Source organism: Pleurodeles waltl, chromosome 3_1 (genome assembly GCF_031143425.1).
Source record: "Pleurodeles waltl isolate 20211129_DDA chromosome 3_1, aPleWal1.hap1.20221129, whole genome shotgun sequence".
Classification (NCBI taxonomy): domain Eukaryota; kingdom Metazoa; phylum Chordata; class Amphibia; order Caudata; family Salamandridae; genus Pleurodeles; species Pleurodeles waltl.
In genome coordinates, this window is record NC_090440.1 from 2002971298 (window position 1) to 2003043386 (window position 72089).

At 43.9% G+C, this 72089-nt stretch overlaps 1 long non-coding RNA gene across 1 annotated transcript; it reads right to left on the minus strand.

The window, feature by feature from the left end:
* Positions 1 to 8815: 8815 nt before the first annotated feature.
* On the minus strand, positions 8816 to 40951 carry LOC138283499 (uncharacterized). Its single transcript, XR_011201276.1, has 3 exons — positions 40796 to 40951; positions 34605 to 34699; positions 8816 to 11591 (listed from the first exon to the last, which is right to left on the minus strand). It is a non-coding gene; the product is annotated as an uncharacterized lncRNA (long non-coding RNA).
* Positions 40952 to 72089: the final 31138 nt, after the last annotated feature.

The window sequence follows — 72089 nt, forward strand, 5'->3', positions numbered from 1 at the left end:
TTGGCTAGCCAACTTCCCCCATGTATTATGGTGTGTGGATGGGACACATATGCCCATGTGTCCTGCACAACTAGAATTTGTTTTCTGCAATAGGAAAAGTATGCATTCCTTGAACATCTAGGTAGTTTCGATGTCCACAATGTAATTACGGATATTGTGGCAAAATAACCAGGAAGCACACATGATGCATATGTATCTAGGCACATTAGAATACACCTACGCCTGGAACGTGGAGAGTTTGAGGATGGATATTTAGTAGGTGATGTATGCAAATCTTCAAAATTGCAGACATCTGTCACTGCATAACCAGTTAATGCCATGCTCACAAACACATCTTTGTTACACAGGTGAAAGTGCATATGCGTGGAGGCCATGGATCCTGACTCCATACCTATCCCCTGCAAATATGAATGAGAGGTGCTACAACATAACACATCGGCGCACCAGAGCCATTATCAAAAGGACCTTTGACATGCTAAATCATGTTTATGATGCTTGCACAAAAGTGGAGGTGCACTCCAGTATGCCTATAAGATTGCATGCAAAATTGTGGCTACCTGTGCCATCCTGCGTAAAATAGCAACCAGTCGTGGGCTACATGTCAACATAGATGACACCGAGTTAGAGGATGAGGAGGAAGAGCCACCACTACGACAGCCTGGGGATGGTAGCACAGCAATGGAGGGTAGAAGTCAACGGGATCACATTGCAACCCATTACTTTTCTAGGCAATTGAAAACTGACACTGCCCTCACAAATAACACACACACACAGAGCTAAGCAGTCCAAATCAAACATCCTTTCAATTTAGGTTATCTTTTTGTAAAGTGTTAAGTGCAAATATAATGTTCAGTATATGGGGTTTGGGGTTACATCGCCCAAAACATGTTAGTCATGTGTATCAGAAAAAAAAATTAGTCCATCACACCCTCCTACCGCTAACATGGCCTTTGCCAGGTTGGTCCACAGATGTGCTGCGGGCACTGCTACGTTGAGATTGCGGGCATCTGAGGCTGAAATGCTGCTTACACTTGACAGCTCCTCACTGTTGTGAGGAGTGTCACCATTGTCTCTTGCTGCCTTGGAGGTCTGTAGGAGATCCACTGCTGCAGTAATGCGGCCTAGTCCCCTGGCCACATCCCCAGCATCATGTCCCAAATCCACCTGGAGTGTGACTGAGTCACGACAACCATGTCGTAGATGTGGCCAAATGGCCTACTGACTGACTGACTCAAGTAGTCCATTCATGCAGCAGCGCTGCGCTCATGGCGCCTTACATGGGCACAGTTTGCCACCATTTCCCTACATAGGTAATTTATGGCAGTGGTGAGGCTGACGCTATTGCCCTTCATGGTAGCCATATGTGTCCCCAGACTCCCAAATCCCTGTGTGAGGGTCTACTGCATGAGATGTAGTTTTCAATATGCGCAACTGTTTGTTTTGCAGGTGTTGATTCCTGAGAAGAGATGACTCGAGACCCAGGAACAGTTGTGTGTTGCCTTCCTCCTCACCAGCATCATGCACCTGATGACACCTTCTGTGCCCATACCCTGGAATTTGCTGTGGTTGAGTCACACTTGGCTGTGTTTGTGGACTAGAAGGCAGGGTTACATTCTTGTGGTCCATTTCTGTGTGCTCTGTGGGTTCAGGGTCCGTGCAAACATGGGGTGGTGGGTTGCACTCCTCTGTTTCCATGTGGACTGGCTCCTTTGTTGCCATGTGGGCATCATCATCTCCCTCCGCACTGGGGTTATATATGGGTACCTGAGGGAGATCTATGGGACATAGGGGATATATTGTAAACACCCATTTCATGTGTAGCCCAATTAAATCACATTTCACCCCTAAGCTGATTACTGGACTGCATTACCCATAATGCACTAGACGTGCACTGGACATATTGGCTTGGAATTTTCTGAATGATGCAAGCATTTTGGATTTGTTGTTGTGTGCATGGAGCCCTGTGATGTGTGAAAAGGTCATAGGTGCCACTTACCTTTGGATGTTCCTGGTGCTGAACTGTCAAGGTCCCCAATTCACATGACAGCCTCTGGCTCCAAGGTGGTCTCGACCATGATTTCTATTGCTGTGGGTGGTGGTACTATGGATGGTCCGCCGCCTGTTCCATGTGATTCCTTCAGTCGCTCCACTATCTTTTCTTTTGTTCCTGACCTAAGGTCATACCACCTTTTGCGTACTTCTTCTACTGAGCAGTGGCTGACTCCAATGGCATTTATTTTTGTCTGTATTTTCGGGGAGGGTAGTCAGGTACGGTCATTGCAGCCCTCCCAACAACACATCATGGTGCAGCCAGCACTCCTCAGTGAGCACTTCCAACTCCTTTTCAGAAAACTTTAGTTTCCTCTTACTCCCGGTGTCCTTTGTTTGGCTAGCCATGGCTGCAGGTGCTCCTCTCTGCTTTGTGAGCCTCTGCTGTGTGTGCTGGATCATCTCCTCCCACACTCATGGGAAGCACTTCCTGGTTCAGGGGTCATTCCCCAGCACCAGGAAGTGTAGTTTTCATGTTTTTTTTTTTTATCTGTTTGCGACTCGCAGTCGCATTTTGCGATTAGATAACCAACCCATTCGCAATTTAGGTAATCGATTTTGCGATTACGCAAATTGCGGAATGAATGTGTACCGAAACACAAATCCTTTGGATTCGCAATTACAGACTCACAATTTTTTTTCTTTCATATATGTGGCCCTTGGAGCAATGAATGTAACCAGTACGTAATCCCAGCATTAGGTCTTTACAAACACCACTACTGTATCATGATTCTGCTGGTTGTTTTTCCTCACTGTTGATTTCTATGCCGGAGTAAGTCTCCACAACCTGCTTAACCAGTACAGTGCCTCATACGAGCTGGTCTCGTAATCGCATGAGACCAGCTCATCCTCCACCAGGCTCACCGACCCCACCCGAAAGCATGTCTCTTCCGACCTGGAGGTGGGACGGGAGAGGCATGAAAGGAAAGGAAAGACCTTTCCTTTCATGTCTCTCTCAGCATTTCTGCCACCCGATCTCAATGCGATCGGGCAGCAGAAATGCCCACTAGACACCAGGGATTTTTTTTTTTTTTTTAAATATATTTTAATAATGGGAGCGTCCCCCTGGGCAAGGGTCGCTCCCTAGGGGAGTAATTACTTTTAAGGCCTTTTCTGCCCGCCCTGGGGCCAGATCGGCCTATTGTTATTAGGCTGATCTGCTCCCGGGGAGGGGGGGCAGAAACCTCTAGACACCAGGGATTATGTATTAATATTTTTTTTTTTTGCAGGAGGGGAGCGACCCCTTAGGCAAAGGTCGCTCCCCTGGGGGCAAACTATTTTTAGGCCATTTCTGCCCTCCTTGGGGGCAGATCCACCTAATTTTATTAGGCCAATCTGCCACCAAGGGGGGCAGAAACCACTAGACACCGGGGGGTGGGGGGGAGGGGTGGTGGTGGGGGATTAAAAAAAATATATATATTTATGTATAAGGGGAGCGGTCCCTTAGACAAGGGCTGCTCCTCAGGAGAGCAAAATATTTTTAGGCCCTTTCTGTCCCCCTGGCGGCAGATCTGCCTATTATAATTAGGCCGAGCTGCCCCTGGGGGAGGGAGGGGCAGAAACCCCTGGACACCAGGGATTTTTATTTTTTGTTTAATTTATTTATTTTTATATATGGGGAGTGACCCCTTAGGCAAGGGTCGCTCCCCTTGGGGGGGGGCATATTGTACTTAGGCCATTTCTGCTCCCCAGAGGGCAGATTGGCCTGTTTCTATTAGGCCAATCTGCCCTCAAGGGGGGCAGAACCACTAGACACCAGGGATATTTGTTTGTCAGTTTCATGTAAGGGGCGAGTGACCCCTTAGACAAGGGTCGCTCCCCTGGAGGGGCAAATTTGTTGTAGGCCATTTCTGCCCCCCTTGAGGGCAGATCTGCCTATTGTAATTAGGCCGATCTGCCCCCCAGGGGTGGGGGCAGAAAACCCTAGACACCAGAGATTTTTTTTTGTTTGTTCTTTTTTATTTATTTATATGTGGGGAGCAACCCATTAGGCAAGGGTCGCTCCCCTGGGGGGCAAATTTGTTGCAGGCCATTTCTGCACTCCTTGGGGGAAGAAACCCCTTGGCCATGCAGAAAAATCCACAAGACTTAAACACATCGGAAAACCATACATCTGGGTGATTCCAGGGTGGTGTGTTTCATGTGCTCCCCGCATCATTTTTTTTACCCACAATGCCATGCAAACTGCCAACTTTTCTGGAAATCACACATATCTCCCACATTTTTGTGATGGAATCTTCCGGAATCTGCAGGAATCTACAAAATTCCTACCACCAAGCATTATCTCTTCTATACTGATAAAAATTCTGCCCGTCTTGTCAGCTTAAAAATATGTTTTTCCAAACTGCCATTTTGGACCCGCTTTGGTTCCCCCTCCGTTTCAATTTTTTTTTTGGCTCTGCCCTGTCACAGGCACTTGACCCACCTACACAAGTGAGGTATTTTTATCGTGAGAGTAAGGGGAACGTTGGGTGGTAGGACATTTGTCCCAGTGCGGTGATCCCACACAGAAATGTGCGAATGTGTGATTTTTTTAAATCTAAATTTGAGGTTTGCTGAGGATTCTGGGTAAGAAAACATTGGGGGAATCCACGCAAGTCACACCTCCCTGGATTCCTTCAGGTGTCTGCTTTTCAGAAATGTTTTAATTTGGTAGGTTTCCCCTATATGGCTGCTGAGCCATGAACAAAAACGCAGGTTTTCACCCCACCTCCCCGCAATAACAAGTAGTTTAGTATTTAATAATTTTGATGTGTCAACATAGTGTTTTGGGCCATTTCCTTTCGCAGGCACTAGGCCTGCCCACACAAGTGAGGTGCCATTTTTTGTCGGGAGACTTGGGGGAACGCTGAGTGGAAGGAAATTTGTGGCTCCTCTCAGATTCCAGAACTTTCGGTCACTGAAATGTGAGGAAAAAAAGTGTTTTTTTGGCCAAATTTTTATGTTTTCAAAGGATTCTGGGTAACAGAACCTGGTGAGAGCCTCACAAGTCACCCCATCTTGGATTCCCCTATGTGTCTACTTTTAAAAAAGGCACAGGTTTGGTAGGTTTCCCTAAGTGCCGGCTGAGGCCAAAATCCACAGCTAGGCACTTTCCAAAAAACACGTCAGATTTCAATGTAAAAATGTGATGTGTCCATGTTTCGTTTCCTGTCGCAGGCATTAGGCCTACCCACGCAAGTAAGGTACCATTTTTAATCGAGAGAGTTGGGGGAACGCAGAATAGCAGAACAAGTGTCATTGCCCCTTGTCTTTCTCTACATTTTTTCCTTCCAAATGTAAGACAGCGTGTAAAAAAGACGTCTATTTGAGAAATGCCCTGTAATTCACATGCTAGTATGGGCACCCTGGAATTCAGAGATGTGCAAATAACCACTGCTTCTCAATACCTTATCTTGTGCCCATTTTGGAAATACAAAGGTTTTCTTGATACCTATTTTTCACTCTTTATATTTCACCAAATGAATTGCTGTATACGCGGTATAGAATGAAAACCCATTGCAAAGTGCAGCTCAAATATTGGCTTTGGGTACCTAGGGTTCTTGAGGAACTTTCAAGCCCTGTATATCCCCGCAACCAGAAGAGTCCAGCAGATGTAACTGTATATTGCTTTCAAAAATCTGCCATCGCAGGAAAAAGTTATAGAGTAAAACATTGAGAAAAATGTATTTTTGTTCACCTCAATTTCAATATTTATTTATTTATGTTGTTATTTTCTGTAGGAAAACCTTGTAGGATCTACACAAATGACTCCTTGCTGAATTCAGAATTTTGTCTACTTTTCAGAAATGTTTAGCCTTCTGGTATCCAGCATTGGTTTCACACCCATTTCTGTCACTAAGTGGAAGGAGGCTGAAAGCAACAAAAAACAGTAAAAATGGAGTAAGTCCCAGTAAAATGCCAAAATTGTGTTGAAAAATTGGGTTTTCTGATTCAAGTCTGCTTGTTCTGGACAGCTGGGAAGCTGGTGATTTTAGCACTGCAAACCCTTTGTTGATGCCATTTTCAGGGGAAAAACCACAAGCCTTCTTCTGCAGCCATTTCTTCCCATTGTTTTTTTTTTTTTTTTAAACGAAATGTTTGCTGTATTTTGGCTAATTTCTCGGTCTCCTTCAGGGGAACCCACAAACTCTAGGTACCTCTAGAATTTCTAGGATGCTGGGGGAAAAAAGGACACAAATTTGGCGTGGGGAGCTTGCATGGACAAAAACATATGAAGGCCTAAGGACAAACTACTCCAAATAGCCAAAAAAAGGCCTGGCACCTGAGGGGGGAAAAGGCCTGGCAGCGAAGGGGTTAACCTATCAAGATTCTCCCCTACCTGCTCTTTATGGCATCAAGCAGGTTGTCACGTGGCAAACAAACCCGGGCATATTTCTCACCATAACATCATTCCACGACTTCACCCACCCTCATCTAACTGAACTCTTTAACCATGACATCTCTATTCCACTTCCGAACCCAAACTTCTATGTGCCACCTGCACCCAAGCGAGGGCATTCGCCCCCCTTGAACTCACTTCACTGGCCCTCTCCCCTCCTGAATTGGAGGGCAGCTATCCTCATACACAATGTCAAAGCAGCATTCCCTCCTTGTTCATCTTCCTCGTCCGCTCCTCAATGGGTGAGAGAGCATCTCTGGCCACAGAAATTATTTTGCTATCCAAGCAAAAACTAAAAAAACTAACTATAAGTATGGCCGACTTCCTCTTCCTGCTGCTTTTTATTAAGAGGAGGTTTATACATTTCTAAAATAAACAACTGGCTTTCCTGATATGTTAGCATAATGATTTTAATAGTGTTTATATTATTGGTTTCGCTCTCGTGAGCTGTTTTATTTTTGACGGCTAACCCTTTCCGCTGTGTGAGCAGTTGATTGGTGTTCGGCAGTAGTGGCCTGTGCAAACACATGCTCTGCCTGTTTCAATGTCCCTGTTTTGAGACTCTGTGCAGTTGCCAGGGCTGGACGATGGAGTGCCGCAGAAGCATTCTGCTTCAGCGGATGTGTTGCATGCGGGCCAAGTCAAAACCTGCTCTAGTGGTCCATTTTGGTCAAGTGTTCTTTTCAACCTATTTGGTAGGAGTTCAGAAACCACAACAGAAGGTTGCAAGACAATGCATCATGTTGGAAGCAGCTGGCTACCAGACATAATTTAATAGCGATGAGGTTGGATCTCAGCTTTGGGGTTCCCAAGAGGTGCAATTGTGTTTGATGTTTACCCAGTGATTTTATCTGGCCAATATGGAAGAAAATATTAATAATAAGCTTGATCCAGAAGGACAGCAACTGAGCCTGCTTCAGGAGACAGAATAAAAATAGATTCAATTCAACAAATGATTCATGATACTGTGGAGGCAGCTTTTGCTGCAAGAGAGGACCCTCCCCCTGCTAAGGATCCAAGACGGTCTACTCCTCCCCGATATTAGTAGGGGTGGCATTGATAAAGACAAGTTCCAGGGACGTTATCAGCAATGTCCTGAGCTATCTGAAGTGCTGCAGCACTGAAGGGACACTTTGGTTGTGCCTCTAACTGCAGATCCGCCGGAGTGGTTTTTCCAGTCACTATCAGAGTAAGGAGCCTTCCTTCTTCATTCCTCAGTCAGAAAGGTTATGCTGCATGGATGAACTAATGTTGACAAGCAGTCATTTCCAAGGTACCTTGCTAAGCACTATCCACCTCAGCAGCTTGCAGAAAAGTTTCCACCTATGGTTAATGTTGATTCTCCGATTGCGGTGCTGTCTGCTCATGTTGTGATCCCCTAGAGGCTGCAACACCATCGACTGCTTGTATAAAAAGGTCTTATGCAGCAATAAAAAGGTATTTTGCAACATCGGATTTGGCAATCAGAACCAGCGATTATTGTAATTATACAACTGAATTCCTGCTGAAAGACTTTCAGACCCTAGCTGATCAGAATCAAGGGGAAGATTTTGCTGATATAGTGTCTATTATGGAGCAGCAGGTGAGATTCTCGGCAGATGATACCTTTGATGCACTGGGCACAGCAGCTTCAGCTTCATGGGAAGCCATCACTTCTAGGGGGCATCTCTGGATGATCTCATGGAAGGCAGACTCAGCCCAGATTGGGATGCAGATGCATTCCCCATTTGCTGGCGATAAGCTTTTTGTTTAGCAGCTGGGGGAGGTCAACTGAGGATCTGAAGCTCCTAACCCTTACAAGGCCTGTAACTCAAGGGAGGGGATTCAATTTCAGAAGAGCTTTCACTCCAGCACTCTATGTGCTTTATTTTGGTTAAAACGTTCACTTATGAGGTAGAAACTGCACACAAGTGCCGTAGGCAACGACAGTGGTAGACGACTCAATTGAGAGTGAATGAGGGTTCAATCTCGGCCAGTGCCTTTGTAAAGCATGTAGGTTTGACGTGAAGTCCTACGTGTGATGCATCATGCCCCATCTACACTGGCATTTCAGATCCACAGGCCCGTCGGAAACTTCGTCTTCCCCCACTTCTCTATAAATCTAACTGCCTCCAGCCAGGTACTATCAAATAATAAGTGAAAACATATTCCCTGAATGGAAGGTTGTGAAATATGGCAGGAACTAGCCAACATGCATTGGAAAGACTAGAAAAAAAATTCTTGTAAGGAAACCAGAAGAGATTCGACAGATTTTACTGAATACTTGGCACAATACAAAAACACTTCAGCACTTCAAAAACACAGCTGTTGCCTAAATACACAGTAAATGTTTTATTTGGGTGAAATGGAAACCAAGCCTACTGTTAAAGGTACAGTGGTGTTTTTCATTCAGAGATTACATTTCAGTGGAGCACCAGTGACGCCCAACAGTGGCGTTTTAAGATTTGCCAGATTGACTGCTGCATGAATAGGGCCGTCCATAGCTGCAGCTCAGCTTTTTCTAAACAAAATATGGATTTTATAGTTACTACCAGATTGTGAACATTTGTGAATGTGCAACGTATTTTTAGGGCTGGTGTTAGCCAATATGTTTTGATGTTACTATATTTTATATATATATATATATATATATATATACACACACACACACACACACACACACACCCACACACACATACACACACACACACACACAGGCTTTAATTCAGCCTTCTTCACCCACCCATTGGTTTATTGTGCCATTCACATTTTTATTTCGCCCACTACCGCATACAGCCTAGGGCAGTGATTCAGCCTACTTTAGCCATTGACTAACTTCACTGTGAATGATGCCAATCTGCTCTTTCATAAGGCACATATACACACAAAAAGTAACTCCCTTCACTAGGAGGGTCTGCTATAGTAAAGTGTGCTTTCTGAGGCCAAAACAAATACTTCTGCTTTTAGCCAATGTTTACTTTTTATATTGGCAAGAATCCAGCAGCTCCTCAAAAATAAAGTTTTACAAAAAAACATTGCAAAACAAGCACTGACAATCCTAAAAAGCTACCACTCAACAAATGCCAGATGTTAGCTTTGCTAATGCTTGTTTAAATTTTGGAAACTATCTGCATATGTTTTTTAGCTCTGGCTGAATTTCCAGGTGCAGCAGAAATGTGCAGATCCATCAAAGTGGAAGGAGGAGGGACGAAGGCTAAGAAGCTGGGGCTACAGTGAGTGATATCAGCACAGGCTAACAACACTACGGGCACTGACCGGGTTACTCATTAAATATAAAAGCAGCTCCACTGAGATCCAGCCTGACCTTAGGAGTAGATACCTGCATAATGAGACTTTGCTACAAAGCTGTCCTCAGTCACTTTATCCTTTACCCTTTCTCCAATTGAGTGTGCACTTCTAGGTGGATATGAAGGTTTAATGAAAAGTATGTAAGGCTGCAGATACCATGGCATCATGATGAGGACCTACTTTTTCTTTGTCAATTACACTTCATTCTCCATTCACCTTTCTTCCATTACCTCATCCAGATCCTCCATTACTGTCTTGTAGCATTAGGTTGTACACAGAATGCAGCACACATAGAAAGAGCAAAAAACGAGGCAATATAAAAGCATTTCTCCTCGTTGTGCCATGCTAACGCTGGGTGGCATTAGATTTTGGTGCTTCCCCAGGTTTACGAAAACTGGTAAATCTGGGGCAGCGTTGAAATGCAATAAGTATTGCTGTGGCACGCCTAAAGCAACCCCCATTGCACGCCCCTTCCACGCAAAGTGCTGTGTGTAAAGGGGCCGTATTAACAAGGTGGCGGTAAGGCACAAAAAGTGGCTTAACGCCACCTTGTAAATATGGAACAGTGCATGGCGCCACTGGAGCGTCACCAGAAGTGTTACTCCGGTGGTGATAGGGCCTTGTAAGTCTGGCCCATAGTTTTGATTTTCATACTTTGTACAGATTTCATATTTTACCTCTGCATATTTTACTTCCCTTTTTCACCGGTTTTGTTACAATTGTTTTAAAGATTTGAAAACAATGTTCACACTCACAAGAGTTCAGCTTGTGGATGGTTGTTCTGTGCAAAATTCTCACTCATTCGAAAATGTAAAGGTGCACTATGAGTTCTTGTCAACAGGAACTGCATATGCTAGACCTGGGCTTGCTTTAGTAGAACGATTCAAACAAGGAAATAGCTTGTGAAAGAAAATCTCAGTGCTGAACAGTGGATTCATAGTGATATTGAGTCAATTGTAGGAAAGGTCACTGAGTAGGTACCGCACAGATAGCAATGTGTATTCGATCTGCTCTAGGGTGCAGACCATAAGTCAACCTATGCAGAGATGAACGCAGCCATCATGAGAGTAGCCATGTGGGCGATATAGGGGGTCCAAGCTTTTGCAGATTGCCTGTATTCCCTCAAGCAAGATAGACCGAAATGCTGGGAATGTGGTGGAGCCTGGAGAATGACTAAGTTAAACGTTTACTTGTGATCCAAACCATATATGAGGTGCCGGACTGTGAAAGGCATTGTCCATCACGTGCTGAAGACATTTTCGTGCACTCTACCACGTTGCTGGTTTAAAGAGAGCATCTGCCTGAAGAAAGCAGCTGGCAATGGACCTGCACTTCCACAGTAGATCAGGTGCAAAGTAGGTTCTTTGAAGCTGGACTCTTCCCGTTGAATGATGCTGTGTTGCCCAGGTCTGCGAGCGTCATTTAGTCTCCATGAATTTGTGATGTACAGTATGTCACGTTTCACACATGCCCCACAATCTAATGGTTTATACAGAATCTGTGGATTTCAACACAATAATATCAAACTCAAATTGCCATCATGTGTGCATGCGTTTCAGTTCTTCCCTCTGCTAAAAGAAACACATGGCTACATGGCAGCACACCACTTTCCACTTTTTCAACAGACATGATGAGGTGCAAAAACAAGGCAACCAAGTGACCCTGAGAACTAACATTAACCTTATTGCTGATGCTGGAGTAAGGATCAACTTTGGTCAAAACGGTTCACAACTGGTGAATAACAACAACAATTTACAAAGCCTGTTGGCCTGCAACTTGGCTGCAAGCCCTTTGGCTTTGTCCACGCTTCCTCTATTTTTTCATGGGTTTTGCAAAACGTTATTGTTAGGAAAGCTGCTGGGCCGTCGTCAATCTGAAAAAAAAAACAGTGACGAAAAGCAAAATTATAATTTTTTGCCTCACACAGCGTACATTGTCTTAATAGTCCCTAAAACTGAAGGGAACTACTTGGTGCGTTTTGTGCTCCTCATTCAAGATCAGAACACCATCACACAGTGAAGTTAATCAGTAGCTGAACTGGGATGGTCTATTCCCAATGCTGTATGCTGTAGTGAGTGGATGAAACATGTTAATGACACAGTAACAGCTAAATAGATGAAGAGGGCTCACTGAATGCATCCTCTAAGTAAGTGTGTTATATTTAATGTTAGGGCAAACAGAAGGTATTGGCTAACGCAAGGCCTAAAAATGTGATTGATAACTGTGGCTCCTGGAGCTGCACTTGAGAGGGGTAAGTGGCAGGGTATACAAAATAACACTTGTAAGTGTGGATAGTGCAGCCAAATCAGCTGTCCACAATATTGAAATGCTTAAGTTCTTGCATCACAACATAAAATAAAACAATTTTGTATTCTCTAGGCAAATAAAGCACTTCAAATGATGATTATGTAAAGTGCATCTTGTATGTGTGTAGTGTATCATGTTTATGTGACGGGTATCTGGTCTGAATTGACAACTGTCTAACAGTCTGTGACATGTATATGAAACAATAGCTACGCCCTAGTAATATTTATTGCATAATCTTTATAAACCTTTACAACTGAAATATTGATCAGTTCGAAAAAACACTTAACAATACACCATTCATACTTTAACCATATGTTATTTGTGTGTCATTTCTGGGCACATTCAGTTTAAAAAAAATATATATATATATATATTTTGATTTAAAAAGTTGTTTACGAATCTAAATATCCGAAAATATAACCACCAAAGCATTACCTTCTTCTGAAATGAGTTAGAAATTGAAACATTTTAAAAATAAAGTAGAATGAATTCATGTAATTAAATATGTTACTTTCTCCTCACCATTAAAATATAATCTGTTGGTGAGGCATGGTTTGAAAAACCTCTTTTATTCCCTATTTAGCAATTGACAAAACAATATAATAAGCATAAAACGGCCATTACTTTCTGAAACCAACAGAAAAATCTTAGAACTCTTAGAACTCTTCATGTATCAACACTTCTAATCAAAGTTACAAACTCATGCAATCCTTTGCAAACCGTAAGTAATATCTCACATGGGCGTCCAGAAGATTCTAAAAGTTTCCGATATTGACAACTGCCACACATTTACAAATAATATAAGACTGAAGGAATTAATTTAAAAAAATAAAAAAAATCAAAAAAAAAAAAAAATCACAGGCTTGATTGCCAAAAGTCATTTGCACCAGTTTTCCCTCCCAAGATCCGTGGATATAAAAAGGACCGATCTCCTTCCCATAACACCCATAGTCAAACCTCTGTTAGACCAGTAAACTTTAACATATTCTCCTATTGGGTATAAGTGATCTCATGGACTGTTCAGAATTATTAGAACCAAGAAAACATCTTGTGTGCTTAAGGACAAAATATGTCCATTTTAAAACCTGCCTCAATGTGAGGCAACATCAATCAATCAATCAGGAAACTTGTAGAGTGCGATAATCACTCCTGGTGGTATCTAGGCACTGGTGTGAAGAGGGTCTATTTGAACAGACAGGTCTTGAGTCCGCTCCTGACACTGCTGTCCCATGAGCCAAAAAGAGAGGTAAGACATTTCAAAGAAATTTAAAAAGGGCAGTCCTCACAAATGTCAAGTTGGTGTGATTTATGCCATCCGGTCCCGAGGCAAGCCTATTCCTCACGTTACCACTGACTATTCAAATACCACACTTAGGCCCAGATTTACAAGAATCAGTACCGAGGCATCAGACTTCTTGCATCTTCCCACCTACCACGCCACCCAGCAACACCATGGGTGTGCCGTGTTTACTATATGGCACACCATGGCATACGTTAGGCCAATAGCGTGAACATTTTTGACACTATTGTGGCGCTTTGCTCCACTAGCGTCTAAAATTGGGGCTAGTGGAGCAAAGTGCAGGGAGGCCCATTGATTGCAATGGGTGTGTCCTTTCAATGCCTGCTTGGAACAGGCGTTAAAAATGACGCAAAAAAGACACAATGCCCTAACGCCAATCAATCACAAATCAATCAATCACAAAATTTGTAGAGCGCACTACGTACCCGTTAGGGTTTCAAGGCGCTGAGGGTGGGGGGGGTGGGGGTGGGGGGTGCTGCTACCGGTCGAAGAGCCAGGTCTTAAGAAGTCTCCTGAAGGCGAGTAGGTCCTGGGTCTGTCGTAGGTAGGTCGGGAGGGTGTTCCAGGTCTTGGCGGCGAGGAAGGAGAAGGATCTGCCCCCGGAGGTCTTACGCTGGATGCGGGGAACGATGGCGAGGGCGAGGTTGGCGGAGCGGAGTTGGCGGGAGGGGGTGTAGAAGTTAAGTCTGTTGTTCAGGTAGGCTGGTCCGGCGTTGTGGAGTGCCTTCTGAGCGTGGGTGAGGAGCTTGAAGGTGATCCTCTTGTCCACGGGGAGCCAGTGGAGGTTTCTCAGGTGATGGGAGATGTGGCAGCGGCGGGGTACGTCGAGGACCAGTCAGGCGGATGCGTTTTGGATGCGTTGGAGGCGTCGTATGTTTTTTGCTGGGATGCCTGTGTAGAGTGCGTTGCCGTAGTCTAGCCTGCTGCTGATGAGGGCCTGGGTCACCGTTCTTGTTTCTGTCGGGATCCATTTGTAGATTCTACGGAGCATGCAGAGGGTGTTGTGGCAGGAGGAAGAAACTGCGTTGACCTGTTTGGACATGGAGAGGGAAGAGTCGAGGATGAAGCCCAGGTACGCCAGAACGCCCCCCTTGCATACATTATGCCTGGCCAAGGCCTAAGGGGGCACAAGGGGTCGCAAAGTGACACAATGCATGCATCGTACCTGTTTGTATATATGGCAGGCGATTTTTGCCTCATTGAACCACATTAGCATTTTAAAACATTACGCTAATGTGGCGCAAGGAGGCACAAAGACTTTGTAAATCTGGCCCTTAGTGATCTCATCCCAAGAATGAACATCCTACAATTAGTTTATCAGGTGATATTGTTATTAGAATGAAGTGCATCTATTTACCCTAGTCAACTAACCATGGCGATAGTCCGTGATCTGTGTATTTCCACCGTCACTACCCATGCACTGATACCATTTATACATAAACATACGCATAAAGACATCATGTTTTGTGTTGCAAGGACATTTCATGTCTTATTTTCTCTACTCCACACAAATATATTTTGCAACTTTGATAATTACTTTGTATCCTTACTTTTTCTCGATCAAGCATTCTTTTTTTACCACATGGCATATGGACCACAGACATATAGACGTTTCTCACTGGCATGCTAACATATTCACTGTTCCATCCCAATACATTTGTCAGTCATTCTAATATTTTCAACAAGCTGTCAGCCCCCTCTGCACAGCGTGTGTATCATATGCTTTAAGGTGAACTTTTAGGTGCCCTTTTGATTTTCATTCTTGGCAAAACTGGTGTACACCTCTCTATACTCTGATAACGCATCCCTTCTAAGAAGAAGCTGCTGTGGGAGATGATCACTTTTCCCCCTTGACATTCTAGAACATCTTACCCAATGTCATTATTGAAAGTTTAAAAAAGTATAATCAATAAAAGATCCCAGCTGAAGTGCAATGAAGCTGGATCACACTGGTTGATCCTCGCTCATAATGCAATTTAGAAGTACAACATGCATCTTGGAATGAAAACCTATCAACGCTATTTGCATTATTCTTCATTTCTGATCCATTTAATTTCACTACTTCCAGTAGTTCTCACATGACCACATAATGCATTACAGACATATGTTGTTATGGATTTAAAACACCCCAGAGAAACGTCAGATCAAAGGGACTGACTAAATTAATAGATCTCACCAGACTGTTCAATATCCTTCTTAATTATATAACGTTCACATTAGATGTGCCCATTTGTGGTTGAGCCATAAGGCAGCAGTCTACATTGGCTTCGATGTATGGTACTTCCCGATGCTAAAGCAAGCAAAGAAAAAATGAGATGGGAGAAATAACATTCATGATAGGGCCCAGCAGAAAAGGAACCTTATACATTAGCTTCTAGATTCACTTTCATCTCTTTATTTTTTTATTTTATTTTTTAAATGTGAGAAAAGTGAAAACCCTCACCTTTAAAGTTGGTAAACCTCACTCTTTGTCAAGAATGGCAACATTTCTGGACTTAACCTAATGCACGATTTCACTGCACCTGACCCATTTCCTGCAGCCATAAATGTCTTCCCACTCTCGCTCAATACCTTCCGAGCCCTAACCCCCCCTGGTGCTAGAAGTCACACCCCAGGGCTTCTGGCAGCGAGGTTTTGGATGTACACGGTGCCACTTACTGCGGGTCGTAGACATGGACGTCAATTCACCGAAATGCCGGGGGAGCGAAAGTGACATAACGAGCCCAATCACCTCCACTTTCGCACACACACACACATACTTACGCATACACACAAATTCACACTTGCATGCACTTTCTCTCACACAAAAACACGCTCACTCACAAGCACACACACACAACATACATTTAAAAGCATTTTTACTTACCTCAGCTGTCATAGTAGGGCATTTTTGTGCTACATTTTTATTACACTAACAGTGAAAAATACATTATCATTCACTATTAGTGCAATAAAAATGATAGAAAGCAAAGAAAGTGGAGCTTCAAATGACGTCAATAAGGACGAGCTGCCATTGTGCTCCTGGCACTGAATTCGCCACCTCATAGAACAGGGGTTGCAAAAGCAGTGCCAGGGGTCGCAAAGGGCAGGCCAGAGGTTTCAGCTAGACCCGTGGCAACCCCTAAGTGACGCCCATGATCGTAGAGGAATGTCAAGCTGTGCTTCCGCATCCCTGACTGTCATCAGGAATATTCACACTGACACACACAAGCCCCTTACCACTCCATTTTTCCTCGACTTTGCACTTCACTGATCTTTGGAGAAACTTGTCACAAAGCTGGTGTTTTTGAATTAGTCACACTGTGACTTGCTTGACAAACTTGCAGTATAATGTCCTATTACTAACCGGTAATTCTCATTACTCATGGCCCTGTTGTCCTCGTCTCATTCATCACAAGATGGAGATAATCCTATCCCCCTCAACAGAAAAAGAACACAAGGAATGCTGGGCCCCCTATCCCCTCCCCCTCCCTCTGGGAGTACATAACGAGTACTTACCTAGCATTCCTCCTGTACTACCAAGCCCAAGAATGGAAGGCTGGCAGACAGGGAGGGAAGACGGGGGATGATGAATGGGATGCGGACAACAGGACCAGCAGTAATGAAGATTACTGCTAAGTAATAGGACATTACCCCAGTAACCTCCAGTCCTCACCCCACTCATCACAATATGAAGAATACCCAAGCTTCTAGAACCAGCCTTCCGAAAGACAAGGGGAAACTCAAAAGGAATCACAAAAAGGACACCACACCCAAAATGCAGTTACGCAAAATACAGTGATTAACGTGAAGAAAAAACAGAGGCAATTCAGGAGCAGACAGCCTTCAAAACTCCCAGACCAAAATGAGTGTCATCCCCCCAATACATTCAGTAAATGATAGTGCCTGACAAATGTGTTAGAGGAAGCTCAGGTATCTGCTTGGCGAATCTCAAATGGAAACCCTTGCAGCTCTGCCCAGGAGGCTGCCACCCCCTCCCCCTCTCCCTCCGGTGGATCTGCCCTGAACCCTAGATGTGGGCGGGACCCCAGCCACAGAATAAGATAAATCAATTGTCTGTTTGGTCCACCTGCTGATGGACAAGAGATAGGCCTTCTCACCCCTTGAGGAAGGTCCAAAAGAAACAAACATAGAATCAGATTTCCAAGAAGAACAGGTGCAGTCTAAGCACAACTGCAACGCCCGTTTCACATCCAGCAAAGACCAAGCAACATCAAACTCCTCCACCTCACCCACCAACAAGGCTGGCAAAACCACCTCCTGAGAACTGTGGAATTGGGAAGGAACTTTTTGAACAAAGGACGAATCCAGAAGCAACACTACCCCATCCTCCGTAAAGGAGAGGCAGGGCTCTCGGACCATGAGAGCTCCCAGCTCACTACTGTGTCTGGCAGAGGTCACAGTTGTTAAAAACACCACCGTGAATGTGACAAATGTAATGTCAGAAACCTCTAGAGGTTCAAAAAGCACAGAAACCAAAGTCTTCAGAGCCAAAAGCCAGACAAGCCAAAGAGAAACCATGAAGCAAACAAGCCACAAAGTCATCCACATCCTACAGTTTCCCCCAAGGAGAATGGAATGCCTTAATGGACACCCACTGTGTACGCAAAGTGGACACCACCAAGCACTTTTCAAAACCCTCCCACAAAATCTGCAGGACTGTTGGCAGGGAACAATCAGAGGAGACACCCCCACAGGCTCACACCACCCTTGAAAATTACACCAATGGCAATTATAAGACTTAAGAGTGGTCGGCTTTCTAGAACGCTGAACTGCCACCGCTAAATGCAGGAGCAGACCCTTGCATTGCAGCCCCCTCCACTCAACATCCACACCGACAGGCGCAGCCATCAGAGATCTAGAGATGGAAGTGTTCGGAGAGGACGGGGGAGCAAGGAATCGACCAAGCACCTTGGATCGCCATCAATTTAAGAGTGGAAAACCACAAACTCCAGGGCCAAAAAGGGACCACCAGTATTACCACCCGGGACCTGGCACCCCTAGCAATCAAGTTAGAAACTGGGCAATCAAAGTCACCAGAGGAAAGGCATGCAACAGGTGATCCAGACAGGGAATGGTCAGAGCATCCACCCCCCAAACCCGCACCAGACTGGACCGGACACAGAACCTGGAACCTGAGCTTTTTACCGGGAAGGAAATAGATCCTGGTAGGGAACATCAAACTTCCTGAACACCTGATGAAGCACGGCCTTTGAGAAAGAGAGAAAGAGCTCCTGAGAGGGAGGAAACAAGCAAATGAGGGCATCTGCGATCCCATTGTCTACCACCCCAGACGTGCACTGTCCATAGGTACAGAAGATGCAACTTTCCCTCACCCACATTAAAATAAAGTTAGCGTCACCGCATTGAGGGACCTTGAATGAATACTCGCCTGGTTGTTGAGGAATGCCACCGTCACCTAGTTGTCTGACCTCACCACCAGATTGTGACCGTCCAGAAGATGCTGGAATCCCATGACAGCCCGGAAAACAGCCAATTGGAGGACCGCCACCCTTCCTGAAGAGACCAGCGAACTTGAAGTGAATGCTCCCCCAGAGTTGCCCCCAACCCAAGGAACTGGCATCCAGTGGAGAGAACCAATGGAGGGTCTGGCTGCAAAGTTACCCCCTCAACAGATTGTCCTGCAGTGCCCACTGCAGTAAGTCCCCCAATATTGCAGGGGACACTCAAACCAACCATTCGAAGTCCCTAGAGCAGCTGTCCCAAAAGGACCGTGAATGTAGCCAGAAAGGACGGCGGTGAAATCGGGCCCAAGCCACTGTGAACACCACTAGGCCATGAAGACCAGAAGATGATCAAGGAGCAGACAGAATCTGCAGATTTGGACATCAAGTGTTGGGCTAGGGACCCTAATGCTACTGCTCAGGGAGGAGGCAGGAACACCCTGTGGAGATCTGTGCTGATTCTCGCCCTGATAAAAGTCAGATCCTGAGATGGCATCAACTGACATTTGTCCCAATTGACCAGGAACCCATGTCCCTGAAGAGCAGCACACACCGTCTGGAGGTCCCAAAGAATGCAGTCCAGTGATGGCGCATGAAGGAGACAGCCGTCCAGATAAGTGTAGAGGTTGCACCCTGAAGATAAAGGGAGGCAACTAGAAGCACCACCAATTTGGTGAATGCTCATGGAGCAGACTGCAGACTAAACAGCAGAACCATCAACTGATAATGGGCTCCCCGGTGGCAGAACCTCAGGAACTGCTGTGAGGACGGCTAAATTCGCACATGATAATAAGCATCCTGAAGATCCAGAGTGCCCATGAAATGCCCCTACACCACAAGAGGTATTATTTGCCTCAAAGTCTCCATTTTGAAAGGCAGATGGCAGACAAACTAGGTCAGCGCCTTCAAGTCCAACATCAAACAAAAGTCCCCTGTTGACTTCGGCACCAGGAAAGTAAGGGTGTAAACCCCTGACTTCTCTCCGCAGGGGGAACCTCCCAAATGGCCTGCTTCTGCACAAGGGAAAGAATTTCCTGACAAAGGGTATCCTCTTTTGCCAGGTTGGAAGGCCATGGAATTGAACGCACCCCACGGGATGGAGGAATCTCCCCAAACTCGATCTTGTAACCATGCTGAACAATGTTCAACACCCAGGCATCTGAAGTAGACTGCTGCCAGGCCTGGAACAAAACTCAAAGACGACCCCCCCCCCCCCCCCCCCCCCCCCCCCACCACCGCTGAGCCTTGTTCCACCATATAGTCAGGAACGAGGCTTGGCAAGGGGAGACTTGGGCTTCTGCTCCTTACACTGACGAGCTGGAAACCGTCCAGAGATCTCACAAACTGCCTCCTTGGGGGCTGGCACAATGGGTACTTCTGTTTGGAGAAAGGCAGGTCACCAGTACCTGACTTCGGGGAAGAAGAATTCTTTTTCTCCTTAAAATGTTTGTGGAGTTTATTCTCCAGTTCAGCCCCAAACAGCACCAATCCCTAGAAGGGCAACCGCAGCACTGAAAACTTCTGGGTAGCATCCGTCTTCCAGTCCCTCAAAACCAGTTTCTGACTGGCAGCAACACAGGCACCCTCGGCAGGAGCAGTGGCCCATTCAACATCAAAGACACCAGACAAACACTCCACCTGAAGTTCAATAAGATCCAGAACCCCAGAACAGTTTGAAGACTCATCCAATGCCCTATACAGAGTCTTGAGATCCAAATAAGGGACTGTGCAATATAAGTACCATAGATACCACCATACCAGCAAAAAGAGCCAGATATACCAGAGTACACCTTTTTGAGGGATACATTCATCTTCTTGTCAACAGGATCCCAGAGTACTGCATCCTCAGCCAAATAAGTGTAACCCACCAAACTGCCCACAAAGGAATTGACCTGGATAGAGCCAGGGAAATCTCTTTGCATGTCACGCAATGGACAGAGTTTGGCCAAAAAATGGGGCATCAAAATTTTATCCAGACCCCTCCACTCCATGTGAAGGATGCACAGGCATATCCACAGAAGTAGAACTCTGGAATTGGCTCAGAAAAGAGAAATACAAAGATTCTGGAACTTTATCCTCCTGAAAGCCTATGTTAGACTTGGCATGGCAAACCAGATCAGGCACCAGGTCCCAAGCAACATGAACAGGGGAGGAAGAAGATGAAGACGCCTCCAAATGTCTTCTCTTAAGAGTGTATTTCCCCATTGTACAGGCAACAGCAAGCAGGACAGTCCAGAAACACCACACAATACAGGCCAGAGTATAGAATAGAAAAATCCGGCAAGTGGTACTCCCACCCCTTCCCCGGGGCCCTCGCATTTTAAGCAGTTGTGAAAGACATCAGGAACAGGGATACCAAGCCGGAGAGGAGCAGTGCATCTTCCGCACATGCTCAGTGGCCACTGAGTCCAAAACAGGAAGTCAGGCAATCCAAACACAACCTGCTTCCTGCGCACCTCATCAAGCAGCCCGGGTTCCCAGGGAGACACATGCGCATCCAAAAACCCCAGAAGCGGAGGGAGGGGGGGAGGAACGACAGGGCAGAAATCGGCCCAACCAAGGGGGAAGCGTGAGACCAACAGCCAACCTCCACACCCCACCGGAGGCCCAGCCCCACCGGAACGGGCAGCAACCCCAGCCAAACAGGAACAGCCCCTCCACTCCTCAGATCATTCTGCTGCATGACAGAAAAAGAACAGGAGGAAGGCGGGGTAAATACTCGTTATGTACTCCCAGAGGGAGGGGGAGGGGATAAGCGACCCAGCGTTCCTTGTCAGCGCAGTCCCAACCCTCCTGGGACCTCCGAGCTGAAGGTAAGTGTGTGTGTTTTTTAAATCAATGTTTGGTGCGTGCGTGTATGTTTGAATGTTGATGAGTGTTGTGAATGGATGTGTGTGCGTGCATGTGTGAATGAATGAGTGTGCTTCCCGCCCCCCTCCCTCCTAAAATTACCGGCCGCCACTGTTCCTTGTGTTCTTTTTCGGAGATAGGATTATCTCCACATTGTGATGAATGGGATGAGGACTGGAGGGACCTGGGGGTAATATTCTATACCTGCAACTTCCAATATATTATCACTTCCAAGAATAAGCTCTTGTGAGAAGAGAGCACTTTTATCCTCTCTGTGGTACAGCGAGTTTCTTCACTGGATGTTCGATGTTTATTCTCTAATCAATAAAAGATGCTCGTAGAAGCGGAATGAATGTAGTTTGCCCGGTGTGATCCTTCTTCGGTCTCCATTTCATTCTATAAAATTAGCAGGAGTGCAAAATTTGTGTTTATACTAAAACAAGAAATGTATAGTATTTTATTGAGAGAAATCAGACTCTACAATTTATAACACCTTGGAAAAGTAAATCTGGAAGCTCTGGCAGACATTAAATGGCCCTCATGCACACGACTAATTAGATCCCTAAGCAAAAAGGTATTTGCTGGGTTTTGCATATTGCTTTCAATGTAAGTAATTGAATAATAATTAAATATTTGTTTACTTATAAGGAATAGTGCTTGTGTTAGCGGCTAAAAAAAAAAAAATGAAATTACACGCATTTATTTTAATGATTAATTTAATGTAAGTTATAAAATAAATTAAAAAGATTAAGCTTTCATTTATAAAATAAAAATAATAAAATGTAAGAATACATAATTATTTAACATTGGTAGGGAGCAGGGTTGGGATTACAGATCAACGTTTGTTGTAAGATAGAGATCATAACCAATGATGGCCTGTGGCCAATGGTAATTTTAATGTTCATTATTGAAGGACAAGAATTACACATTGGACATCAAGTTAAAAGAAATAAAGTATGAATTCTGAGTACTCAGAAACGAAGGCACCTAGTTCAGCTAGGATAAAATTCAATAAGCTGCCTTAAGAATCTCAGTTCAAGCTATCCCTATGCCCTTGAATATGTAGTATTCTTTAGAACTCAGTAATCAACTACAAGCGTTCTTTAAACATAGTAAAGAAAACTGCTACTGACTACTGCTGAAGTCACGTAAGCTATCGGAATCCAGAAGTGATTATACCATGCAGTCGGTTTCACGCTAAACTGCGGACATATTCAGATTTCTTTACCAATCCTGAATATGAAGAAACTCTTCCTGCTCCCCCTAGAACGCTCCACAAAATCATTACTGAATTCCAATACTGAGTCTACCACAGTTAAAGATAATTCCTCACTAGACAATTATGATACGCATGTGAAACAATGCATTCCTAAGTCACTGTTTTTTCCCATATCTCTCAAGTAAACCTCTCCAACTCATCTTAAACGTTTTCATTATCCAACATTTTTCCACTATTCCATTCCTTTAGCCTCCTGACATACATGGATTTGCAGACCTTGTAAACTCCAGTGGCACATCTCAGTCCCTGCAAAGGCCTCACAGCCAGGCATCCTCCATGACATTGTCCTTTGTCTGTTGAGACCCACCTTCGTCAGGAATCCTCAAAAGCTGGACTGGTTCTCAGCTTTGTGAGGAGATGTCAAATAATGATATGCTCAACTTTTCATAAAAGCGGTCATCCTTGACCAATCTACAATCACACCCACACTGTTTACCACCTTTTTCAGTCGAGTCCAGGTCATCATCAGAATCTTTAACCTCTTCTGCTACAGCTATGCTGGGGACATCCAGAAGCAACCTGAAGCTCAGAGCTTCGAAACGGAGATCCTCAGCTAAGGAAAATAGTTTACTATTCATCTCTGCACTCCGAATCACATGCAGCTTCAAAAAGCACCCTGCCATTTCGAGCACAGTAAGCAATGTTAGCGGGATCACGGACTTTGATTTCTTCGTGAAGTATACCAGGTAAACAAATCCTCCTTCTATTTCCTGAGGATTTTGAGATGCAAATTCCCCTACCTGCTGTAGTGCCTACTTACTGGCAATTTACATCACTGTTAATGGTACTTGCCTTTATACAAGGCATAACTTCTGAGGTGAGACCTACCTCACTGAGATGAAAAATATAGGAAAGAATGCTGAAACACAAACCCATGAGTCCTACTTGAGGGCCATAAAAGGGGCTGGGATTCCAACACGCTACAGGAATAAAAAGCCTTATATCAAAGTCTGGACCACCCAAAGTTGAGAGGGTGGTTCGTAATGACTGATATGAGTACAAGTAGGACTGAGAATAATGAAGATTACCCATAGGTAATTGGGACATTACCCCTACGTCCCTTGTACTGGTCCTAGTTTTTATTTATGAGGAATACCAAAGCCAAATTACAGCCTCCAATCAAAAGATAACAACAACAACCAACCACAAAATGTAAACAGATATTTTGAATCCAATTAAAAGTGAACAGAACTAGTAGACACTACACCAAAGTTCTTTCTATCAATTTCTAAGCCATTCATTCTACAATGACATACAACGTTAACTGAAGATGAGGTTGCAGGTCGAAATACATTTGCAGTAGGCACTCCCTGAACTTCAGCCCATGACACGACTTCTAGTAGATCGTCTTTGCAGGAAGAAGACATTTTGCTAAAGAATAAGCCAAGGCTATAGTGGATTTTATCCACCTGCTGATAATAAAGGTGGACTCGTTGTTGCCCCGATTTGCTGCACCAAACATCATTAAAAGGTGATGTGTCAAACGAAAGGTCCTATCCAATATAAATTAGAATGGATTTCTTAAGTTAGTGAATGCCATCAATTCTCCTCCAGGTAGAAAGGGGAAGAAAGAAACCTGGAAGAAGAATATCCTAACCTGCAATTGTCACCGAAACTACCTTAGGAGTAAAGGTTGGGTTTGCGCTTTAAAAAAAATAATAATAAAAAAATACAGTCATCCAACGTAGAAAGCAAAGGCGCGTGGCATATAAGCACAACTACTTCTCCCATTCTGCAAGTAGAGATGCTTGCTACATAAAAGGAAACTTTCATTGTGACAAACTTCAAACTTCATATCCACAGTATCTAATTGTTTAAAATGATAAAACTGCAAAACTTCTAAAACTGATAGTTGGTCCTCTTAGTGCGAAGCAAGTGGGGAAGACATTGAGCAAGCAAGAGTGAAATGTTTTATTAACTGGTCACAAACATTTCTCCAACTACCAAATTTTTCCAGGATTCTTGAAAGGGCTCCTATAGCCATCCATTGAGCTCTCAAAGTAGGGTTAATACATTTTTATGAAACCTCTCTCACAAAAATTGCAAGGCACGAGCTCACTAACTAAAGAGGAAAGGTATTATCAGCTCACAACTCCTGAAAAGAACCCCAATGTGGGAATATGATGTAAGAGTCGACACCAAAGCCACCCAGTTCCCAGACCAAACTGAACACGTGCACCGTTGACACCCACTCCAAGACGGCAGGAGGGAGTGACATGGATGATAATGAACAGGAAAGCATTCATGTAGTGTATGCGTACGAATAGCAATATTCTTTGGCCCACACCTCCCCTAAATGCGACGTAAAAAACCAGCACCATGCAATCACTGCACTGATCGACACAGGGGCCTTTATCAATATCATGGCTGCCAGCCTTTACCAAGAACTGACTACCGCACCCAAGTCGGGCCCCACAAAATTCAAGGTCTATGCATTTGGCAACAATAAACCTTTAAGACTCTCAGGGCTTTTCCACACAAACACTGACCACCATAACAAGAGCCAAAGTACATGTATCACATGAAGGCAGTGGTTTTCTGATAAGTTGCCAAACAGCCCAAGAACTCGATTAAGTACGTTTCACATTCAGCGTCCATAACCACATGACTGACAGTCTCATCTGTTCAAAGGCATCGGATGCCTAAAAGGCCATCCTATCAGACATCACATTGACAAGTCGATCAAGCTTGTGGCCCTCCACCACTGATGTGTGGCGCTGCAGCTCTGCTCCAAGGTGGAGCAAGAACTCCAATACCTCGAAGACCCAGGCATAATTCAGTCACCGGCCATACCCCACTGGTCTCCTTGAATTTGGTCACTAGGAAGCCCAAGCAGCCAGATGCAATGCAGATCTCCATCGACATGAGGGTGCCAAATGTGGCCATCAAGTGAGAACGCCACCTAATGCCCTCTATAGATAACATAACGGAGTTGGCAGGGTCGCAGTGGTTTTCTAAGATGGACCAGAGGTCAAGATGCCATTAGATTCCTCTCCATCCAGACTCCTGATCCATAACAACTTTCTCGACCCACGTTGGCCGCCGGCTGAACACTGGGCTGAATTTTGGCATCTTGAGTGTTGCAGACATCTTTCAGACAGTCCAAACTGGCAGTGAACGCAAGTTCCATAGGATTGGGGGCTGTGCTGTCACAGCTTCAGAGCTATGAAAAAAGGGCTCTCATAGCTTATGCCAGCTGGACCCGGACACCCACAGAGCAGCGGAACTCACAAATGAGGAGGATATCCTGATCCACTGAGGGTGCAGCCATTTCTATGTGTACTTCTGTGGCCATCCTTTTGTTGTCTATACGGACCACAAGCTATTGATCTCACTCTTTAAGGCATCCTGCAGCGTAAATAATTAAACTTCACTGTTGTGTTCAGACCGGGCACCCAAAACCCAGCAGACTTCATGTCATGACACTCCAGGCCAGCCACCCCAACAGAAACCAGGGAAGTACAAGACACCAAAGAATACGTTCTTCTAGTGGTGGAGAGGTCCAAGCCATTACCCGTGTCCCTGGTGGACATAGTGTCAGCCACTGAGCAAGATGACTGCCTACAACTAGCAATCACTGCAGTGCGGGACAATAACTGGAAGGCACAGCACAACCACTCTGCCCGAAGGACCAAGGGTGCCAAATTAACGCTACAAACCATATACCAAGTAAGACAAGAACTCTCCGTAACCGCAGAGACCTGCTTGATGCAAGGTCAATGTTAATTTTACCTAGCAGCCTTTCAGCACAGTTGATCCAGTTAGCTCATGTGGCGCACCAGGGAATTGTGAAAACAAAGAGCAGAATCTGCAGCAATGTATGGATCCCTGCGCTGGATCAGAGTGTAGAAGTGACAGTGAGAGACTGCGCTGCATGCCAAACAAGCAATCCCCCTGAACGACACTCCCCACCCCCATTATCACAGAAGATAAACCCACTGCCCCGTGGCAGCAGATGAGCTCTTATTTTGGAAGCCTCCCCAATGGCACACACGTTTGTCATGATAGATTACTTCTCCCGCAATCTAGAAATGGAAATTGTGGGCTCCACCTCTGCATGTAAGGTGATGCCAAAGGTGGAAAAGATAATGGCTACTCACAGACTGAGAGGAGAACTTCACACAGACAATGAGCCCTCATTCAACAGTCATAAGTAGGCCGAATATCTTCAGAACTGCTACACAAAACAAAAGCACATTGCCCCAAAATGGCCTCAGGCCAACAGAGAGGTAGAAAGGTTTGTACAAATTGTAACAAAAGTCATCAGGATAACGACAGCAGAAGGCAGAAATATGGAGAGTGCCATCTACTAATTTCTGCTGGAGTACCGGGTGACCCCACAATCTTCCACCAGGATAGCTCCCAGCAAGCTATGCCTAGGATTAACGATTAATGACAATTCCTTATCACCCCGTGTGGGCCAAGCACCAAAACCCCCACTATCAATTTGATGCTTGGCAAGCCAGCAACAATGAATATGCCTCCAGGAGAAGATGGGCAAGGCAGCCATCTCATGCTGGTGCAGGATCAACACCCGGGTGGGAAACTCCATTTGCCTTTCGAACCATCTCTTTCGAATAGTCACAACTTTGAAGGGGACAAATGTCACTGCCAGCAGAGGGACTGAAACTGTCATTCAGAACATTTCCATTTCAGGATCGCGCAAGGACTCTGGGCTGTGTCCTGCCTGATCGGATCCTCGGGAGGGAAGCCAGGAAGAGGAGGTTGGCTAACCTTTTGACATGACCACCGTGTATCAGGGTAGAGCCAGCAGCCCGAGCCCTTCCTTTTCTGAGGTTGTTCTGCCCTCATCACCAAGCACCTAGCCCCCAGTCGTGGTCACATCCTCAAACCGCACTACATCCCCGTTTAACCCAACGAGGAGGTGCAGAGCATTACCACCACCGGGCCCATCCGGCCCCATCAAAGTAATTTAGAGGCTGTGTATTGGGCTAGTGACTACCCTCTAGTCTTGCCTCTGTGGTCTGAACCGATATTAAGTGTGTAATGTTGGTTAAGTTTTGGAAAATGTTTAAGTGAACGGTACTCCTAAATTAAGGAGGGGTGTAGTATTGTGGGCTGCGAGGGCCCATCTATTTGATTCATGCCACCAAGGGGGGTATTCATGGTTGTTTGTTTAGGTATACTTTTAGCATGCCCCACGGGCATTCAGACGTTAGTAAAGTTTGGCGTACTTCCGTGTGGGGGGCTAATAAAGAGGGTGGTGGCACCACAGGCATGGTGAGTTGATCAACAAAACTACTGGTTGATGGATAATGGTAGTCAGATACTGCCCTGAGGCTGGAATAAACACCTTCAGATTGTACTACCTACTGCACGAGTCACAATAGTGGAAGTCCTGTGCATCTATCTTTTGAAGGTGATTATTCCAGCCTTGTAGCGGCATCTGGTTACCGTTATCCATCGTTATACTAGTTGCTACCATTATTTTGTTGTGCTGATGATGACCGTGGTAAATCATTCTCTATTGGGTCGAAACGTCAAGAAATGAACTAGTGGACTGATATGATTTACTATGGTGTACACCCTGTACTTTTATTTTGAATCGTGCTGAGAATCTTTAACTTCATCAGCACCTAGTGACAAGTGTACATATATGTTGTATATATTTTTGTACAGCACCAAAGCACAACCTTTCACAGATGGCACATTCACTTTCACCTTGTCATTTTGGAGCATCTGTAATGTGATATAATATATTGAATTAAACTAACTGTATGATTCCATCCTAATGTTTCTGGATCATAATAATTGGCATAGGAAGTTTAGGCTTAAAACCTCTCCCAAAGGAAACCACTGTCTTGTTCTTACACCAAACTCCTCTCAGGCAGATGCAATTACTAAGTACTCAATATTGATCCCACTAAACAAATCAAATTAGAAATAAGAAATCTAGTGGAGGAAACACATTGTTACAAAATAAATGTGAATTCCTGGTAGTAGATAACCGGAAAGTACCATACTTTCATACATTACCAAAGATACATAAGCAATGAGACCATCCACCTTTGTGGCCAATTGTATCAGGAATACGTTTGATACTGCAACTTTAATCCATCTTTGTTGAATGGCTCCTGAGACCCCTAGTAACCCATATGCCCTCCAATACAAAAGACACTAGGCATTTACTGAACACCCTGAAGGGCATTCCTTTCAACCCCAACTCAGAGATGGTGATGTTATTGATCTGAGGGCTCCTTTCACTAGTATACCACAAGATGCATTACAGCTATCTTGAAGTGGATTTAGACAAAAGGATTAATTGGAAAGGCCACATTTCACAGGTAGATAAGGAGGTGGGGCAATCTTTCCAACAAATAAATGCTTCCATAACTAAGTTAGTACCACTAATTGCATATGGATCGTTGGCCACAGAAGAACAGACAGTTCACAATCTTGACAAACTAAACTTTAGAGCTTCGACACCCGATTGCAGATTGTGCCTTGAACTTGGTCTCCCATCTTTAATAGCAGCTATTAATAGCAGTCTTATTAACTACATTTTTGGTTGTAACCTATCATACGAAATTATATTAATAACTTTTGATCATAATCTAATTTTAAGGGATTGGGTAAATCAAAGTCCATGATTATTCAACAAACAAACAGTTTGTTAATAATCTATAAATTAACAACAATCCTAGACCTCTGCAAAAGGCATGAGCTAGGATGTAAATTGTTAATTAAAAAGACAACACTTTCTATCCAACTGTGAGAAACCATCCGGGTTTAAAAACACTGAATATCTACAATATACACACAGTATGAAAAATCAGAAGTATTTGGACTCCACTATGAACGCACAAACAAACAAAAAGGTTCAAACTTTTGCAAATTCCTCACTTCAATTTGAAGAATCATGCAGCCATAGTAAAACATTATTTCAAATAAACTAAGCTAAATTCAATATTATTGTTAAATAATGTAGCACTTAAAGAGGTATATCACAGGAATCATACCATTTCAATCTTGATAACTTTTAGAAATTGTTTTTATTGTACAAGGTTTTTAAGTCAATTAAAATTACTCAACTATAGCTGCTAAAATGGATAAGTGGGTTAATGCTCTTTCTGTACAATCTGAAGGACACTTGTTAAAATCACAGCCGGTTGGTTTGACCTCTCAGCCTTACACGGGTGATAAAGTCTACCAAGTTTGTTGGGCCCAATAAGTGCTGGTAACAACCTTGTGCACTTCACAGGGACTCTGGAGAGGCAGTGGTGTAGCAAGGACACCACAGATCCTAATGAAAATTAGGAAATTGGGCCCAACCCCCTGCTTTTGTAGTAAAAAAGCAGCCCTTAATTGGAGTGACCTGTGTCCCTTGCACTCATGGTCCCTGTGCAACTTCACTTGCTGCACCATAGATAGCCATGTCACTGCGGAGGGGCTGTTGGGTGATATAACTGTGGAAAGCAGAAGCCGCTCAGGTGGGCTGGCCTAGCCTGAAGGATGTGATTCCTTGTCTGTATATCAGTCTGGAGAGGCAGTGGCTGCGGGTAAGACCTCTGGCTCATGCAGACTAGCTATGCCAGCCTCTCTCTCTCTTCTAGCCATGTGTCCAAGAAGTGCCTGCCACCAATGGCAAAAGTGTCAATCTCTACAACATTCCTCTCCAGCTACAAGCTGACATCATTCATCACAAGCACATAATGGACTGGAAAGTGATACTCTTGCACAGTTTGTAGTTGCTATGCACCCTCCATGCCGGCCTTACTCTGGATCTACAAAGCACGGGGATCTATCCAATGCCCCTTCTCCTGTAGTACATCTGAAATGTGCCACACTCACAGAGCCTGCTTTGTTCCCTGCTATAATGTTCCTGCATGGTTGCGCTGAGGCGTTTTCTAGGGGTTCCAGTGCAACCTACACCAGTGCTGCTGTAAATGTTTCTCCAGCACCCTCTGGCCCAAAGAGCAGGTCCCCCCGCAATAGCAGTGGTAATACATACATCATTTGTTCCTTGTGACTGTGAACACCCTGTTAATCTACGTAAGCCCTATTGACTGCTCCAATTATCGCCCCCTTGACTGCAGGTGCCAGCAGTTCTTTAATTTGGGCCATTTCTCTCGAGGTCTGGGGGTGCTGTCCCTATGACCCACATATAACCACATTAGTTATGCCAGATGGAGCAGTATTCGACGGTGGGATACCACTTCTCCCGATCCGATGATGCCAGATGCTCATGCAGTGGACTGTCCACGTCTGATTTCACTGTCCAGCTGTAAAATACTGTGCAGCTCGATCTGCAAATCCATCAGGACCCCATCCGACGACTCCTGCCTGAGGACCCTGCTTTGGCACAGGGGAGTATGGAAGACTCCCCACCTGCCAAGCCACAGCCTCCCATGCCCCTGATGCCCCAACCCATCTGCACCGCAGAGCCCCCTCTCTTCCATTTACCACTTGTTTATAGCAGCTAGTAAATGGAAGAGGGTTTATCCCTTGAATAATAAAAACTCTACATGAGGATCTGGACCTATAAATCTGAGTCCACAAGTCAATCACTGCTCTGGAGCCAAAACTTCGGAATAGTCGCATTTAAGTGTGGGGATACTATCCAGAACTATTTATGCTCACACAGTATCCTTGCACCTAAATCCAGACTACAGTTAGTCAGGGCCTAGCAAGTTTCTCACAACTGGTGGAAAAAGACATCTTGAGACCTTTTAACCAGGTCTTTCAGATGTCTTTTTGTGGAGGCAGACAGTTGTGGGTTTATAAATATGGTAGTTGTGGTGTTGTGAACCTTTGTACACTAGGACCGCTGCGGTTCTACGTTTATGACGTAGTCGTAGTGCACTGTGTGATTGTATTCTGAGGAATAAAGACGTCTCTTACAGAGCCCCGTGTGTGGTTTGTTCATTTGCCTGCTCCCGGGAGGGCACGACAGTAGTGAAGCAATTATCAATGGTGTCTTGTGTTTGCTACAGCAATGCGTGGCGTCTTTATGTACTGTGGTGTGGCTCCTTATTAGGCACTGCTGTTTGTTGGTCACATTTTGATGTTTTTGGGTCCAGAGACGTATAGGCAGCAATAGCACTTCTGGATTCTTCCCTACCCCACCCCTCCATTACTCCAGTCTATCTAACTAACAAACTCACATGTCCGCGGCTCAAATTAATTAATAATAATACTAAAACTGTCCTCATATTTCCCTGTACTAATCCACCACTAATTCCTTTTGGGTTCTGGAGTAGCGTGCTACTCGCTGAAAAGCTCTTCGACGCCTTGTCAGGGGTAGTAAGCGCTATATAAATACTATTACAATACATTACAAATACAATAGGCTGACTGTATCGTTACTTGTGCTGCTCATGTTCATTTTCTGCTGCTGGTGTGTGCTAATTCTCATTGAAATTCATAGGAATCAATAGCACGTCTTCTAGGTGGCATTCATTGTGCCCAGCACGTGTTAATTGTGCATAGTTGCAAGTGTGTAATGTGTTGCCCAAGGTAGACAGACACTGCAGTGCAGTTAGATTTGGAGGGGGTGGTGCGGTGTGTGCCTTCTCAGTTGATAGTGTCTGCCATTGATGTTATGCATTTTATCATGATTCTATATTCGGCTTTCCGGGGTAAGGGTGGGGAGTCAGGGCCGATGATAAGCATGGGCAGCATGGGTAGTTGCCCAGTGCCCTGCACTCAGCCCACCGCCATGGGGCTTCATACCAGTGTTCCCCTACGGTGCAGCACTGTGAGGCCCAGGGGAGTCACGGGGGCGGGGGCACCATTCTCTCCTGGGCTTCATAGCTTCACACCATAGCTGCGAGGTCCCTACGCATTTGGCAGGTTTGGCTTTCAATTAAGGATCCTGTTCTCCTGCGAGGCACTAACTACATGACACCTGTTGTCCTGCATCTTTGTGCCCCCAGCACTTTTAACTGTTAAAAGGACAAGCAACTCTCACTCTTTCAGTCCTATCTAAGCTGTGAAAGAGATGCTCGTCAGTGTTAGGCAGGGAGGCGGTGCCGCACAGGAGGGGTCCTGCACCATGCAGGTTCAGGAGCATCTTCAACAATTGAAATGCAAACCGTCTTGAACGGTCTCATTAAACTGAATGAGTTAATGAAGCCCATTTTTATTATTTATTTTTGTTGTTGCAGTTTTCTATAGTGCAAACTCGACAAGGAGGTATTGGAGTGCCTAACATAAGCACTAGTTACATTACACAAGGACACATTCCTTTTGTAGGTATGGGGTGATTTATATATAGGCAGACAGCTTGCCGTTCTGCCATGGGGGCGTCTGCTGGGGGGGGTGGAGGGGTGGAGGAGTAAGTAACTCTGTCCACGTGACAGAGGAACCGCTCACTTAATTTATAAATGACCACCAAACAGACAGGCAGTCAGTTATAACAGCATTGGTAGGAACCACGTTCATGGTAGTTCCTGGCAATGTAATGCCTATTACTCTGTGCTGCACCAGTCCTGCACAAAAAATAAAATCCAGAGATAGGATTTTATTTATGTAAAAATGAAAATAGATATAATGTTTTCCTCAACCATGGAAGTCTTCTTCCATGGTGGTGGTGGTGGTGGTGGTGGGGGATCATTATAATGTTTTTACTGTTCCTTTCTTCTAGGTTATACCTGGCAGTAAGAAACAGTAAATAAGCATTGGCAAAGCCAATAGTTTTGGCCTATGTTTTTTCTTTCTATCTAACTGGATTCTAAGATATTAGAAAAATGTTATAATAATGTTTATTTTTTATTTAATAAATCGTTAATGGATTATCAAATGTAAAAGAAACAGTATAACATTTTTCCTATATTTGTAATCCAGTTAGACAGAAAGAATAAACAAAGGCAAAACCTATTGGCAGGAAGGCATGCGATGAAGAAGAAAGAAGACAGCGAAGACAGAAGACGGCATGCAGTAGACTGTGATGAAAGAAGACAGCATGCTGGAAAGAAGACAGAAGACGACATGCGAGAAAGAAGACAGGGAAGAAAGAAGACAGAAGGCGGCATGCGGTAAAAAAGAAAAGACTGAAGAAGGAAGACTAAAGACGGCATGCGTGCGTTGAAAAGAAAGAAGACGGCAGGGAAGAAAGAAGGCAAAGAAGATGGCATGCAGAAAAAAAAAAAGAAGACAGCAACAATGAAAGAAAAAAAGAAGATGGCAACAAAGAAAGAAGAGGTCAGCAAAGTGAGAAGAGAGCACCAGAAAGAAAACAGAACAAGGCAACAACAAAAGAAGACAGAAGATGGCAGCAAAGAAAGAAGACAGCATTCAGAAAGAAAAAAGAAAAACGACAAAGAAAAAAAAAGAAGACAAAGAAGAAAAAATATGACAACGATTAAAGAAAAGAGAAGACAACAGCAAAGTAAGAAGACAGCAGCAGAAAGAAAAAAAAGAAGAGGGCAATAAAGAAAGAAGATGGCATGCAGAAAGAAAAAAGAAGATGGTGGCGAAATAAGAAGACAGCATCGGAAAGAAAAAAAGAAGACAGCAATGAAGACGTCAGCGAAGTAAGAAGACAGCATCAGAAAGAAAAAATGAAGATGGCAACAAAGAAAGAAGACAGAACATGGTAGCAAGAAAGAAGACATCAGCAAAGTAAGAAGACAGCATCAGCAAGAAAAAAAAAGGAAGACGGCAACGAATAAAGAAGACGTCAGTGAAGGACGAAGATGGCACACACAAAGAAAAAAGAAGTACCTTCAGCGTCGTAGCCAAAGGAAGGACATTAGCCAGTGTCCAATGGGAAGTGACCAGAAGGAGTACTTGGTCCAGAGGCATCTTGATGGCAAGTTCTGCGAAGAAGATAACAGGAAGTGACTTGCGGGCAAATCAGAAGCACATAAATCAGAGCGACGGAGTAAGCCAACGATAAGTTCAGGTAAGTAATGGGCTTGGTCTAAACCCCTTTTAAGTTTTTTTTTTTATGAACAATAGATTTTGCAAGCAGTGCATGTGGAGGCGAAATCTAAAAATGACTACATGTCTACTCATCTAAATTGAACAGGCAGACATGTAGCCATTTCTTTGATGGTCCTTACTCCCAGATGTTTGGCTACGGCGAAGATAGAGTAGTCTCCGCTGTGACCAAACCAAAGGTCAGTCTACATTTAAAATCAGGCAGCGGACCTTCATGATGGCAGTATGTATACTCAATCGCCGTTGCAATAGAGTGTAGGTACCGTCAGTATATAAATCACCCCCCAAGTGATTTGGCGAGAACCACAGGATGTTTAGCCAACGCCAAGACTCAAACCTGGATCCAGAGTTTCAAAGTCAGCAGATCTGACTGCAGTGCCATATCTGTTCCCCTACTCTACCCATGCTCACTATGTGCCTAGGGAGAAATCACATGGTGTCTATTTCTTAGTTTAAGACTGTTTCAAAGTGATTTCATATTGTCAGATCAGTGGACAAGGCGCAGGGTATTATTTGCCCAGGGTCCAACAGTTGGTTAGGTTGGTAGACCCAATTATGCAGTGCACTACTATTTAGTGCAAAGGCTATATATTTACCACTGTACTGCACTTAGGTGACTAGACCACGTGACAGGGCCCCTCTCTCCTCCCAGGTAATATTCAGTCTATGTTTTTACATCACTTTGACTAGCATTTTTTACATTGAATCAAAATACTCCCAATCTTCCCAAAAAAAGGGAGCAGCAGAGCAATAAGTTCAGAAAAGAGATTGCCCAATAGCACACAATGTGGCCAAATGGGAGCCAGGGAATAAAAGCTGTATTTCCTGGTTCTATATTTCCAACTAGTCCACTAGAACACAGCTGGGGTATCAGTGTTTCTGATAGCTAGGCGAAGGAGCTGCTACCCCCAGGGAATTGTCACTTTGTTATGGGCCCTTTCCACCTTTAGAATACTGTGGACTTCATTCACAAAGGGCCCCCGCACTCATGGCATTCGTGGTGCATGCCCCGCAGACATGGCGAGGGACCTGCACTTAAGGCAGGACTTTCTTACTGCAGTTACCCACTACAGAGGTCCTGCCATGAGTGTGGGGCCAAGGCTGCGGGGCCTCCACCACCAGTGCAGAGGCCCTTTGTGAACTGGCCCCTCTGTTTATTTACATTATAAAGCTGAGATTAGATGTCAAATATCCTAGTTCTATAACTACAACATACCAAGTGGACCATCTCCTGTGGCAGTGTGTTCTTACTAGACAGTATGCATGGTAGATACTAATATTTACCACCGGTGTTTCAGAGCTTAAAATTATTTCATTCTATTTGGATACCAGCATGCATTTTCTCAACTTGCCACTCAAAATTTGCATTAGCAAACAGTCAAGGCTCACTCCAGGAGGTGGTAAAGGGATTAGAACTCAAGATATTACTAAGAGCAGTCACACTCAAATTCAATCACCAGCTGAGTTATCTTTTTAACATGGTCTGCTTTAGAAGAGGGGGGGGGGTTTAGAATGAAATTCCAAAAGGCTGCTATGTGACTCATAGTTTCCCTGCTCCCCAACAAATATCTTCTGATGCCTTTGCACATACAATGTGTCTCCACATGTGCAGTGTGTATTCAAAGGCACAATTTGTCCTGTGAAGTAATAATGGAAAATTGGACACCCTACTTGGCCCTCCCAGCGATGGCTGAGCACCATGGCAGTGCAGCAACATCACATGGGCGTAGCAGCACTAGATCATAGCTGCAAGGCCCAAAGGATGAGACCAACCTTCCCTGGGCTTTGATGATTTGGATCATTGTGGGGTGGTCCAGGGGAGGGTGGCTTGCAGCGCTACACCATTGTTGTGTGGCACATGGAAGAGAGTTCCCCTAGTCTGGGTCTCCTCTCCTGGGCTCTGTAGCACTAAACCATGGTTTTGAGGCTTAGGGGAGTGGAAGACCCTGCCCCTATACCTCGTAGCCATGGTGTAGCATTACAAGGCCTTGGAGGGCCCCTCTCCCCTGGGACTCATAACCATGTTTCGGTGCTGCGAGGCCCAAGGGTAGTGGGCTGCCTCCAATAATCCTCTCAGCACTTCACCACAACTGAGAGGCCTGGGATGGGGGGGGAATCACCTGGACCTCGTCCCCAGGCCAAATGAAATTTTCTCACAAGTGCTTGCTGTACCATGGCTCTATCCAGTTCAGGAGAACATCCATCAGCAGTCCAGCAGGTGCAGTGGCATTGGGACCCAGAATACTAAGAGCCCAATGTTCCTAAATGATGGCTTTAGTAGAAGAGTCAGGGGACTTTTTTTACTTTGCACTAGGGCTCATGGCACCATTGGTGTGCTACTTCTCTTTCTTGGGCCTCACAACCTTGTTCCAGAGCTGCGAGGCCTGAAAGAGGCCTCCTACCCCTGGGCCTTAGAGCCATGATTGGACACGCTGAGGAGATGCTTGGCAGTGCTGGACCACGGCTGTGAGGCACATAGGGAGTCTTTCTCAGGAGTGTAGCTATCAGCAGTGCAACAGGTGCAGTGGCACCAAGGTCGGTGTATTTTAGGGATCCAATGCATCCAAATTATGGCTGTGTTTTACTTTCCAGCATCATTTTCTTGCATCAGGGTCCATGGTCATATTGCAGTGCCACTGGTCCTTATCCCATACAGTGCCCAGACCTGTGAATCCCAGGAAAGGCACATCTCCCTATGGTCCAGTGTCAAGAGGCCCAAGGGAGGAAGCCTGCAGCCCTGGACCATGCAGCACAAGTCCATGGTTGCTATGTTCATGGGAAGAAGCCCCTTTTGAAGGGTATAGCTGTCAGAAGTGTGGCAAGTGCAGTGGTACTGCATCCTTGTGTGGGTTATGGCTCAAATGCAACCAAATATGTCTGTATTGTAATGCCCAGCCAGTGACAAGAAGGTAGTGGGAAGGAAAAATGTACCTTGCGTGTACTAGTGATAGGCCACAGGCTCCCATTCCTGGGTCTCTGATCCATAGGTCTCCACTGCGATGCCTGAAAGGGGTGAGTGTGGTGTGTGTGGGGGGGGGGGGGGCAGTTGCATCACAGCACCATGGCTGTGAGGCCCAGAGGATGAGGCCTCTGGCAGGGGTGTAGCTAATAATAGTACAGCAGGTGCAGTGGAGCCTTGGGTTTTAGGTGCCCTGTGTACCCAAATATTTTACCAGACCATGGCTGCGAGGCCATTAACAGTGGCTCTCTACACAATTGCAGCAACGAACACCTTCAAACGGAAGAAGTGCTAAAAAGAAGATAAACAAAAGGTCTTTCTCATCTATGCACCATGGATCTGGAGCGATAACCCCATATCCATCTGAACAACCTGAACCCAGCTCCAGCTTAGCAAACAGATGAATACTCTTTAAAATAAACTACACAATGGTGAACTAACAGTCCACAAAACATCGACTTCTATCACATGTTGATATTCTCTTTGGCTTTGACCCTGTACAGTGCTTTGCAGCCTTTCAGCCAGGTTTGCAGCTTTCAATACCATTATAGCAGTGCGCATTACTGTGGTGTATGCTCTGTTGGCCAACAGTGGTTGTTAACCTTGTGCTTTCCCGTTTGAGTGCCAATGCACATATTTGGTGCTATGTGGGAGGGTGACCTAACCAGTGAGACACAACCATGTATTTGTGGGTGTTTTTTCCACTAATTATTTCAAGGACTTTGTAGTACTGGAGAATTCTTGCCTTCCACTTCACACAGTTTGCCTCCTGGATCCGGGCTCGATTCACACTGCCAAATGTTTGAATTACGTTTTATGATGGCGAAGATTACTTTATTGACTGTGGGCCAGATGTATCAAAGGTTTTTACCCATTCTATGTCTATGGGAAAATGTGTTCATACATATGGCCCTATGTCTTTGCATGAGAAGCATATTTCACCCCTTGTTGCTGGGAGTCTTGTGAGTGCATAGTATTTCACTAGGGGACACCATTCCATCTACACAAATGTGTTCGTCCTGACTGCTGGATTAATAATGAAAGTGTAATGTGAAATCTGGATGCTACTGATTCTCTGATAGCAGTACAACACGTGTTATAAGTATTCCAAATAAGTCGGTTTGTATACCACTTGTTACGAGTATTCCGAATAAGGCAGTTTGTATTCGGCCCAATAAATATTCGACCAAAGGTAACTATGGAACAAAGTACTATTTTATAAATAAATCTTGACTCCTTCTGACAACAACAAAAATCCCATAAATATGTGGTCCCGTGTTTCTGTTAGTGCCATTCATTTGATCAACACTGTATCAACAGCATGAAGAAAAACAAATTAAAAAAGGACAATACGAAAAAGGGAACACAGCACCAACAATAACTTTTTAGAAATAATTTGCCCTCCATGTACTGATGCATGAGTACAGGCTGTACATGGGCTGGTCGAAAACATTTGTTTTTCTCATTACCAGACTGGGTGTTTTTGTAAACTTTTAACACTGTAAAGAGCTGGAAATATTAAAATGATGGAACATTTGAAAACCTCAGTGAGCCAAAAAATCCCCAATTAAACTGCTGGCTACTCTGCAGTTACACTAATATTTCCTTAAGGTGTGTCCTCGTCCTTCGGAAACATTCATGTTGGTCAGGAACAATTTTTGCGGAATTGGTTGGCAGGTTTGACTCGTTGGTAAATCATGGGCCATCGATTGGACCCCGAGACCAGAGGCCCAGGATCTCTGATCTCATGTTTTTATATGCATCTGAGACAGTCATTTGAAGTATTAGTACAGGCCTCTGATCTATTTGCTTTGCATGAAGGCGAATATCAATGCATATCACGGTTGTTTCAAAGATGTCAGTAACCACAGTGAAACAAGACCTGGGGAGGTCTTGTCAGGGGAGGGGCAAGGAAGACAATTTCCAATAATCGGGGGTCTAAGGAATATACTCTTCCACACAAACTACCAAAACCAAGTAAATATTTCGAGCCACTTTAGTATAAAAACAGGAAAAGATCCCTTTACAGAATTTCTCACTTAGCATATATAGAGAAAGAAAGAAAAAGTATGTATTTCTTTATACGTGACCCTCACTCACTCGAATAATGGCATGCCTTATCATCGGATCCACCTCGGCCCCTAAAAGTCAAGATGGCCTCAGTCAAATTTCAGGGTGCCATTTAAAGAACCTACGGGGGTATAAAGATAAAAATACCTATTGAGGGTCCAGGGTATCCCTTTATTAGCGTCCCTCGATGGTACGATTAAAAATCCAACAGAGGAGGGGTGATTGTGGGTACTAATGGTCTTAAGACCCTCGCTTATTTTATCAACATGTTTCAGCCCTAATGCTGGCCTTCACGAGGCTGGCTTTCATCAGGGTGTATGAAGTATGCCCTTGCCTTGGGTTCGTCACACAGACACGTTGATCAGGTGCAGAAAGCATGCAGTGCTAACATCTTGCATGACAGAATGTAAGAACTCGCCTGACAGAACTTGCTGGCAGGATAAAAAGACCCTCGTAAAAAAAAAAAAAAAAACATATAGACAAATAGATATCCAGCTGAATGGACTCTTCTAGAAGCTGGCAATTTCATATGCGCAAATGAGGAAGAATAGAAAGAGTGGCCCAGGCAAAGCTGGGCCGCAATCAGTCGTGAGCACATCATTTACATGCAACCTCATGACACGCAGCATGTATTTCATGCTTTTGATCGAGCTTCCATGGTGTGCGCAAACAAGTGCCCGCTCTGAGTGCAATGACGTGAAGAATTTTCCCACACACGTGCACCAATAGTACATGCTTTGCACTAGTTATGAAACCACAAAAAGTCTGTGTTTTCTTCCACATGCTAACAGGTGTGGGTGTTGTGTGTAACTAAACCAACTGAGACGAACAGCAATGAAATTTAGGGCAGGCAAGCCATATTTTACACACCACAGCACAAATAACGTGTCAGGAATATACAGAAAAGTATACTGTGCGCTAATCAGATAGCAGTCACACTTACCCAAAGTGGGTTATTAATACTGCTTCTCAGGGGGCGGAGGTGGCCCTGTGGTCACACACTGCCCGTCAGAAGTGTTAACAAGGGTAACATGATGCTGCCTCGCCTACTTGTGCCCCTCTCGCTCCCGGCCATGATTATAAGCGGGTGCCAGGTGTGGTAAGATCGCAGGAAGGCTGTGGAGGGGCGGGGCCCTGAGGGCGTCCCCGCATCACGTTATGGGCGGAAATGGAAGAAACACTAGGCCATAAAAAGGCAACACTTATTTCGACTATTCAAACATTCTCATCCAGAAATTAATCAAAACGCTGTTACCATACCAATGTTTGGCGTGCCCGTGGGGGTTCGACTTTCATGTGACTATACTAAGCATGTCCAGAGATTGTCATGTTTTTATGCGCCTTCGCCTGGATAACCGGGAACAGAACCGTTCAAAATGAGTCTTCAAAAGATTCCATATTTACCCGCAGAAGAGCGTGCAAACATCATATTGGAGGCATTTTTTTTTAATAATAGAAACTTATTTTTTTTATAAAAAGAAGGAAAACATCCCGCATTGCAGTCAGGAAATGTGTCTCTAACAGATCTACACCTTATTGTACATGGAAGGTCCAAAGCGTAGAGTTCCATGCCTATAGCATGCCCATAAGGGGTCAGCTCTCAGGTCATATAGACCTATAATGAGGGTTGTCATCTTTCGTGAGCCCACACCCTGGATTCCGGGAACCAAAAAAGGGGACTTTTATGTTCCATCAAAAATGTGCACACATCTTCAGGAAAGGACGGCCTGTCTCAAAATAAATTGCATCGAGTTGAGTAAAACAAACGTCCCTTTGAGTCAAAAGAATGCACGTTTAACTCAAAAAGATCCACTCCTCTTCAAACACAATGCCTCGGTGGGGGCGAAGAGTTATTGTTTGGTTGCATGGTAGTTACTCTGCTGTCGCCGCATGAATCGAGTGGAAAAATACGAATGTACATAAAAAGGTTGTGAATCTATCTGTATGCGTCAGTGGTTTAGGCAACCAATTCTTCAAAGCTATATGTTCTTGGGACCCATTTGTAATTTCTGGTTCATTATTAGAGGGTCGTATTGTAGAGCTCAGTTGATTCCAAGGGATCTCATCGTTCAGGCCCTTAATGTGGGTTCCAAATCTATAGAGCCACCGTTGTTCCTTTTCAAAAAGAGTACGGGGATTAGATGATGTACACTGCAACCTCTCTATGACAGTCCAGAACATATCATTTTCAATGTGTCCCTCCTCAAAGTAATGTGCTGTCATTCTTGTGGATTTTGTTTGCACCAAATAGTGGTTCTATGTTCCCCTATTCTTATTTTAATTTTTCGTGACATCATGCCTATGTATCGCAGTTTACACAGGCATTCAATCATACAGATTACGTTTTTAGAGTTACAGTTGGTATGTGAGCATTGTTCCCATTTTCTAGGTAACCCTAGGTCTCGATCTTTGGAGTGCTTTGTTACAGGTCATATAATGCATTGGCCACATGAATAATGACCAGTAATGGGAGGTAAGTCCCACAGTGTCTGCTTTCTGGATGGAGGTTGCATCATGGATCTAGTGTGAACAAGTTGATCTCTTATACTGTGATTCCTGCGGAAAGAGAACATGGGTTTGTCAAAGGATAGGTGATTCGATGTCAGGATGTGCCCGTTTTGTTGACAATTTTCTTCAGTGTATTACTGGAACTGTTAAAGGTGGTGACACAGATCAGAGTTTTGGCCTCTTTTCTTATAGTATTTTCCAGTAGGGCTTCTCATGTGGTATTCCATGTGCGTTTACGTGCTTTATGGGTTATTCTTTCTGGGTATTCTTTCTCTGATTATTTTCTTGTCAAGTAGTCGGATTCACTCTTGAAATCCTCTAGTTTAGAGCAGTTTCTTCCCAGTCGCAAAAACTGGCCTAAATCAGATTCTCTCGTAGTGCTCTAGGATGAGCACTATTAAAGTGCAAAAACTATTCTTTTCTGTAGGTTTGGTGTATAGGGAGGTAGATAACATGCCCTCTGTAGCCTCCACCGTTACATCAAAGAATGATATCATATGTGTGTTAGAGGTCATTGTAAAGGATAGGTCAAGGCTCTTATTGTTAAGTCAATCCAGAAATTGTCATAGGTCCTCATCAATTCCTTGCCATATTGTGAAGATATAATCAATATATCTTACCCACAAGCAGGTCTTAGTCTGGTACGGGTTGGTGGTCCAGATGTTATTTTCTTTGAACCAGTGGATATACAGACAAGCTATACTTAGGGCAAAAGTGCTTTCCATAGATGTTCCATGCCGTTGGACATATAAGCGATCCTCAAAGGCAAAGAAATTCCCATTGAGGGCTACTCATGCTAAATGCATGATCCAATCATTCCGGTCTCTCCAAGTCCATTCATTTTCTTCCAGGATGGTCGTGATGATGCACAGGCTCTCTTCTTGAGGAATACTCGTGTACAGTGCTTCAACATTGAGACAAACCATTCTTTCAGGGTTTGGGTCATATGAGATCTCCTTCAGGATATTGAGGAAGTGTTGCATATCTTTCACATAAGATCTTGTTTTCTCTACCTAAGAACCAATCGGTATATTGAGAAAATGGTTCCAAAGATGTACCTGTCTTTCAGGATTCAAAACCCAACCACTAAAGTTTCTAGATTTTGGAATGAAATTGCAGGATTCTCCCTTCCAAGAATAACAAGGACTGCAGCATAGCAAATATTATGGAAAATGCTGCCACAGTGCACACAATGGCCAATGTAATTTTAGCCCATCCCATTGTCTACCAACTCTGTTTTAACATGTGAGCAAAAGGTGTAGTGCATGGGGTGTGTTGAGCTCTATTTGTCCCCACTAAGCACAAATAATGAAGTCATAATTTTACCCAGTACTTACAATGGTGCAAAGATGTTTAGACTTTTAGAAATAGATTAACGCCTGCTGAAGCGCTCCCTTAAACTGAAATAGATCATGTTTTGTTGGCAGCAGCGCCATAATGGAGTTTGCTGTCACTCTGGCCTTCTTGATGTGCCCCCTGTCCAGGACAGTAAAATGCAGACACGCCTGTTCATCAGCAATGCTTTGGTAACATCTTCAGCAATCAGTTCCTGCCTTCATTTTTGGAGTGTTATGTTCTGATTTAACCATGTATAACTTGAAACTGAATTGCCTCTTTGTGCTTGACCGATAGGTTATACTATTGGCCAACTAAATATACTAATTTTAAAAGCCTCAGAAGGATGAAGAGTTTGGCTTTCCATACCTGGGTTTGAACCAATCTGCAGAATATACACAGATCTCCCAAGTAGCACACTCTCTTATCATCAAGGCTCGCTATTCATAAAAATACTGTAAGTTGAATCAATAGTTATGTAGGATAGAATTTAGTGAAACTGTTCTGCAAAACATCAGATTGTTTTTTAGGCCCAGGCGATGTGTAAAAAGACAGGTTCTTCTCTTGGACATTTGCCTCTGTATTTTTATTATTGACTAAAATAGATGTCCCTTCCATTAAGACTATTTTGGGACGTATGATTTGTTTTACCCAGAACATCATATTGAGCTTTGAAACTGGATATTGATGTCACATGTGACTTCAATTTGAAGGCCACAATGAAAAATAGTTCTTCCCTGAACTACAAACTTTTCATGAAAACTGATAAGATCAGTGAGAAGTTTAGGTAAGGCCATTCCCAGCATTCCAGCCCCCATTCAACCTCATGTGAAGCTGCATATCTCACCACAATCAAATGCATGAAGGTCCAATATCCGTCTGACCTTCACGTTTTAGGACTGATCTACCTTACAGGGTTTAATTTATCATCTTAGCCGCAAAACCACAAAAATGCAATGGTGAATAGGATTACTCAGCAATCCAGCAACAACTTAGTGACCAAAACGATAAAGCATATAATAGATAAGTAAGCCTCACCCATACTTTTGTGGCATGCTTCATCAATGGTAACTTCTTCCCACCCTGATAAGGTGATACTATCAGGGTGGACTCAATCTTAGTACAAGTGAGTTTTTGAAAAGAAATACTGGATGATGGCAGAATCCAGGTTATTACACAAAAGTTCCTTAAGGTAAATATTCCCTCTAGTCCTGTCTGCCCTGGACCCAGGAGAATGGTTGGTAGCATTGGACTTTCAGGACGCATATTTCCACATTCCTGTCCTGCCTGCCCACAGATGTTACCTGCGGTTCATGGTGGGCCATGAGCCCTTGCAGTTCCCCGTGCTCTCTTTTGGCCTTACCAGCACTCCTGGGTGTTCACAAAGGTGGTGGTGGTGGTTGCAGCTCATCTGCAAAGATCAGGCGTATCAGTCTCCCCCAGTGTCAATGACTGGTTGTTGAAGGCAAGCTCGCCCCAGGGGGTTGTCTCCCACCTCAGACTAAAGCAGACCTCCTGCACTTGCTAGGGTTCACTACCAACATGCCTAAGTCACACCCGCTCCCTCTCAGACACTCCCTTTCATCCGAGCTGTTCTGGACACAGTGCAGTTTTAGGCATATCCTCCCAAAGGGCAAGTCCAGGATATTCAGGCTATGATACCGATGTTTTAGCCTCTATCTTGGGTTTCGGTGAGACAGACTGACTCTGAGGCTGCTGGGCCTCCTGGCCTCCTGCATCCTGTTTGTGACACAAGCCAGCTGGAATATGTAGGCTCTGCAGTGGGACTTGAATTTCCAGAGGGCTCAGCATCAGGGGAATCTTTCTAACCTGGTCCAGATCTCAGAGGGAACTGCAAAAGATCTGCAGTGATGGTTAACGAACCGCGATTGGGTTAATGGCAGACCCCTCTCCCTTCCTCAACTAGATCTGACGGTGTTGACAGATGTGTCAATCCTGGGATAAGGCAGCCATCTAGGAGAGGCGGAGATCAGAGGACCCTTTGTCGAGAGCCCCTGCACTTATGGACATGACTGGCACATCAGGGCATATCTCTGATGGTTCAACACCTGGCGGGCTCTCTAAGTGCCAGGGCAGATGACCTCAGCAGAAGATACCTAGCTGATCACAAATGGTGTCTCCACCCCGAAGTGGTAAAAGGTCTCTTTCAGCAATGTGGAGAGTCTTGGTTAGATCTGTTTGCCACTGCAGAGAACGCACAATGTAAGCACCTCTGCATGCTAGAGTTTCCAAGGCTTGCTCTGAGACACGTTTTGTCTCAAGTGGAGCTCAGTTCTCCTGTATGCCTTTCTGCCTTTACCACTCCTGCCCAGTCCTCAAGAAGATCAGTAACAACCAGGCCCAAGACAACCTTGTGGCTCTGGACTGGGCTTGGAGAGCTTGGTATCCCGAGCTGCTGAGCGTGGCCATGGGTCGTCCGATCAGGCTGCCTCTTCCAGAGGATCTTCTGTCGCAGCAGCAGGGGAGAGTTCTCGACCCAAACCTGTCAATGCTCTTCCTTCGTGCGTGGAGATTGAGCAGTGACAGTGACAGCTTCCGACCTTCTGCCCAAAGTCTGCAATTTTATCTTGACAGCAAAGCTGTGTCCCTCCACCAAGACAGTGTGCACCTGCTGCTAGGGCAAGTTTGTGGCATGGTGTGCCGAAAAGTAAGTTGACCCTCTTTCTGTGCCCCTTACTCAGGTCCTTCTGCTTATTCTTTCTCTTGCCCAGCACGTCTTTGCATCAGGCACCATAAAGGGCTATCTTTCTGCCATCTCAGCCTTTCTGGGGTTGCCAGATCAGCCATCCCTGTTCGAATCTCCTGTTGTAAATGGTTTTTTGGAAGTTCTCTAACATCTGTTTCCACCTTCCCCCTTTATCATGCCTCAGTGGGACCTCAATCTCATTCGTACATTTCGGAAGGTTGCAAGCCTCTACATAACTGTTCTCTCAGGCTCCTTACCATCAAGACAGCCTTACTAGTGGCGATAACATCTGCCCCGAGAGTCAATGAGCTCCAGGCTTTGTCATCTAAGCCTCCATACCTACTCATCTTTCCAGACAAGCTGGTTCTTTGCACCAGAGCTTCCTTTCTGCCAAAAGTTGTCATTTACTTTCATATAGGCCAGTCCATCACCCTGCCTACCTTTTATGCTCCGCCGCATCCCTCTAAGAAAAGGAGCAACTCCATCAACTGGACCCAAAAACAGCGTTTTGTCATTCTGCCTTGACCACACAATAGAGTTCTGCATTGACGGCCAACTCTTTGTGGAATATTTCGGAGACAATAAGGGGAGGCTGTGCAGAAAAGAACCAATTCCTGATGGATCGTGCTCTGCATTAAAATCTGTTAAGCCCTAGCCAAGAGGCAACCCCATGAGGGTTTGTGTGCTCATTCCATCAGGGCTAAAGCTGCGACCACTGCTTAGCATGAAGTGTTCCGGTCCTGGACATCTACCAGAAACAACGTTGACTTTGCTGCACACATTCACCAAGCACTATGCCACTTGGAATGATGCGACCTACCGGAGTACAGGGGTACCACTCACAAATAATTTCTGGATCCAATCTGATATCTGAGGATAATTCCAAGGTGAGCAACCTAAAGCTAAATAGATTCTTTACCAGAAAAGGCATTGCCGAATGTAAGTAACTTGTTCTTTGGACACTTTAGTCTTTCTCCCAATGTGTAATTTGGTGCAATATGTTGATGACCTGCTTTTGGCACCTGTAACTTTAGACAACTACATGTTATCTCTCTGTATCTCCTCAATGAAGGAGAAACTGCACTATTGCCACCCCTGAGTGTGATACCTTAGTCATGAAATGTCAGCTGGCAAGCACCACCTGTCACCACAGCACATTAAAGCCATTGGTAAGTTGCCTCATCCAGGGACAGTCTCCCAGTTATGAACTTTCTTGGGTATGACTGAGTATTGTAGATACTGGATCCTGGAATATGCCACTCTGGAGAGGCCCTTTGAAAACTATGTCAGGAATGACTCACCAGAACCCTTTTAGAGTCTAAAATACATTTATATAAATAAAACAGGAATTGATTTCTCCACCTCCGCCAGTTTTGGGGCTCCCTGATTATGCTTAACCCTTTACTCTGTATTGTCATGAATGCACCAGTTTTGCTTTTGTGGTGTTTGTCCAAGTTCATAGATCCTGTCACAGCTGGGCTCCCACAGTGTCCCTGATTTGTAGTCAATGTTGCCCATCTTGTCGAAGCATGTGAAAACATTTTACTGAGCACAACTCTGATTGACACAGTGCCCCATACTGTTGATGACCTTCTTCTCACTACCAAATTCCAAAACTTTCTGCTGCCAGATTGTTGGGCTTTGAAATACTGTTACTGTCTGCTTCTCATAATACTCGTCTGCTTTCCCAGTTTGAACCCTGCATCTCTCATGTCCACCACAGAAGAGGTTGAACCTTATGCTTGTCTGAATATAACTGCACAAGTCACCAAGCCTCATATTGATATGACACTCTACTGTTGTTTAGAGGGTCAGGACTTCAGGACCCACACGCCTGCTGGGCTTTCAGCCAGCTGGGAGGGGTAAGTGGCAGAGAGGAGATGCACAAGTGCTTATAACGCTTCTTTAAATCGTGCAGCAAGGGGTGTCATACTGTTTGTTGAAGGGTCAGCATTTCAGGATGGACACAAGCCTGCTGTGTCTTCAGTCAGCTGGGAATGGCAGGACGCAGAGAGGAGCTACACAAGCACTTATACTGTGTATTTACATCCCACTGTGTGGGAAGCACCAGTCACGGCTTGCGGGTGTTAAAGGGGGTGGAGCAGTGCTGGGGGGGTACCGGGGTGGGAGGGGGCGAAAATCTTAACAAAATACAATTTAAAAAATACACATACCTGAACGCCACTCCATGCTGTGCCCTGCTCCTCTGCTGGCTGCAGGCAGGCACAGGCTCCCAGCCTGCCCTGCAGCCAATTCTGACGCTGCTCAGAGCAGCGTCAGGATTGGCTGGCGGCGCCCAGCCAGGGCTCTCCCAGGCAGGAGCATGTGCGGGCTCTCTCCAGCCCAGCACCATTGCTGGGCTGGAGAGGGCCCTGTCAGCGTGTGTGTTTGGCCGGCCAGAGACGGGCGGCCAAACACACATGTGTTCTGAGGGGGAGTGCTGAGCATTCTCCCTCACACTAGTCACCCCCATGGCCACCCCTTACAAGGAAATGATAATAAACACTGTTTATTATTGTTTACTTGTAAAGGTTTTGCAGCTGCGCTGCTGGCTGGGACAAAACTCCTCCGCCCTCATGGAGGAGCCGCCCCTGGGAAGCACCCAAATGAAAACCAGGTTAAGAGCGGGTCCATCTGCACCCATCCGTGCCTGAATGAAACTGAGCCAGGCCCACTCTTTTGTCCTTCTTTCGAAGTCTACAGGTGATATGGGCAACCATAAACCAGCAGTGATGTCCCTTTCCTTCTTGATGAATGGCCCTTGAAGTATGTCCACAATAATGTCTTTTTGTCATCAGCAATAGAGCAATCACTGAAGAAATCACAGTGAAATTGGAGATAGGTCTTTTTGCACCAGGTGCAGCAGCTGATAAAACATAAAAGAGATCACAACCAACTTTCACTAAACTTGCAACAGAAGGATTAATCCTACTATAAAACTGAGCAGCATTGAGAAGAACAGGAATTTTGTCAAAGTGAGGGCTGACGTTCATGCAGTTGACTTAGGATCCAAGTTGCCTTCCCTACGATGGAACCTCCTGCTGTCATGATTCTTCTGTCCTGCCACTAGGTGGTACTCACGAAGGCCCTCTGGACTCCTGCCTTTATCGCTAAATATGAGAATATACACTTTTACACCTTGCCTTGACAGATACACTTTGTATTCTATTCCCACCTTCCATCTCTATTGTCCTGGTGTATCATGGTCCCAGTAGTTCCCTCTGTCTTCATACCCTTTCTAGATCACGTCTTGGAGGTGGTTTCTTGTTTGCTAGAGCTGTTCCTGGATCCTACAGTTATTTTGAACCCTTCATGTCTGCATTCTGGACTTGTCTCCATGTTTGCTCTGATCCACACTCTGTTCCAGGTTTTCCTGTTCCCTGTCTTATGTCTCCTGGTTTCATTGGTCTTCCTACTACATGCCTCAGTTCAGCCTTCCCTTCATTAGTGGTTCCCTGCCTCCGTGCACCTGGTAAATCCTTGCACCTGACTCCCACCATCCACCTGTGCTCTTCCCTTGACCCTCCAGCTATTTCAGCCCTGTGAGTGCAGAGTGCTTCTGCTTTCAGCTGACTCCTATTGTGCCCCCTTGTGCTCTGTGTTCCTGCTGCTGTTACTACAGGCTTGTCCTTTGATTCTGTTTCCCTTTTTCTCTGAACCCATTGTCCTGTTTTGGGCTATTTGTAGTATCTGTTTCTGTCCATAGTTTTCCTGCATCTTTGTTCTGGTATTAGCCATACTTCATAGTCTCCTGTAAAGTCCAAATAATAAATAAAGATGCCTTTAAATTATGTATTTATCTTGTCACATTTGCTGCACTTCAATGGCAGAGGTCAAATGTCAGGTATGTCTTCTGACAAATAGCTGCTTATGTGTTTTTTAACATGGAGATTGACGTTTTAAAACTCTTCTCCCTTTGCAGTCAGAGAAAGAAATGTAAGTACTTGTAAATGAACTGTACACATTCAGCAGTTTGGAGAGCAAAAATGGAGCACATTTTTTGTAATTCTGAAGTTTGATAGAAGCAAAGATTTTAATAGAATAAAAACAAATCTAGGCACTTTTCTTGATGATGCACAATTGATACGTATTCACTGAAACCTGATTTCCACACATTATCATTTGTTTGCAATATAGTTTTATATGTTTTTATCAGTAAAACTGTGTCTGTGCAAATTTAGTGGCCATTTCAATGGAGCACGTGTTGTTTGTAAATGACCACATGAAGTGCGCTACCACATGATGCTTTAGTTACATTAAAAAATCGCATGCTTACTGTCCATCATAGCTAGGTGGTCATGAAACTATGTTATGCTAAAAAAGGTGGTTGTGATTCTAAAAAGTTTGGAAAGCACTGGTGTACTTTGATATTCTCATATACTGTTACCTCCGGTAATTTGCTGGAAAAAATGTCTTCAAAGGAACCATTGATTCCGGTGGTAGACATTCACATAGGTCTATTCTATCCAACGACGTGCATGGGGGTACAAGTCCCCCTGATTTGCAGATAACGGATGCAGATAACTGAACCAGGCAATCCAGAATTTCAAGAGTTAGGTTCTTCCCTGCTTTCGGCTATGCCCACAAGTTAGCACAAAAGAAGTTGCCTAATTGGGCAAATTTTGTCTCCAATGTTTCCATGAAGGCTTTGTCGTGACACTCTTGTGAACCTTCCCCCTTGAGGCAACCCCTTTTGTTATAGTACTAGGGAATGTTCCCCCATTGAGAGTGGGATGAATAAAGATTTTTACCAACTTCAAAAATGAGGTCCTTCATCTGGGTGCTATTTGTTTGGGGTGGAGGATTATGGCCAGTCAAATCATTGTGACTAGATGGGTGGGGTGAATCAGACCAGACCCTCAGTGTTTTGAAGTGGGTTATATTCGAATTAATTTTGACCAAGCAGGGATAGTGGGTAGGTTATTGAACCAGCTGTCAAATGTATACTCTCCTTTTAATGCTATCCAGGCCTTACATCCAAGTTTTGTTTTATTGACCTCTTGTTCAGTTTGCTGAGTATCTCTCCTCTATTCAGCCACATCAAAGGAGGGCTGTTTATTTGGAGTTTTTCACTTTGGCTACAAGCAATAGGTTTGGGGCTCTGAGCCTGAAGGATAGTAATGGTTGACAGTCAGTTGTTATGGGTGTTTCAAATCCCTTGCCCTAATTTGTATGGCGCTTCAATTGATCATGATAGTGCAGATATAAACTGTTTAAATATTTTATGTTGGAAGATTGCTGGTTTGACGAATAAGATTTCTGGTAGTAATGGCTTGATTATATTTTTAAGTTTGATTTGATATGCTTATAAGAAACATGGACCATTAAAAATAACTTTTTTCTGGAAAGATCGCATTCAGTACATGTTCCAGCTGTTCCTTCCCAGTTGAGCTAAGTGTGGCTTCCAGATCTTGTGGTCTCTTTCTATTAAGGGGCATTGTCAGGAAATCCTCGAACATACAGACAATAGTTTTTTCTACTTTAAAGAATACAAGTTTATTGATTATTCATTTTTATAAGGCCAACTGGACAGGCACAAATTTTGAGCTTTTAAAGTCCTTCTATTTTTTATGTGCACTATAGAAAGAACAGCTCCTCGCCTGATTCCTATCTTTACAAGGGAGGTTTTAATATTTAAGTATGAGGGTTATTCAGTGGTCAAATGGATGACTTAGCTGGCCTTTATTGGTCAACTACATATGTATCATTCAGGACCAGGGGAGTTTTAGACACCTTGATTCATGAGTGCATTCATGTTTATACCCTGATACAACTGTTTTGTAATCTGAGTCCCCTATGCCTCCCATCTTTGTTGTTTGAGGTTGTGCCTCTATAATTGATTTCATATTTGCTTCTGCTGCATATTCGAATTTTATAAGGAATAGCCAAATTGCTACTATGGAGTTAAGCGGTCATAAACCAATTATCCTTGTTCTTGATTAGCTTTATATAACTCAAAAAAGTTACTTATCAGTAGCATAGTCACATAATAACCTCAGATGGTGGACAGCACCTAAAATGGTCCAAGGTTGTAGTAGAAGACTTTTAGGCTAAGCCTTTTACTTTTTGCTCAAATGATTTTAAGGCTTGTCATACACAAGATACCCCAGAGAATGAGACACAAAGGGCCTCATTTCGTTTGGCAGATGGAAAAGTCTGTCCGACAAACTCCTGACAGGGTGGCTGCCGGAGTCATTAAGAGTTTCCCGCTTGGTCGATGGGCGCCAGTCTAGCAGGAAACAGGCTTCAGTGATTTTAATCTGACTGTCAGAAAAAAATGGCAATATTTTGACTGTCCCTTGCAGTCAAACTGTTCCTCCTGTTCATAGATGGTTTGATGCAGGGTATTCTAAGGTCCTCTGAGATCTGCAGCAAACACCTAAGGTAGCTCCTAGAGACAGAAAGTTTGTTTCATTTTGCCGATCTAAATATAAGACTGTGGTTAAACAACTGAAAACATTTTTACAAGATAATGCTTGGAATCAGCTTCTTCAAGCTGGTTGCCTTTCAAACAGTGAACACTTTTGATAGGTCAAAAGCATACCCCTTTTTGCACAATCTGTGGAGGGTGGCATTTCCTTTCATATTTAGTCAGACCAATGGGTGTGGCATTTTGCTTCTTCTGTGTATCTATGAGGACATGGGGGCAGCCTCTTCAACAGGGTCAATTCCTCAATTAATTGGTGTTTCAAATTTTGTATTCAAATTCGAGGAAGTTCATGAAGTGCTCCTTGGGTTATATAGAAATAAAGCCACAGGCCCTGACCCCACACTTCTTAACCTATATGTTAATGAACCTTTGGTATGGGCAACTTTGCTTTTGCAAGTTTGAAATGCCTCTTTTAAAGTATCTATTGTAAACTCTTGGTCACTACTCATCATTAACCCAGTCTTCAAATAAGGTGATGGGGCAAACCCTTTTTGGTATAGACCCATCTCCCTTGTTGACTCAGCTCTGAAGATAGTAGGGGTGGGCCATTTTCAGTAGATTAATGGCATGGGCTCATGAAAAGCAAATTCGGGTTTAGTCCAAGTTAGGGAAATTGATCAGTGACATAACTTGTAACTTCTTATTAACAAATATATTGTATGTAGACCTGGATCCATTCATTCGGACTTCATGGATCTTACATCAGCGTTTGATCGAGTGATTCTGGATAATTTCTGGAGCATTTTACTGACCATGGGAGTTGAACCGAAGTTCATGGTAAGATTTAATAATGATCTTACATATACAAAGACCTTTCCCATTAAAAAGTGGTTAGATAAGGGTGCATATTAGCTTCATATATATTTACTCTTTATATCAATTGTTTGGAAGCAGCATTATTGAATGGTAGGATCGATTTTTCATGGCTGGGGAGGTGCTTCATTTCCGCACTACTCTACATGGACCATAAGGTTCTGCTAGCCAGAACTGCTTCAAGGGTGTAATGCCAGCCAGACAATTTTGTTAGGTTAATGGACCCTTTAGCATTGTCAACCAATTTTAGTAAGTCCTTTTTCATAGTAGGGGGTCACAAATCCACAAGGTTTAGCACTGTCTTAAGGGTTTCTTGTTTTTCATATGTAGATGCTTTATTTGATCAAGCAGGATCATGGACTCCAATAATTGCAAATAAAATAAAATATTGTTTAGGTCAATTGCCGCGTCATTTGACTTTGCTTCCAAATTACGAAACAAGCCCATCAAAGCAATGTTGCAAATTTATCAAGCAAAGTGTGCATCTATCACAGTTTATGTTAGTAATATTTGGGGGCACAGGGGTTTCACCCTTCTTTAATCAATAGAAAACCAATTTACAAGATGCTTGTTGAGCGTACCAAATTCTTTTTCTGCATTTATAACCCATCAAGCGTTAGGCCTATCCTGTCTTTCTGGTGTTAATGCACTTTGTCCACTGATTAGATGGATTTCCATGTGGACTAAACCAGAATTATTGTTAAACCGGGGAATATTGAAAAATTGTTTAGTTTTTGACAGGGTTATGCAAATTCCTTGGCTCAAATACTTAAAAACAGTTCTTTGTGCTTTAGAGTCCTCTGAATATGTTTAATAACCCATTATCTTTAACCAAGAAAGATATTGATTGGACCAAGGAAGCCTTTTTAATATATGGAGCATGTGAAAGGAAGGGCTTAGAACTATTCAAACAGTGTCCATACATGTATTTTTATTAAGGACTGTACTTCATACTGAACCATATCTCACCTTTGTCACTTACAGTAAACATGGGTATTTTTAAACAAGGTTCCTGTTAGATTTATACGTTACCTATTGGCTGTGCCTAAGGGGTGGAACTCAGTTAACAATATAGCAAAGCACAGTCTCCACAGAACACTCTGCACTTGATTATGCTACATGGCCTTTACAGAGAGCCACCTAGAATGTTTATTAAATCATTATAAAATAGGCAGTTAGGATCAGACAGAAGGTGGAGGCGCTATGATTACTGTATCCATGCCACTCTACTCCAATATCTATGCCATTCCACTTTGTGCCACTCCATGCTGCTGTACTCAACTCTACATCATGACACTCTACTCCTGGCCACTCTAATTGATGCCATTCACTCTGTGCCGCACCTCTACTGTACTTCACTCTACTCTACATCACTCTACTGTATGCCACTCTGCTATACCCCGTTCTACTCTATTGCACACCACTCTACACCATGCCACTCTGTTACTCTCCACCTCTCCACACCACTCTACTCCACTGCAATCCCCTTTATTCCACTCTGCTCTGTACCACTCTATGCTACTCTACTCAATGCCACTCTGTTCTAAGTCACTCTACTCTATACCACTCCATTCCACTCTATACCACTCTAGTCTACACCAATCTGTGCCACTCTACACCACTGTACTTCGGTGTATGCCACGGCATTCAATGCCATCAATGCCACTCGACTCTATGCTAAGCCACTCCATACAATGCCACTGTATGCTTCTCCACTCTATGCCTGTTACTCCACTTTACTCCATTCCACTTTACTCTACACCCTTCTATGCCACTCCACACCACTTTGTCACTCTGTTCCACACCACTCTATTCTACGCTACTTCACTGTGTGCCATTCCACTCAGTTCTACATCTCTCCACTCTATCCTACTCCACTCATTCCATGCCACTCCACTCTAGTCAACACCACTGCACTCTACACAGTGCCACTCTACTCAATCTCACTTCACTTAGGTCTATGCCACTCCACACTACTGCTCTCCACTCAACACCACTGAGCTCCACACAGTGCCACTCTACTCAATGCCATGCCTCTCCATACCACTCCTCTTCACGCCACACCTTTCTTCGAAACTCGACTCCACACACTGCCACTCTATACCACTCCACTTTACTCCACCCCACTCTACTCCATGCCATTCTAATTCATCCCACTCTGTTTCACTCTATTCTATGCCATTCCAGTCTATTCTATGCCACTTCACTCTATTCTATGCCACTTCACTCAACTCTACGCCACTCCAACCTACTCAACAACACTCTATTCCTTGCCACAATACTCCACTCTACTCTATGCCACTCCACACCACTCCAATCACTCCACTCTACTCAACACCACTGCACTCCACACAGTGCAACTCTACATGATGCACCTCTCCCCCAAACCACTCCTCTCCATGCCACACCATTCTACGTAACTCCACTCCACACAATGTTACTTTATGCCACTCCACTTATTCCACTCCACTCTCCTCCATGCCTCTCTACTTCACCACACTCTATGCCACTCTATTCTATGCCATTCCACTTTACTCTATGCCATTCCACTTTACTCTACACCACTTCACTCAACTCTATGCCACTTCACCCTACTTTACACCACTCTACTTCTCGCCATGATACTCCCTTCTACTCTATGCCACTTCACGCCACTGAACTCTACTCAACACTGCTGCACTCTACACAGTGCCACTCTACTTGATACCACTTCCCTCCATGCCACTCCACTCCATGTCTCACCATCCTACGAAACTCAGCTCCACACAATGCCACACTATGCCATTTCACTTTACTTTTACTCCACCCACTCTACTCCATACCACTCTAGTTCACCACACTCTATGCCACTCTTTTCTATGCCATTCCACTATACTGTCACTTCACTCAACTCTATGCCACTCCACCCTACTCTACACCACTCTACTCCATGACATGATACTACACTCTACTCTGCAGCACTCCACACCACTGCACTCCACAGTGCCACTCTACTCGATGCCACTCCCCTCCATACCACTCCTATCCATGCTATGACATTCTATGAAACTCCACTCCACACAATGCCATTCTATTCCACTACACTTTACTCCACCCCACTCTATTCGATGCCGCTCTACTTCACCAGACTCTATGCCACTCTATTCTGTGCTATTCCACTCTACTCTATGCCATTTCACTCAACTTTATGCCACTCCACCCTCCTCTACACCACTCTACTCCTGGCTGTGGTACTCCACTCCACACGACGTCACTTTACTGCACTCTAAGCCACTACACTACACTCTTGTCTACGCCACTCCACTTTACACCAGGCCACTCTAGTCTATGCGACACGACTCTACTCCACCCACTCTACTCTACTCCAGTCTATTCTATGCCACTCCACGTCACTCTTCGCTACTGTACTCCATGCCACTCCACTCCACAAAATGCTATTTCTATGGCACTCTGCCACTCCACTTTGCACTAATCCATTCTATGCCACCCTACTCTACGCCACTCCACTGTACGCCGCTCTACTCTATGACCACTCCTCTCCATGTCACTCCATACCTCTCCTCTCCACTTTACTCCATGCCACTCTACTCCGCCCTACTATATGCCAGTCTATGGCACTCTATGCCACCCTACTCTACTCCACTCTATTCTATCGAATCTCACTCTGTGCCACTCCACTCTACACAACTCTAGTATATGTCACTCTACGCTACACCACACTACTCTACACCACTCCCCTCTGTGCCACTTTACTCCTCTCCACACCACTCATCTCCACTGCACCCCACTCTATGCCACTCTACTCTGCGCCACTCTACACCATGTCATGCTACTCTATGCCACTCCATTCCACTCTGCACCACTCCACTCTGCTCTCTACTACTCTATTTTTTCACTCCACTCTGTCACTCCATTGCACTCTATGCCACTCTAAGTCATTCTACCCAACTCTACACCACTGTATTCCAGTGTACGAAACTGCAGTCTATGCCATCTATGTCACTACACTCTACATTTTGCCACTCTACATTTTGCCACTCTGTATTATGCCACTCTATGCTACTCCACTTTACTCCATTCCACTCTGTGTCACCCTATTCCTCTCCACACCACTTTATGCCACTTTACTCCACACCACTGTCTTCTATGGCACTTCACTTTGTGCCACTCTACTCTAACCCGCTCCACTCTATGCTACTCCACTCTACACTACTCCACTCTACTCTATGCCACTCTGCTCAACCCCCTCTCCAACACTCTATACTACACCACTCTATGCCTTTCCACTCTATTCCACTCTTTTCTATGCCACTCCAGTCCACTCCACACAATGGAATTCTGTGGCTCTCTGTGCCACTCCACTGTGCGCCACTCCACTCTATGCAACTGTGCTACATGCCACTATGTTTAACTGTATGCCATTCCACTCTACACCACTCCACTTTACTCCACACCACTCTACTCCATGCTGCTCCACTTTACTCCATGCCCCTCTATAGCACCCCACACAATCCAACTGTACGGCCATCTATGACACCCTCCTCTATGCCACTCCACTCCACTCTACTCCACACAATGCCACTTTACACCACTCTACTGTGCCCACACCACTCTACACCACTCCACTCTATATGTCTCTTTGCCTCTGCAAACCACTCCAGTCCACTCCATCCCACTCTATGCCACTCTACTCTGTGCTACTCTGCGCCACTTCAATCTACTGTATGCCACTCCATTCCATTCTATGCCTTTCCACCCTATGCCACTCTGTTCTAAGCCACTTCACTCTACGCTACTCCATTCCACTCAACGCCCCTCTACTCTACGTCATTCTTTGCCACTATACTCAACACCTCTCTACTCCACTCCAGTCTATGCCACTCTACTCCATGCCTGTCTACTCTACACCACTCCACTCTGTGGTACTCCACCCTACGCCACTGTATTTTAAGCCACTCTAGGCTACTCTACAACTCTGCCATCTATGCAACTGCACTCTGCTCTGCGCCACTAATGTTTATGCATGCTGAACAGTAGCCATGCTGTTGTACAACATGGCTAACACATTGGCAAAGCCTAAAGCTCTCACATAGGCGAGACCTATTGATTTTGCCAATGCGTGTTATTCCTAGTGCAAACTGTGACTGGTCACATGGCTGTAGGCATGGAGGTCTGCATGTTTTCAGCATTCTCGCATCATATCACACACCGGGGCTGAACACCTTCCCCTTTTTCTAAGCAGAGCATATTTAGCAGGAGAAGAACTTTAAGTGACAGAAAGCCCCATCTTCCGACCATTACATGTTTTGGCTCTCATTCTGCATAGTGCCCATGCACTCTACTTTGTGCACTACTATGAATTTAGGATTCCTTCAAAAGATAGCAAAGAATCTAAATCTCTGTGATTAAGTCATCATTAGGGCTAAACCACAGAAAGAATACCAGTCGGTTAGGATTGGTCCCCAGTACTTGATCTCCTTTGGCAATAATACTCAAGTAGGAATCAGGAACTGTTTGATCACTGCAATTCAATCGTGCATGTATTTGTTTGGACTTCCTGGGGGAAAGGTAAGTATTGCAGGTGACATTAGAGACCTATTTGAAGGATGCCCATGTCTCGTTCTACACCTGGGGCCAGATGTAGCAAAGTATTTGCACGTCGCAAACGGCGAAAATCGCCGTTTGCGAGGTGCAAATGCCTCTTTGCTATGCAGAAATGCATATTGCGAGTCGGTACCGACTCGCAATATGCATTTTAGAATCGCAAATAGGAAGGGGTGTTCCCTTCCTATTTGCGATTCGGAGTGGAATGCAATACCATTTGCGACCGCATATGCGGTCGCAAAGGGTATCGCAGTTACCATCCACTTCAAGTGGATGGTAACCCACTCGCAAATTGGAAGGGGTCTCCACGGGACCCCTTCCAGTTTGTGAATGGACCCAAAACATTTTTTTCAGGGCAGGTAGTGGTCCAAGGGACCACTGCCTGCCCTGAAAAAAAACCGAAACTAAACGTTTCGTTTTTTTTTTTTAAGTGCAGCTCGTTTTCCTTTAAGGAAAACGGGCTACATTTGAAAAAAGTAAAAACTGCTTTATTGAAAGCAGTCACGAACATGGAGGTCTGCTGACTACAGCAGGCCTCCATGTTTGCGAGTGCCTAGACTCGCTATGGGGCCGCAATTAGCGACCCACCTCATTAATATTAATGAGGTGGGTCATTGCGACCCCATAGCGAGTTGCAGACGGTGTCTGAGACACCGTTCTGCATACCAATTTGCGAGTTGCAAATTGCGAGTCGGAATGACTCGCAATTTGTAACTCGCAAATTGGATTTTTCCTACATCTGGCCCCTGGTATCATAATGTGCTGAAATCACTTTCCCTTTGCATATCCAGGCCCCTCAGGGAGTGTACAACACTGAGATCCATTCACAAAAGCTGCACCCTAAGCCAAAACTCAATAGTGTTTATAGAAGGAATTTCCAACTTATCGAATCACAGACATTTTCCACTTCACTTTTTAATAGTGTGGTCACACTTACATGGCCACCACCACAAACGCCACTATTTGCCTATATTTTTGGAGGAATCCATTTTGTAGAAATGTTCGTTTCGTTTAACTTCCAACTTGGCTGGAAAGGGAAGAGTAAGTCACACCTTAAACCCACTTCTCTCATCTTTCTCTTAACTTCCATAAAGCTTGCTCTGAGTTGTTGAACTGCTGGAGTGTGATCGGAGATCATAAATTTCTTGCCCTTAGGTGCGAATTGTTCCTCTTTTCTGGCCACTTGCAATATTGCATCTCTATTCTGAAAGAGCTCTCTAAACTATAAACTATGACATTGGTAGGTCCCCCTGGAGGGGCCACTGTCTGTCTGGTGGGTACTGTTTTGATTAATACATTTGTTTCTAATTTAAACATATATATATTTAAGGTAAACATTGAAATCTTTCATACAAATTAAAACTACATTTTGTGAATTAAATAATTGTGTTAGTGTTAATTTATTTGATATAATATTACATTTACGAAATGTTTTCTATTTATATTACTTTTATAGGTTTAATTATTTAAATAATATTGTACTTTTGTAACTTTAATTAGTGATAAAGTATAGATTTGCTATACTTAACTCCACATATGTGTACTTGACCATACATCTCTTGATATTGTGCTCGATATTCTGACATATAAACTTGCACTTCTCTAAAGCTGTATAATGTGCATTTATAATGGAGTGTTAAGTAATCATGTGAGACAGTGTCAAACAGCCAACAAATCTAGCAGAACAGGGGCGCAGACTGTCCCTGGTCTGCCAGCATTCGCAGATAATCCAAAACAGAGAGCAAAGTAGGCTCTCTGTACTGTGTACAGAGCGGAAACCCCACTGAGCCTTGTCTGAGATACTACTCTTGGCCAAAAATGTTGATAGCTGTTTGTTAACTGACCTTAACTCGATATGGCAGGAGCCTCTGGGCCTGTAAATGGCAGGATTGACAGGGTCAGCTCAAGGCATCTTCAATAGCTGAAGGAGTAGCGTCTGCTTCTATGCTCAGTATAGGAACAGTAGGCTCCCGTAGAGACTTGGCACAGATAGATAGTAGGGTCTGGTGTAGGTGCACAGATTTGAGGCGCTAGACACCAGAAGGAACAGGGTCGAGAGATGAACCCCAGTTAGTTTGCTTAATTCCTCAAGTTCCTCCTTATTAGTTGCCATGAATTCATGTAGTTTAAGCCTTCGATGAGCTTCTGCTCCAGGCTGGCTTTCCATAGCAGCTGATTCTACTGCAGCCATCGCGCCTGCGACTACGGTCTTCTTAAGATAATGGCAAATCTTTCCTGCTTCTTCCAGAAGAAATTGGATACTGCATTGCATAAACACTGAGAATGCTCAATATTTTGACAAAGGCAGGATGGGGCTTCTAAGGAGTTCACTGCTGCAAATACTTCTTTAGAGGCATGATAAGCATTCCATATCTTCTCAGCATAGAAATTACCTTTAGCAATGGAAACTAATTGCTTATCATTTTTCAATGTTTTTTCCTAAGCACCTGTCTTCGGGCATTGTCTTTTCAACAATAAAATCTGGCCTTCCTTAATTCATCCTAAAACAAGGGGGACAAAGGGTCTAACTGAACATCACAATGAATTGTCTATTGCCTCAGAAATACACTTAGAAAAGGATTCATAATCAAGTTCAATGTAAGAGGTGAAAGAAGGCGAATCAAGAACTCTAAGGGCATCATTTATGAGGCCTGTGGCACAAGGCGGCACAGCAAGTGGTTTGCTGCGCCACCCTGCACCACCAGGAAAGAGCAGAAATGCGCTGTATCTACAAGATACGTTGCGTTTCTGTACTCTCCCCCTGCGCTGGTGCACAAATTGCTGCCTAGCGCCAATACGGCACCCCTGCACCGTGGTGGGGATGATTGTTTTTGTGCAGGAAAGGACACCTTCCTGCACAAAAACATTCACAAGAGGTGTTTTCCCATTTCTATGTATGCTGCAGAATGTAGCACACATAGAAAGAGGAAAAAACTGGGAGAAAGAAAGATATTTCTTCCCGTTGCGTCACTCTTATGACACCCCTCTGGTGGCGTAGAAATCTGACGCATTCACAGACTTGTAAATCTGGAATGCATCAGATTCCTTTTGGTTCCATGGGTGTTGCATGAGAACACCACAAGTAACACCCACGGAGCCCCCCTTTCACACAGTGTTATGTGAGAAAGGGGTCCACATTTACCAGGCCATGAAAACCCATGCGAGGTGGCTCTGTGTGACCTTGTAAATATGGGGTGGCACACTGCGCCACCACAGCATTAAAAAAAGACACTCCGGTGGTGCAGTGTGCCCCTCGGGTCTCATAAATGAGGCCCTAAGTGTAGGTTCTGTGTAAAGGTGTGCAAAATGTCTAATTTGCCTTAGTATAATCATGCCACATTTCAGCTAAATTGTGTGAAATTACTCGTAATTATGTGATATGCAAATACGTCATTTCACACTATATTTTAGCATGAAATGCATCCTTGTGTCAATTTTTGGTGCAAAGACACATTTAAAAAAAAAACACTGCTCGTATTCTATTGTTTCTATATGTCTTTGAATTAGCTTAATGGTGTAATTTCAGGAATTTTGCGGAGCAAGCGTAACATAAAATTGCCAAAATTTTGTGATTTAAAAACGCGTAATTTAAATTCCATCCAGGCCTAGAACAGTGCTTTAGCTGATGACTTGCCCCATACTTACTTGCCCTGCATTTGAAAACGGCTGCTTCTTGGCAGCCCTCCCACTCAGGGGTAAATATATCTTAAACTGAATCAAGGAATAATCAGTCCAAAGCATAGGCATAATTTCCTAACAGCGAAAAATAATGTCAAGAAAGTGGCTAGCTTGGTGGGTAGGGTTACTAACTATCAGAAAGAGCCCCAACGCCTCAAGTGACTGAACCATATTTCTAGACTGTGTATTATTGATACGATCGGCCCAAGGTTAAAATGGCTGAGCAACAAAGGTGTAACAAAGTCTGAAAGGAGATCCCGAAACTGCGCATAAAGAGGACAGAGTCAGTAACACAGTATACCACCCACGGTCAACGTAGGGAATAGACGGATAGAAAAGCCCAGCTATTCAGAATATTCAAAGGGACTGAGCTTTAACCTCTGCTGTTCTTTAACCATTATAGCTAGGCTGCCTCCCAAGGCCTAGGGAGAGGTAACACACAGGAACTAGGTATACATGGCCATGTCAATTCTGGTGTAGAGTCTGACTTGGTCCACGTTTCAGTAGTAAACAACAGATCCCAGTTATGCCATGTTAAAAGGTCATCAATTTCAACTAAATATTTAATTAGAATAGCATTTATAAGAGCACATTTCAACGCATCCACACGTGTTTCTGATGCCATTTCTATCATAATGAGCCCTTCTCTTAGAACCATTCTGCCAGACCTGATTACAACAGCATTCGCATACTAGGAACCATTCCAAATTTTTCTAATGTCCTCACTGGCAGTGAAAGCTACAACACAATTTACTTTAAATAATGTGACTCATCAAGGCTCATGGAGTGATGCGCAAATCCCCAAGGGAAGTGAGGAGGCGGTCATTGGTAATCGCCAGTGTTAGAGGGGTACCTAGTCTCAGGAACAATGCAGGGTTTGGAAACATCGGGCATCAGGCACCCCTTAAATCTGATTAACAGAGTTAGGGCCAGATGTACGAAGCTATTTAGCATTTCTTAATGGGTCGAATCGCTATTTTGGCCCGTTAAGAAATGCTAAATAGCCTTTTTCTACCTTAGGGCATATGTGCGCTTTACATGCGCACCAGTTTTTTCGGGGTGCAGCAAGCGGGGTCCTTAGGCTGAACGTCACCTTTTCTATTAGGAAATTGCAAATTAGGAATGCTAAACCATTCATCCCTATAGGCTTCTAGGTCCATAGGAACGAACAGTTTGGTATTACTTAAATAGTGATTTCCTAATAGTGATTCCTACACTGTAGGAATCGCTATTAGTAAATGTCCTTTTTTGTACATACCATTTTGCATTTCCTAAATAGCGAATTCTAAGGAGTCACTATTTAAGAAATGCAAAATAAGTATTATATACATCTGGTCCTTAATTTCGATTTTGCTCTATGTACTTTGTAGTCTTTTATATGTCAGAATTAGTAGCAGAGGCAGCTCACAATACTGTTCCAGAGATAGAAGAAGCAGATGAGTATCTTGGTGCAGAGGCTGATTGGTAAAGATTCACAAATCAGACACATACTAAAAGCAGAGAGCAGCCTGGGTTCGAAAGCTGTCAAGTTAAACTGGCAGAGGGAGTTAAGGCAGCAAGATCACAGATGTTGCATCCCGATCTCCTGATGTTTTTAGAAGGGAGGCCGCTAACCCTATTCCAGTTCTGCTGGGTATAACAGATCATTTTAGGTATCTAGGGATGATGGAAAAAAACTTCTAATCATTCTTTTTTCACAATAGGAAAGAGGCTTCAGCAGTCAATCTAATCCAATGGGAAGACTTCAGGAGATTGAGGTTTGCATGGTCTCCTCAGCCCCTCCTTTCTTCAGCAGTAACTCTCTAGATACAAATACACAAGTCTTCTGGTGCGGATATTCTTTTACTCACAGGGCTGTAAAAATACTTCACTTTCTGGTGATCAGTGGTATGAAAATGGAACACTTGCCTGGCAAGCTGAAGACTGTGTTGGGGTCCTTCATTTGGGTGTGCAACAATATGACATCTCTCCAGAAGGCGTGGAGTCCGTTAAACTTCGTCTTCTGTATTAGGTTGGGTATGGTTAAGAATAGCTAAAGTACAACTATTATGGTTCCAAATTATCCCTCGTGCTACCTGGGACAAATGGGTCTTTCCCAAAGTAGTAAACTCAAGAAGTTTAAAGGCTTAGTTGGTAAAATCTACATGTTTGAATTGTTATTTACCACAGGGTCTTCTTCAGTTAAAGAACAATTAGCTTTTCAAATCAAACAAGGTGCACCCAGTGGCGGCTGGTGACCTTTGAAAGTGGTGTGGCATAACCTTTGGCTCAAACTCCAGTAAGTGACTCTGACTTCTTAGTGGGTTCAAGGGTGCACACTCAGTCCCACTTTGACTTGTTATACCGCTCCTACTGAAATAATAGGGCTGCATATTAGGACAACAGAACTTCAGAATATAGGGGACTGGGTCCTTCCACACCATCAGAGACTGTCAGCCCAATTCCTTGCTAGCTCATAGTGCCTCACCTAAACTCCTAACCTTACCAGGGTGGAGGATGATTATGGCAACCTAAACATGACTCTCTAACTCCCAAGGAAGTCATGGAAACAGATTTTACCCTTTTGTTGTATTACTCATGTATGCCCAGGTAAAACACAAGAGAGATACGAGATAAGTTATCAACATATTTATTGAAACAATTGTAGTCCTGCATATCGAGAATGAGTTGCATTAATTAGGTAGATAAAACAAAGCAAAGTATTGAGTATTATGAACATGGTAAAGAGAATGAACAACCAAACCATGGTAAATTATTTCTAGATATTCCTACATAACCCTAAATCTATGTTGAGAGCATAGTGGTTGTACCCTCTGCCTTTGCCCAGTCTAAGGGATTAGCCTTAGCCCCCATACCTCGAGAACTGCGTCATGAGTCAGCCTGTTGCATGAATGGCAATCCTTTTGGGGAGCTGGAAGATTAGTGCCAGTAGAGTTGCATGTCAAAAATAGCATTCGTCCCAGCACAGTCGCAGCTGGAGTGCCCCTCTGCCCCTTCCAGGTCAGTACATCGTTTTTATTATCAAAGCGACTCTGTTTTAGAGGCACAGTTTTGCTGCAATGATATGTCTAAGTGTTAGAAGATGTCTCCAAATGGGAATCGCAAGCACTAGGATATCTTGTACTGTGTTCCTAGCCTTAGATAGAACATCCTGCTTATATGCCAAGAAAGGCTAACTAAAACAAGCAACTTGTGCAATATTTTCCTAGAATAATATCGTGCAAGCAAAGTGTGTAAAATGTCACTGTTAAAAAGGTGATGCAGCTAAAACATGTAAAATGTAAAATATAAAATGAAGCTAAAATGCAGAATCAACCTAGATCCAAGAGAGCCTCACTACACTCTCCCCTTTGCTGTGAAAAGACAGATTCTGAAAACAAATGCTATAAAAGGAATAAAATGTTCACTCCAACAAGCAAAGCAAGCAGGCTATTTTAAAAATATGCCTATTAAAAACACAAAATCAAGTAAAACAATTTCTGTAAAACCAAGGGTCCAATTAAAAAGTTAGTGAAGGCTTCCAAGATGTCATCCATATTGTCAATGTCAATAGAATCCAGAATGGAATGTGTTTCTGCAGACAACAGAACCACAATAGCCTCTGTGAGAAACTGAAAGGAAAAACATGGTTGATACCCACCGCCGCCGCGAAAGTCACAGCATCCTCAACAGTGCCCACAGCAGTTTACCAGAATCCTGGAGCCTCAGCATCCATATCCAAATAGAATGGCTCATAAAATTCATCCTGGAGCAATGACAGTCTCATAGGACAATACCAAAAATGAACCCTCAACGGGGACATTGGCAGATCCATGCCCATAGATTGTCCCAATTGCATTGCAAGACAGATACTCAGTGCACACATGAAAGGGCTCCAAAGACAGCTCAACACAGGCTGCACACATCAGAACCATACTGGCTAAAAGGACAAGGACCAGTTTTCATTTAGTTCTTCCAGTAAAGGTACTTCAAAGTACCATGCATTCACAACACAGCTGGACATGCGGTAGTTTCATCACCACTTGGACTTGAGGTGGGACAGCCATTGCAGAGCAGCAAACATAGGACCAAAATACCACCAATTAGGAATAACACAAGTGGTATGCCCCCAAATACACTTCAAAACAAAGAGTGTGTAAAAGATGGAATCACTCAGAGAACAGTCTGGAACCTGCTGACAAAATCAGACCCAACCACTTTATAAAGGTGTGCAACACTTGTGGTGATGGACCCATTAAAGATGCAACTCACAAGCTCATTGAAATGTTGGGGAAAGTTGGTGTTTAACAGCAATTGTATTTCAAAGGACGACCTTGCAACTTGCAGTTCAACAGTTTTGCGGGCAGATACAAGGGCCACTTTTTTCTGAAACAATAGTGCCTTCAGCCTGCTCAGCTTGTCAAAAGTAACATTAAAGGTAGGAATGAAAGGCCACAGACTAGCTACCCTAATGAGTGGGAGAAAATAGCACATTACTACTGCAGGTCACTATTTGAGAAACAGAAACCACATAAGTGACACCTGCTGTCATCCCACAACAGCCTTGATCATTCAGCATCAAGTAACTTCCATTTGAAAGTAACTGAAACACTAGGCAAATCAAAGAAATTCATACTCCCTTCAAGAAACATGGCAAATTGGCCACAGACCTATTACACACTCCATGCAATATCACCTGTTTATAAGTCATGTTTGTTTCCACTAAGAAAAACCTTTCTCCCCACTAACACATCTGTAATTAAAGGGTAATTCTCACACCCTGTGACTAAAACTCTTCCCTAACACTTTGTATGTGCATACTGGAAAATGTTTCAAGCATGATGTAAGTTGAAACATAGAGATTGGCAGTGAGATAACTCCTTGCATTAATCAAACTGCTGATGGTGTTTCAGCTACTGTGAAAATCAATTTTTCTAATCTCTCAGTATTATGCACTGTGTATGTAGCATCTTTTGTTGCCATCATCTGCTGTTTGTGTTAGCTTGAATGGCAAAAACAATTCTGTTGCATTTACGTGCTTCCAGGGCACGCAGTTCAATTTCAAAACCCATAATGTCCAACTCAACTGCAGAATAGATCAACTTGACCTTGCCCATGTTTTAAATAATAGAGATGTCATTTTAAAATATCAATTGCAGATGGCACTATATTATTTAACATGTAAATATGTTTGGACAATGTATTCATTCCATTATCAACAACAGCCAATGCTTTTTCTAAATTAGCCTGATCTATTTGCCGTAAAGGAGCAGCAGCTTCCATTTAAAAAAGCTTTCAAATGTAATTATAAATGTCATAAAGGAATCTTTTCGAACGTGGTGACATATGACCAAACTAGAAATCCTGCAAATCCTTGTCTTCAGAGAGGAGACAAAGGTGTTCTTTTACAGCAGAAAAAGTGGAATGTTGCAGCCATTGCTGGCATAAATTTCCCACGCTATAAGTAGTAACAACCCCTGATTGATGGGACTGAATATAGCGAGGATCCGGTCTGCTTGCATTAAAACCCTACGAGGATTAAAAACAATGTGCATGACAACCATTTGTGTCCACTCACCACAATAACCACCCGTTGGGTCCTGAAATTGTAGAGTTAAATGTACCATTCTGTACCATAACATTGAGCTGTTCTTCAGTGTAATTTGCTAAAGCTGCCAATTCTCAACACGTGCAGTTGAGGGGATACTGGGTACATTCATTTCTTTAATTTTTGCTAGACCTAAGCAAGTGGTCTGCTGCACTGTCAGTCAGAAAGATCATTGGTAGTTGAATTAGACACACTTTAAACAAGGTATCTATGCTCTGCACTTGACAATATTTTGTTTCCCAAGCTGATTTTAAATTAATTGTTTCTTTCCAATAAGCATAGCCTTTAATTGCTAGTTGGGAAACAAACAAATTTGAGTAAATTAACTTTGTGTTTGGGAGCATATTTTTACTTGCTTTTGAAGGTGTTGATTTAAAATAGTAAGGTGCAGGATCTGAAGCATCATGCCAAGAAAAATGTTAGTTTGTCTAAATATGTTTTGGAACTTCCCCCTGGTGGGGGCAGGCAATGTTCCCATTGTGTACAATTGAAAACTCTACATGGAGTACTAGTTCTATGTAGGTAATGGTATGCATAATGATGATAACAAACCATTTCATCTTAACTTGAGGAATTCATATACAAATCTTCACTTTCAAATACAGTATAATATTCAAGCTCAGAGCATTAAAGAAACGGTTTTAACGTCCCATTCATCAGAATTTACATCTGGGGTTATCACATCATCCATAGCAACTTTAAAAGCATAAAGAATTTGTATAGACTCTGCCAAAATATCATATATGACCTTGTCCCAAACAATTCCATCAGGAACGGGACAGCAGAAATGTTCAGGAGGGACAAGTCTCTTGGCATTCTGTGAGAAGACGAATGAGTCTTCAACACCTCAGCTATCAGTTCTATAGCAGAATGTTCTGGGAGATAATGCCCTTTTATAAGCAAGAAGAAAACAGTGACAAATAAAGTCCACAAGAGTAGAGAAAGTAATGCCAATGTAGTCCACCATGGATGGATCAGTAAGTGTGTTTCAACCAGTTAAGAAAATCACTTACACCTTGAAGTGAAGTGTGAGAAGAATCAGAAGAGAAATCGTCAATATCAGCAAAATAGCCAGAAGCAGTCTGTGTGAAGACAGGAACCTCAACAGGTGAAAGAGAACTGGTAGACACTGCTAAAGGTGGTTCATCATAAACTACTCTGTTGCTTTGAGTAGCAGTACAAAACTGTAAATCTAAGTTTGATGTATTTCTTACATTTTCAGCGGCAACAGGAATCAACAAAAGTTAATTCTCCACCTTCCCCATCCTGGGGGAAACAACATTGGTGTTGTTCAGCATTTGAAGAGGTACATCCTAGGATACTGACCAGGAGTCCTCGTGGCCTACTGTGAATGATTGATCATATGATGCAATTTTACTTGATCAATGGAGACCAAGGACTGGCACCAGTGCACAGTAATATGGTCCAACTTCTTTCATCACCGCAGTCTTCTCTCAAACCAGATCCCCCTACTTTGGAATCCAGCCAGAAGGTGCTGATTGTACACTCACTCATTCAGTGGCAGAACATATGTTTGAACACTCATCCCAGAGATCTTGGAGTTACTGTAAGACAGTACAACCTTAACTTATGTCAAAAGGTGTATCTACCACCACTGTGCCAGGACAATCAAGGTATGGAACATACATCTAGATGCCGAACAGGATGTCATATGGGGTCTGACCACACAAAGATCATCTAGGAAAAATATTTAATGCTCTCTAGATTCCATGAAGGTGATGGATCCAGCTACGACTTGAACTTAATACTGTAGCTGTTTAGGATTGCTTTAAGTCTTGTTTTTTTCCTCTCCACTATCGAATTTCCCTCAGGATGATATGGGGAAGAATAATGCACAGTTACACCTAGGGTTTCCATGGTATCCCTGGAAGCCTTAGTGGCAAAAGCAGGGCCCTGGTCTGAGTGGAACACAGCTACTGCATATGTCCTGATAAAGACTTGCAGAACTTTAATAACAGTGCGAGCATCAGCCAATCGCTGTGGCACCACCCAGAGAAATCTGGAAGAAGAATCTACAGCAAGTAGAATGTATTTGAATGCACAATCTGAATTTAGGGCGCCACAATGGTCTAGATATGCACATTGGAGCAATTTGTTTAAAACTAAGAGGGGTGTCAGTGGTGGGAGTGCACTGGTAAAGCTTTCAATTTGTTGGCAAATGTCACAACTAAGGACATACTGCTTTGTCTGTTTGTGTCAATAGCGTTTTTGTAACAGGGAGATTGTGTCTACCACACCAGCATGGGCAGATGCTCCCCCCTTGTGTGCTGTTTTAGTTAATTCTAGCCTGTGGTATTGGTTGGGTATCAATCACCCACCCCTGGATGGTAGCAAAAGAAATGGTTTGGGCACTTAAATGGTAGGAATATTTAGCTGGATATGCTTTTGGTAAAGGGTAAAAGGGTGCCATTGCCAGAAGCATTAACAGCAGCCATGATTTCTTCATCTATCCTCTTATAAGAACAAGTAATTACAGCTACTGTAGCAGTCTTAACTGCAGATTTGGCTGCTTCTTCAAACAATGAATTCCCTACAACGTGTATTTCAACATGTTGGTGATGAAAAGTATGAATTACATGGGCCTGTGGCAGATTGTTTTTGAATTCTGTCACATATCTCCAAAGCACTTTATACTTTATAGTATTCCCTTTTGAGTCTCTGAATCCATTCAGGTGCCACTAATGTGAGTTTTCATTGAAAGACTGGACACAGTAATATGAATCACACAGTATAAGAGTGAGGAATTCAGGATTTGCATCTTCTAGTGCTCGAATCAAAACGTTTAGTTCAGTCAGTTGTGCAGTGCCATCCCCTGAGGACTGCATGAAAGTTTGTTGAGGGTGAAACTTTCCGTCTCTCAGTACTCCATACACAGATGCACAAGCTGCTGAGTATTGCTGCTTGGTGCCTATAGCAGGCTGAGCTGAGCCGTCAGTATATATTATGTATTTATACTGTTCAAGAGGCAATATTTTAGTGGGCATGGGGTATTTCTGTTCACACTGGAGAATTTTTTGAGTTTGCAGTGTAGGGTCAAAGACATAGGGCCCGATTAGGAGTTTGACGGTTGGACAGCCAGACCGCCAAGACGGCGGTCCCAAAAAGACAGTCTCCCACCCACCTTATTACACTGTTATTGCTGGCCCAGCAGTGGTGCACCTGATGGCGGTAGACCAGCGGGGGACGCAGTCAGCAATGCAAGGTTTACTTTTACATTTATGTTGATGCAGGTGTGTACGTTTTGACCAAAAGGTACACATAATCATGACACATGTGCATGTACCATTCCATTACTAAAGATTGGGTCATATATACCCAGTCCAGGCAATGGCAGGAAAATGCAAATTGTACTTACCTGTATTTTTTTGTTTTTTTTCAGGGTGAAGTTGCTGCTGTGGAAGGGGGCCCACGTTGGGGACTGAAGGGAAAATAAGGAAATGGGGGAGCTAGCATCCCATTTTGTTTGATTCTGCCATCTCAAAGCAGGCGGTCTCCCCACCACAGTTGGCTCGGCAGAAAAGCACATCTTAATGTGGACTGCGGTTCCCTTGCCT